Genomic DNA, 72,089 nt, shown 5'->3' with positions numbered 1-72,089 from the left:
GATGCTATTGCATACTTAATAGACTACAATATAATGTAAATGTAACTTTTATATGAACTGGGAAACCAAAAAATTCGTGTCACTCACTGTGTTGCTGTGGTCTGGAACCGAACCCGCAATATCTCTGAGGTATTCCCATACTTACATAGTCTTGATTACCATTTATTAGTTAATCCTCTGTGTTCCTTTTAAACAGCTTTATTGAAGCATAACTGACATTCAATAAACTACACATATTTAAAAGGTACAATTTCATTAGCTTTGAAATATGCATATGAACGAAACAGTTGTGGTGTCTCTTTCTATCCAAGTCATCTACAGCCAACCCAGGAGAGGCGCCAGGCTTTGGTACAGATTCTTGCGCCATAAAGGATACCAGGTGACTAAGTGCGCTGGAGAAAGACTTCAAAGCAACTACTGTCAGTGAACTCAGAATCACCAACGTTAGACATAAAGGACCGCCGCACTTTTTTGTTCTTTTCTCCGAGAGGCCGTGACTAACTGGTCAGAATTGCAGGCTACTCTTGGCGCCAAGGCCAAGAATAAAGCAGCATCGCACTGCAAAAACAAACTGCGTTTAAAGGCTAGGCCTCCAGGGGGAGAAAGCTCCTGGAGGAATGCCTGGAAAGCGGCAAAGCCTCCGGAGTCACTAGCTCAAAGTACAATAGTCGCTTTGCTGAGCAAGGTCGCCTTGACCGCTGGCAGCAATCGCGGCCGCCCACAGCTGCAACGGGCCCTCCGAAGGTACCAAACGCAGGAGACACAAAAAGCCAATGTTTCGCCCAGATCGATCTGTTCCTGTTCCCGAAACGCTGACCCACATGTCCAAAGGCGCGACAGGCGGGCCAAGATCCCTCTCCTTCCGCCACCTCTCTCGGCCTGGCCCGTCCGGGTGCGCCCCGCCGAGGAACCAAAGCACGGAAACCCATGTTCCCAGCTCCTGTAACAATACCAAGAGGGGGTGGAGAGGGCAGGGAGCCAACCACTTCTGGTTAAGTTTCGTTTTTATTAAAATCTTCACGTGACTGCCCGACTCTTGACTCAGCGATTTCTCCGAACAGCCTCCTTTAATGTATTGGTTTGTCATCACCGCCTTCACCTTTTTTTGTATAGTCCTATCTACCAGTTTTGAACTTTTATGGGGAATTCTCCCATTGGATACAAAGAACAAATAAATCACGGGTTAAATTCATTTAACCAATTCATTTCAAGCCCGCAAAATGATAAGATACGGGTTTTAAATGATCACTTGACAGTTTCCTCCCTCATTCTCCACGGAAGCAACTGCCACGCATTTTCTCGAAAAGATCTTAAAAGGTTTTTTTTTCTTCCCACTCCTCTCCCTTAGTTATTGGATTATTATAGACCTATTTTTAAACAAATGGGAAAATTATATAAAAACTTCATAAACAGATGTCCTGGAATCCACCCCCCCTCACCAGACACACCCCAGCAGTGACAATTCTGAAAAGTTTTGTGTGAATTGAATTTTTAAAACTCAAACCTTGATTTTTATTTTTAAAAGTTTATTTTAATCTTTATGATAAAAATACTACAGCTATTATAGAAAATGTGGACAATCAGACAATTCAAAAGACAGAAGGAGACTTACCTGGTGGTCCGGTGGTAAAGAATCCACCTTCCAATGCAGGGGGATGCGGGCTCGACCCCTGGTCAGAGAACTAAGATCCCACATGCCGTGGGGCAACTAAGCCCGCGCGCCACAACTACTGAGCTCATGTGCCTCGAGGAGAGAGCCCGCGTGCTGCAAACTACAGAGCCCACGCGCCCTGGAGCCCGTGCACCACAACTAGAGAGAGAACCCGCATTCCACAACTAGAGAGAAGCCTATGTGCTGCAACTAGAAAGAAGCCTGCAGGCCACAACTAGAGAGAAGCCCGCATGCCCCAATGAAAATCCTATGCGCCACAACAAAAGATCCTGCATGCCGCAACTAAGACCTGACGCAGCCAAAAAAATAAATAAACCAATATATTTTTTAAAAAGACAAAAAGGAAGTTATTTACAATCTCAACACTCAGAAACAATCCATGTTAATAATTTGGAGTCTTTCCTTCCAGGCTTTTTATTATGTATTTAAAAAAATCATTGTAGGGCTTCCCTGGTGGTGCAGTGGTTGAGAGTCTGCCTGCCAATGCAGGGGACATGGGTTCGTGCCCCTGTCCGGGAAGATCTCACGTGCCGCGGAGCGGCTGGGCCCGTGAGCCATGGCCGCTGAGCCTGCGTGTCCGGAGCCTGTGCTCCGCAACGGGAGAGGCCACAACAGTGAGAGGCCCACGTAATGCAAAAAAAAAAAAAAAAAAAAAAAACATTGTAATTATACAATTTTGTTTATTTCCAGTTTTTTCTCCCTCATTACAATGTTTGCATTTTCCCATTGTATAACTTTTAATGACCCTTTGATAGTCCATTGTATGAATGTAACATGCTTCACTTAATCCTCCATTTTGAGACATTCAGTTTCAGTATTTTCAATTGAGTAAACTATTTGAAATAGCCCTGTGGTAAATTCTTTCTGTGAAGTGAGGCATCCTTTGAAATGCAAATAACCACTCCCAGATCAAATCTACCTTTATAAGTGTAAGGGCGGAAAACTTTTCTTACCCTTCTAGATTCTTTGGCTGATCTAATAATTAAATTGACATAAGGCAGATTAACAGGAGAAAAACAATTTTAATTATATTTAATTACATATGTATAGAAGACCCACAAAGAAAATGACGAGTCCCTGGCAGTCAGGTACTTAAGGCTTCTGTACCTTCCTGAGCTAAGGAGAAGGGGGTAGGGGTCTGGGGCTTCAAAGGGGAGGAAAACAATTCACAGGAAGATGGGAAGAGGAAATGTTTAGTAAACAAATGTTTGCCATGCCTTGCAAGGGAGTCTTTGTGATATAAAAGTTCTCTCTGGGAATAGCTGTCTTCCTCGTATTGGCCCCCTACCTCAATTCTTCTAGGCAGTTAAGGGGGAGGTAAAAAGCTTTTCCTGAGTCTGCTGGGGTTTAATTGCCTTCATCTCAAAACAATACACATGGCAAAGTGTTACATCTTGGGCTGATCTGTTCTGCTGCCCCTCAGCAGTTTTTGAGTTCTCATTTATTGGGTTTGCTTAAGGTAATACACACCTGAACTTTTTTTTTTTTTTTAGTTTGGGAGTTGTTTGAGGTTTTCCTACAAATATATGTTTGAAAAAAACCCCAAAACTATCGTTCTAAGCATTCTTTGTGTTTTATCCACAGCGCTTCAACACCATGTATATCCATAAGTATCTAGATCAGGGACAGGAGTGATGTGACTCCCTTCCCACTCTTTTCCACTGAGTAGAGGAGAGAAACTTGGAGAGAATAGGCAAGCACCGGCACAGTGATTAGGCGTGGGGAGGAGGGGGAGATAGGGACTGAGCGCCTGGGGACTAGAGGGAAGTAAGAGTGTACTTGTCCCCAGGTGTTTATAGCCTGGCGGGTCAAACTGAATCAAACCTGGGACTTCCCTGGTGTTGCAGTGGCCAATGCAGGGGACACGGGTTCGAGCCCTGGTCCGGGAGGATCCCACATGCCTCGGAGCAACAAAGCTCGCGCGTGCCACAACTACTTAAGCCCGTGCACCAAGAGCCCATGCTCTGCAACAAAGAGTAGCCCCCGCTCTCCGCAACTAGAGAAAGCCCGCGCACGGCAATGAAGACCCAACGCAGCCAAAAATAAATAAATTTATTTTTTAAAAAAATCAAACCTGTGTGTAATATTGGGCAGGCCGATTCTAGGTCACACAACGTCTTATTCTTTCATAGCTGTACCCTCTGATCTGGCCTAGTGTCAGCACAGGGAGGAGAATAAATCCATTCCTTCAACAATGGTTACTGAGTATCTTTTACGTACCCGGCACTGTACCTGATGCTTAGGATCTATCAGTGAACAGCAAAGGCACAAATCCTGCACTTTGTGTCATTAGCATTTTAGTGGGGGAAGACAGACCCTAAACAATAAACATAATAATTAATAAATTATATTTTATGTTAGGAGGAGATAGGGGCTGTGAAAAAAAATGGGCAGGAAAAGGGAGTTTGAAAGTGTTTGTGTGTGGGTATGTGTGTGTGGGTGTAGGGGGGTGTTTCAGTATTAAATAGAGTAGTCAAGACAGGCTCCATTAAGAAAGTGACAGGTAAGCAAAGACTTGGAAGAAGTGAGAGAGCCATCTGGATATCTGAGGGAAGACTATTCGGGGCAGGGTGGGGGAGGGATAAATTAGGAGTTTGGGATTAGCAGATACACACTACTCTATATAAAATAAATAAACAACAGGGACCTACTGTATAGCACAGGAACAATATTCAATATCTTGTAATAACCTATAATGGAAAAGAATCTGAAAAAGAAAAAAAAAATATATATATGAATCACTTTGCTGTTCACCTGAAACACTGTCAATCAACTGTACTTCGATAAAAAATAAATTTAAAAAAAAAAAGAATGTTCCAGGCAGAGAAAACAGCCAGTGTTAAGGCCCGGGGGTGTGACTGTACATGAAGAACAGAAAGGCCGCTAATGCGGATGGAGAGGGGCAGAGCATCTTGCTTAAGTGAGTAAATGGCTAGATACTAGATTACAAAGCAAGATGTTAGCAAGGATGCAAATTGAAGGTATGAGTGCTTGAGCAGCCCCTGAGTTGGAAAGAAGTCATCAGATGAAGATGGTTCTAGGTAGATTTCCTGGAACTTGAGTGGCAGAGGGGAGGGAAGGGTGGGGAGGGCACGGAAAACAGAGACAGGGCCTCACACTGCCCCACAATTGTTGTCCAGATGTGCAGGTTTCTAGAGGGCTAGATGAGAAACCAAACTCTTTATTGAGACCATTGAAAACTGGCATGTGCTCTTATTCTGGGACTTTTAAGTGGCAAAGGAAGCAAGCAAACCAACCAAAAAAACAAAAACATTTTCCATCAAAATCTTATAAATGCCAACTTTGGGGGCAAAATGCTCAGGGCTCTTAGTCCCTAAAACTTGCTAGTCTTTCATACAGGGGTTGTTGTATTAGTTTTCTATTGCTGCTTTAACAGATCACCACAAACTTGGTGACTTAAAACAACACAAACTTATTATCTTACAGTTATGGAGGTCAGAAGTCCGAAAATCGAGGTGTCAGCAGGGCTGCATTCCTTCCGGAGGCTCTGGGGGGAGATGAGTTTCCTTGCTTTTTCCAGTTTCTATAGGCTGCTTGCATTCTTTATCACGTGGTCCCTTTCCTTTTATAACATCGCCGCCCTTTGTATTTTCATTCACTGTAAATTCCCTCCTTTAACAACTACTGAGGCATGAGGAATTTCAGAAAGCTGTGGGATCTAAGTTGATAGAGTGCTTAGAAGTCATCTTATCTAACTTTTCTTTTAGTGCTGAAATGCATTTTGCATTTTCTGGATAAATGCTCCTTCAGCTTCTTTGTAATACACTTTAAGTGACTCAGAACAAGTCAGTGCGAGTTCTTACTTTTTAAGATCTTATGGTTAGAAACTCTTCCTTCCTACTGAACTGAATCCTGGCTGCTGACTTCAAACTAATCTTCCTATGTCCTCTCCAGTTCAACCTGTAGGACTTTGAAGACAGCTACCCCGTTAGGACTTCTGTTCTCCAGCATGAGCAAGTCCCCGTGGGGAGATCTCGCAGTTCCTCTCCATTCTGGTCTCCCTTTCCTGGAGACTTTCTGGTTTAATGTCCCAAAACTGTGGTAACCCACCCAGAACTGGATCTATGACTCTGGGGCAGAGTCCATGGGGATATCACCTCTTTTGACTCGAGTTTTCTACCTAAGTGGTCCAAGCTTGCACTTTACACCTTTTTTTTTTTTTTAAGAGTCACACTGTTGACTCACATTGAGTTTGTCAGTAATAAGCACCTGCAGATCTTTTTCGCCAAGTATGGTCTCTTCCATCCTGTACCTGTGAAACACTAAAAACAAACAAACAAAAAAGTCAAAGCAGACTTTATGTTGATCTGTTTAGTTTTATCTCACTGGTTTGGACCCACTGTACCAGTCTGTTCCACATTGTTAGAAATCTTGATGCATTTGAATCTGAATCATCAGAATAGCTCCTAGATTTGGATCATTTGCAAAGTTTATGACCACTTAATTTTAAGGAAAATATTCCTATCATTTAAAACACAATTTTCTTTTTTCTTTTCCATACTTATACTCACTTCTAACGCATTGGAAATTAGCATTGTCCTTCGGTGTGATTCATTAAACACTGAACAAATCTTGGTTTTTTTTTTTCTTTAGAGCAGAGAACCATAATTGCTTTTCCCATATCTGACTTACAACAGCGACAGATTAATTTTCTGCCAAAACTATATTTTTAAGCAAGTAAATGGACCACAGACTTTTCTAGATATGTTTTCATTTAGGATAGAGTTTCTCAAAATGTATCCCACAGACCAAATACACCTGAATCACCTGGCTATTTTCTAAAAATGCAGATCCCTGGGCCCCAACCAGACTCTTAGATTCTCTGGTAGTGAGGCTCAGAAATTATCATTTGACATAAAGCATAGGTTATTCTTATGGACACTAGAGTTTAAGAACCCTGCTTTAGGACTTCCACACAGTGATCTATAGCAGTGGGTCTGAACCCTGACTGTACAGGAGAATCACGCAGAGACCTTTTAAAACCTCTGACAAACAGACCACACCTGGCATTAAGTCAGAATCTCTGGAGGTGGGATCCTGACATTTCTATGTTTTAAAAAGTTCCTCAGGTGATTCTACTGTGCAGTCATTATTGAGAAACACAGATTTTTTTGAAGTATAGTTGACTGAGAAACACGAATTTATATGTTCCACAATATAGATTTTTTTCACATCTTTAGGTAAAATCTATATTTTATATATAAAATTGTATACCTAAAGTTCTGTTTTCTTTTTTTTAAATTTTATTGAAGTATAGTTGATTTACAATGTGTGTTAATTTTCACTGTACAGCAAAATGATTCAGTTATACATATATATATATATACCTTCTTTTTCATATTCTTTTCCATTATGGTTTATCACAGGGTATTGAATATAGTTTTGTGCTATACAGTAGGACCTTGTTGTTTATCCATCCTATATATACTAGTTTGCATCAGCTAATCCCAAACTCCCCATCCATCCCTCCTCCACACCCCTCTCCCTTGGCAACCACAAGTCTGTTCTCTATGTCTATGAGTCTGTTTCGTTCCACAGTATAGATTTCGGGGTTAAATAATATTTAACAACCTGTCAAATCTCAAAAAAAAAACCCTTTGAGCTCATAAAATGTCACCTGCTTACTTTGGACTTTGAATTATTTGTGCTGGAGTAAAAAAAGAACTTATTGCAAAAAAAAAAAAGAACTTATTGAGAGGAGAGACATAAGGTGCCTCTTATTCAGCACTAAACATTCCAATAGTTTACAGACACCATTATTATTCAGACAAGGAAGGTTGATGACTGCAGCACCATGTTAAGCACTGCTGGCAGCGCTGGGGAAAAATATGCTAGTAGAAGGCACGCTCCTCAAGGAACTTAGTCTAGTTGGAAAGTCAAAATGGACCTCGGAGAAGCTAGAGTGAAAAGCTATACAAAACATCATAATGAAGTACCAAACTGTAGGACACATGTTAAATGCTAGTTTATAAGCTCACCAGAAAAGGAGGGTTTGAACTGCATCTTGAAAGCATTTCAGGATTTGAATTGTTGGTGGAACAAATGGACAGCTTCATGGATGAAGGATATTAGTTCTGATGACTTCAAGTGCAAGCAACAAAGTTCCCCAACTAACAGTGACTTAAGGTTATACAGACTTTTATTATCCCACTTAACAAGAAGTTGTGATGTGGGCAGTTCCAGGGTTTGTGTAGCAACTCAACCATATCATTGACATTTTTGTCTTTTTGCTCTGACATCCTCAGTGCAACAATGATGTCTCCCCTCATGGTTCCAAGATAGCTGCCACAGCACCAAACATCACATCCTAATTCTAGTACCTCAAGCAAGAGGTTGATGGAGTGTTTTTCCAATTCATCTCATTTTGTGAGAGGAAAAATCTCTCCCAGAAGCTCCCTCAGAGTCCTCCTCATGTCTCATTAGCCAGAACTAGGTCACTTGGTCATTCCTATATCCATCACTACCAAAGGCTTGCATGAGTGGTTTAGAGCAATTGTGACTCATCTCTTGGAGCTGTGCACATTTTCACCTGTAACATAATCAAGGTTCTGTCACTAAGGAAGTAGGGGGAATGACTCTTTGGTAAGCAACAAGTCGTGTCTGCCACAGATGTAATGTCAATGAAAACTTATGTAGCAATAAGGAGACCAACAAAGCTAGAGAAGAGAATGTATAATGTGAAGATAGGATTGGCTTGGTAGAGAGGAACTAGATTGTGGAGGCCTTAAAAGCCAAGCAGAAAAATCTAGAGTTAATATAGTCAGAAAGAGAGAGCTAGTGAAAGGGTTTTGAGTAGTAAGAGGATGTGGTAAGAGCAATATCTGAGAGAGATCAATGCGACATTGGTGTGTAAGAAGGATTAGAGTCAAGGAGAGCAGCTAGACAATGACGGCCTGGTCTAGGGTGGGAATAGAGTGCTAAGGATAGATTCAAGAGAAATAGTAAAAGAAACATCAACAGCATTTGGTGAGTGGCTAGTTTGGGTATGGAGGAGCTGGATTAAAGATGAAGTTAAGACATTAAAAACAAAGTCTAGAAATCTTTATGAGGACAAAGGAAATGGGAAGGGTCACCTGGCTTGGGGAACAAGAGAAATGATGAGTTTGGTTTAGGAGAAATTAAGTTTGAGGTGACAATGAGCTGTTTGAGTGGGTATGTCCAATGGGCAGATGGATTTTCAGAGATTAGAAACAGCACCTGGTGCTAGAGACTTTGTACAACCAGGGTAATGGTTAGGAACATGGACACTGGAGCTAGACTGCCAGGGTTTGCACTTAATAGACATGTGACCATGGGCAGTGCTATGATCAAATGTTTGTGGCCCCCCTAAATTCATATGTTGAAGCCCTAATGCCCAACGTAATGATGTTTGGAGGTGGGGCCTATGGGAGGTAATTAGGTCATGAGGGTGGATTAGTGCCCTTATGGGAAGAAACATGAGAGAGATGATGTCTCCACCATGAGGGGACACAGAAAGAAGGTAGCTGTCTGTCAACCAGCTCTGGCTCTCACCAGACACTGAATCTGCCAGCACCTTGATCTTGGACTTCCCAGCCTCCAGAATTATGAGAAATAAATATTTGTTGCTTACGCCACCCAGTCTATGGTAATTTGTTATAGCAGCCCGAGCTGACAAAGACAGGCAGGTTATTTAACCTTTCTGTGCTTCCGTTTCCTCATCTGTAAAACAGAGACAATAATACCTACTTTATAGAGTTGTTGTGAGAATTCCATGTGAAAGGCTTACAACAATCCCTGGCATATAGGACACGTGTAGCCATTACTATCTTTTTGGTGCCACCAGCTTAGAGGTGACCCTAGAGGCCTGCCATGGATGTGCTCTTCAAGTCTTCTCATTTTAGCTGCTCTTTTTAGAACAAAAGATACCAGAATCCTTCATTATCAGACAGGCCTATCTTGGAAACCCAGAAAGAAGCTAGGATTTTAGACTGTTACAGCTGAAAGTGACCATGGCGATTTTCTAGTCCAAAGTTTCTTGCAGTTTTTTTTAGCCACAGAGCCCTTTGTTCAAGCAAAATTTCCCACAAAAACCCATGATCTAAAACAGAGAAAACTGGAGACTTCCCTGATGGTGTGGTGGTTAAGAATCCACCTGCCAATGCAGGGGACATAGGTTCAAGCCCTGGTCTGGGAAGATCCCACATGCCGGAGCAACTAAGCCCATGCGCCACAACTACTGAGCCCACGTGCCACAGCTATTGAAGCCTGCACGCCTAGAGCCCGTGCTCTGCCACAAGAGAAGCCACTGCAATGAGAAGCCCGCGCACTGCAACGAAGAGTAACCCCTGCTCGCCGCAACTAGAGAAAGTCTGCGTGCAGCAACGAAGACCCAACACAGCCAAAAATAAATAAATAAAATAAGTAAGTAAAGATCTAGCAGTAATTAAAAAAAATACATAAAACAGAGAAAACTGGAGCCATTCTTGTTGGTGTGGAGTGAAAGTCAGGACCTCCTGCCCATCTGCTCTGAGAAACCTCCTCTGAGCCCATGGACTCCCTGGAACACACTTTGAGAAACACTGCTGTTGTCCAAACCCTTAGACAGTAGAGGAAATTGTGATTAAGTGGCTAAAGAGATTAAGTGACCTGAACAGGCCACGGAGTGAGTAGTGGCCAAACTGGGCTCAGAAACCAGCTTTCCTGGGTTTTATGCTGAGGAGCGTGAGCGAGTGTTAGGTGCGAGCCCTGTGCTGGATGCGGCAGGAAGGTTGGTATCTGAATCCTGGTTTCACAGGTCTGCAGGTGGCTGTGTCTACCCTGGAAGCCACCCTGGCTCTCAGAAATCACTGTGTCTGGAGAGAAAGAGGTGGGGGGGATATGGATGGAAGGAAAGGGATGGAATCAAGTGAAGTGTACTTATTGTTCGTGCCTCCTATTACATCCCTAATGAAGGAGTTGACCAGATGGACTGTCTTCCTCAAAGCCCATTGTAAAGCCAACAAGGACTTCCATGAACAGTCAGCCGGAAAAGGGAATAAATAACATCTGGAAGAGTGAAGTTGCTAGGAAACTTACACATTTCAATTCATAAGAGCGCTAAGGTCTCCATTTAATAAATTCCGGAACTGAACAGGGCCCTCAGTGTTTTCCTGGCCTTTCTCAATGACATGAAATTTTAATGAAGGGGGCCTTTTAGAGCACAGGGTCTGAGCTAACTGAGAATAGGGCACTAGGCAACAAATACAGAGGTAAGAGTTCTATTCCCAGCTCTGCTGCCTACTTGGCCAAGTAACTTGACCTCCCTGGGCAAAATGAAGGGGTTGAAGCAGACAAGAGCTCTTCTGATTTTAAATGTCTATCATTCCCTATCAGGAGCCTGCAGTAAGTGGCTGCCATCTTACTCCAAAGAGCTGGCAGCAGCCTTCTCAGTTACACTTGAAGCCTCAGGTTATTGTCACTATCAACAATGTCATAAAGTGGGGAGGTAAGAACCTCTGACTCTGAACCCTCTCCTCCAAACCCCAACTGCAAAGGAAGGGAATGATATGACATTATTGCCTAAGCAACACACAGTCTCACAGTTTTGTGGGTCCTAATGTCCCTCTCCTTCATAATCTATTCAGTTGAAAGAGAATGTGGAGATTCCAGTGAAGAGCTAAGGGAGGGGTGTGTGTGTGTGTGTGTGAGAGAGAGAGACAGAGACAGAGAGACAGAAAGAAAGAAAGAAAGAAAGAGAGAGTGCGACAGAGAGACATATAGACGAAGAGAAAGTGGTAGAAGCGGAAGTTAGCAGTTTGTCCTCGGTCAGCGGGCTGGTCTAGTGGAAAGAAGGCATGTATCTTGCCACTTTCCCTGATGTAACACAGATGGAAAAAACTTGGGAAATATTCTGCTGGGGAGACCATTCCGCCAGCTCAGCACTTAGGCCATATGATCTCCAAAAGCGAGAACCTATTCTGAGACTTGCCATTCATTCGTGAATTTGATAAGCATTTACTGAGCTCTTACTATGAGCATAGATCGGTGAAAAAAATGGCCATGTCCCACTTGCTGTACAGCATAAATTATTGCGACATTGTAAATCAACTATATTTCAATAAAAAATAAATTAAACAAAAAATGGCCATGTCCTCTGCCCTAAAGAAGCTCACAGGCTCCGGTGGGGTCTGGGCCAGTGAACAGACAATTACAGTGTGCTGAACGCCATGATGAGGGAAGTCCAGAGCTTTAGGGGAGCACGTTGGTGAAACCCCCTTAACTCAGCCTTGACTGGTTAAAGTAGATTTCTTGGAAGAGAGTCATGTCACCTGAAGGAGAAGCAGAAGCCAGCCTGGTGTTGGAGGAGGTGGGAGGAGAAGGAATGTTCTAGGCAGAAGTAGGACCACAGGTTATTTTAATCTTCCTCTTGGTGTTTAGCAATGTTTTACAAGCGTTCTTCATTGGACATGTATGCATTTATATAGAAAAAAGTTTTAAATATGAAGGATAGCAATGGCCCTTCCTTAATCAGTGAGCACCAGTGAGAAGTCATTAGGTCTATGACACACTGGCAGAGAGAAGGGAACCCTACAATTACTACGACTAATAACAGTAACAGGAATGTTTGTCAAGTGCTTACTACTTGTCAGAGTTTTTCATGTACCTCATTCAGTCCTTGCCATAATCCTACGTCATAGGTACTACTATTATTATCTCCATTTTATGGATGAGGAAACTGAGGCCCAGAGGTCACACAATTAGTAAGTAGTAGAGGCAGGAGTCAAATCGATGCAGTACAATGCCACAGCCCTGCTCTCAACTACTGCACTATACCACCCCTCTTTAAATGATTAAAGTGAAACACACACACACACACACACACACACACACACACACACACACACGAGACCAACTAGTGTTTAAAGTTGTCCCTCTTCTAAGAAGTAACTTCCTTCCATCAGCTATGTCCCTTCTCCTCCAAGTCGGAGGGGGGTGTGTGGCGAGGAATATCAGATGCACACAGAGCATGGAATGACCTTCCTAATGTTGCATGATAATCAGATGGCTGAATGGGTTCCAAAGATCCACTTCAGCATCACAATGGCTGGACCTCACTCTGCTCCGGCCACACCAGCAGTGCTTACCTTGTGGCAAGTTTCCACTTTTCAAAACAGTGACATAAGTCTAAGTAATTTATTAAAATTCCCTTATTATTAATGGTGTTATGTGATGCAATTCCTATGTTAACCACAGGGTGATGCTGCAGACAGATCTAGGGATTTGTTTGGGGAAGAGGGGTTTAAGAATATTTGCGTTTTATAAATTATGGTACAGGAACTTCCCTGGGGGCGCAGTGGTTAAGAATACGCCTGCCAATGCAGGGTACATGGGTTCGAGCCCTGGTCCATGAAGATCCCACATGTCGCGGAGCAACTAAGCCCATTCAACACAACTACTGAGCCTGCACTCTAGAGCCCACAAGCCACAACTACTGAGCCTGTGTGCCACAACTACTGAGCCTGCGTGCCACTACTACTGAAGCCTGTGCACGTAGAGCCCGTGCACCACAACAAAGAGAAGCCACCGCAATGAGACGCCCGCGCACCGCAATGAAGTGTAGCCCCCACTCGCTGCAACTAGAGAAAGCCCGCATGCAGCAACAAAAACCCAACACAGACAAAATTAAATAAATAAATATAAATTATGGTACAGCTACGCAATGAAAGCTAGTTAGAAGAATGAGGCAAAGCTATACGACTTTTAAAGACCATCTTCAAGATATGCCACTAAGTGAGAAAAGCAAGTCAGTAAACAATATGTAGAGCATGCTCGTATTTATCTAATTTAAAAAATGTAAATATATATGCAGGTACATGCATAATTTTTTCCCAAGAGTTGAGAAAAAGAGATTGTTACCAGTTATTACTTTGAGGAGTGGGACTGGAGTCCAGGAGCTAGTGGGAAGCAGCCGCATAGCACAGGGAGATCAGCCCGGTGCTTTGTGACCACCTAGAGGGGTGGGATAGGGAGGGTGGGAGGGAGACGCAAGAGGGAGAGGATATGGGGATATATGTATATGTATAGCTGATTCACTTTGTTATAAAGCAGCAACTAACACACCATTGTAAAGCAATTATACTCCAATAAAGATGTTAAAAATTTTTTTAGAAAGTGTGTTTCCCTTAAATTTCATACTTTAAAAAATTATTTGATTTCTTAAAATGATTTGCACTCATTAATTTAAAAACCATTATTACAAAAAAAATCTGATTGCTGTAAAAATTGAAATACTGTAGAAGTTAATGAAAGTCTCTTCTCCCCCACCTCTTAACCCCATTCCCCAGAGGACAGGTGACCTCGGTTTGGGGTCTCTTTACTCAGAGTTTCCAGAATGGCAACATCAGGATCACCTGGGAAGTTGCCAGAAATGCAGATTCTCGTGCCCTACCCCAGACTGGCTCAAACTCCACAGTAGGGCCCAGTAATCTGTGTTTTCAGAAGCCTTTTTGGTGATTGTGATGCATGCTGCAAGTTGAGAATCATTAGCAGGTTAGACCAGATCTTTGGGGGACAGGTCGAGAAGAATCCTGCTGGGGGAAACAAATAACTCCAATGGCCTGTTTCCACTCACCCAGCGCACTCTAGCTCGAGGCTGGCAGCCCTTTGAGCCCACTGTGACCTTTCCGTTGGGCTGAGTGATGACCGTACAGTCACAGTTTGGAGGCTTACCCAGAAAAGGGGGCCATGCCAGAGGGGAAAGGAAAAAGGAGTGTAGGAGAAACTAAAAAAAAATGAGTAGGGAAAGGAAAAATGGCAGAGAAAGAATGCAAATAAAATAATTGCATGATGTGGGGAGAAAAAAATGTAGCCTGCCATTTCAGTAAACAAAGAATGTCGCCCGCCACCAAGCCAGCAGCCTCGGCAGCCACCCCCAACAGTGCGCCCCAGGGGCATTCAGGATGGAGGAAAACAGGATAGTGGCCCTAGATAGGGAAGATGCATATCTAAGGAATAATTGCAATGAGCCCAGATTCTTGCATCTTCCCATACAGAGAAAAGCACTAAAATCATTAACTTGAGATGTCTGTTTTTTTTTGTGATTAGCAGTAATTTTTCATGTTCGACCACATTTTTTTTTTTTCCAGCAAAAAACTCTATATCGCGGCTCCTCCCTTGCCTCTTTGGAACACTTCCTCAGAGCTCTCTGAGAGGCTGTCTCGGGTGCGGGCTATAGTGCTCAGTAAACTTCCCCAATAAAACAGAACTCCCAACTTTTAGACAGTGGGTTTTTCTTCGTTCAACAGATGGCACCAGTACCTCAGGGTCGCTCGTTTATTTAATAAGCATTTGTCATTTTTTCCATTCTAAATCTGTATCTTTTTGTTCATTTCCTCCCTTGGACCCACACATCTCATTGTTTTGTCATTTACCAACTCTGAGAGGGTCATTATTTCTGCCACCATTCAGTGTGTTCACATTTAGGGCAGTGTTTGCCGGTGACTCCCTGTTGCCTGGCTAAAAAGTCATGAGCTCTCAGAGCTGCTCCAAAGAGTCAGAATCTACCTATGGTGGTGGGGGACTGAGGAGTTTTGCCCTAGGTGGGGGTACGAGGTCGGGTAGGAGAGGAAGTGCACGTAAAAGCGCTCTGTTTACAGCAGTATCAATAATCAAGTCCACAGATGTGAAGCTCAGATCCCAGGGGATCTCACAAAGTTCCTCAAACCATGGACCCTAGTCCCACATACGGATCTGCCTCTCCTGCAGAAGAGCTCTGGTCAAGTTCTTTCAACTGGGTGGGGGTGATGGGAGACAGTGCACAAAAAAGGGAGTAGTTCTCACAGTGTTGGAGGAGGGGACATTAAACAACTGCAAGTATGGACACTCAGACCAAACAAAGGTTTGAGAATTTTTGGCTTGTTTCTTCTGACAAAATAAGCCAACCTTTACTCACCACCCCCAAAACATTGTTCTGTCTCCTGAAGGAGGCTGTCCCAGTCAAGGAATGAGCATTTGTTTTTGCCAGGGGAAAAGGTGGTGATGGTGGTGGATTTCGCTTGTAAGGCCGCTGATATCTCTCTGTGTTCCATGCTTTCATTTGATGACATCTGCAAGAAGTTCAGGACAACAATTTGTTAAATGGAATGTTTGACTCATTGGGACACTTTGTTTTCTTTTTACTCTCATAGAATCCTAGAATTGTAAAGCTGGGGCTACCTTAGAGAGATCATGTCTGGCCCATTAATATTGCCTTGGGGAGTTTTGAGAAAAACATAATGCCCAGGCCCAACTCCATATCAACTGAATCAGAATCTCAAGGGGCGGGACCAAGGGGCATCTCTAGTTTTTAAGCCCTACAAGTGATCCCAATGTGCAGCCAGGATTGAGAAACAGCTCTAGTCACACTATGTTATTTTTGGATAAAGATATAGAAGCTCAAAGAGATGAATTGACTCACCCAAGGTCATGCTGCCAGTAAGTGGTATCTCATACCCAACTCTTCTGACTGCCCATCCAATGTTCTTTCCATCATCCTCTTTTGTCTCTTCTTCTGGAACTTAGAATTTCACTGAACATTAAAGTTAGGCAGTTTACAGCTGAGGGAGAAGGGAGAGAGTTGCTTCATTAAGAATGGGGGGGCAACTTCTGAGTGCTCAACTCAGTTGTGGGTTCTTCAGGACATAGCTGTTGCCTAGGCTTATTGATGGTGGGGCAGTCAAATGACCTTGTTTTGCTAAAGGCAGTGCCTAATACTGTAGTGTATGTCAGTCCCTCTTAGAGGAAGTCACTTGCTCATGACTCAGTTTCACCCATGACAGAACACATTCATTGCTAAGTGTTCTCACTTTCAGGAATTAATCACATTAAAGCAAAAGACAGTGGGGGCTAGATATTAATATTTGAGCAGGGGCGGGTGTTAGGGTGAGGAGTCACAGGTCCCACTTAAGAACCAGTAAAAGTTATAAACTTCCCCAGAAAAATACACATACAGAAACCTTGCATGTAATTTTTGGGGATTCACAGACACCCCCCGACCCCAAGTTCATCCATTGGAACCAGATTAAGATCTCCTGGACTAGGTGATTTTGAAGCTCTATTTTAGTGTTGCTCAAAATGTAGTCTGGGGACCATAGGAATCAGAATTACTTGGGGTTCCTGTTAAAAAAATAAAAACAGATTCCTAGGACTGCCAAAGATCTACTGTTTCAGAATCTCTGGGGAATGAGGTTGAGGAGTTAATATGTTATTAAAAATCCCCATATAATTCTTTTGGAAACTAATATTTGAGAATCAGTGCTTTATCCCAACTTGAGATTTTTATAGTTTTTGAATGCTTTCGTTTGTTGAATATTTCAGGTTTCATCCGTCCAACTGTCAACTATACCAAGTAGTATGTTTAGTATGAATTCTAATTAAAGAATATTTACATGTGTATAGGCAGAGGAAAAACAACCTGAAGGATGGACAGATAGATAGATAACAGTGTCTTTCTGTGTAGTAGGAACATGGATGATCTTTGTTTTTTTCCCTTTGTCCTTCTATTTTATTTCTTTCTTTCTCATTTTCTTTCTTTCTATATTTAAATAAGACTCTTCCTCTTTCTGAGTTCAGTTTCCCCATCTGAAAAACAGGGTGTTGTAACTAGGTGAACTTCAAGGCCAAGCCCTGCTCTGGCGTTCAGTGACTCTGTATCACCCTCTAGCTCCCTTGTCCTTTTAATGACATGAACTGCATGGGCATCAGTGTTTGGAGAATAATCATGTATTATTTTTGTAGGTATTCCGTTGCGATGCCTAGCAACCATTTTTACTCCAGCAAAAGTATTCTCTCCTTCCTCAAGGAGTCGGAACTGAAATAATCTCTGCCATCTAGCCCCCCTGCCCCCCCCAAAAAAGTTCGTTTCTCTTTAGCCTTAGAAACGGCCGTCCGCACCCATCTCCTAGGAGCGCAAGAGTGAGTGTGAACCAAAAAGCCAGGGCGTGGTCACCCCGCCCACCGGGCCATGCATCACCACCCCTCTGGCCGCCTTCAAGCGCGGTGACTGGCTGAAGGCAAGAAAGAGTCCCGCCCCTGGTCTTATGACCGGTGCTGAAGCGCCGAGTCCTGGGTTTTGCAGCGTTGTGGTCGGTGGTCAGCGGCGCTCTTGACCCGGTTCCGCGAGGCTTTTCTCTGCTGTCGCTGCACTTCTCGCCGCAGCAGCCTGCCCTGCGGGATCATGGTGTGCTTCCGCCTCGCCCCGGTTCCGGGATCCGGGCTCCTTCTGCTCTGCCTCGTCCTGGGTGAGTTGTCGGGCCCTCCTGCTTAGTCCCTGAGCCTGGGCCCGGGGCGCCCAGTTCAGAGGCCACAACCTGAAAGACTGGTCCGGGGAGAGGGGGTTGAGAAGCTGAACGACTGACACTGGGCCTCGGCGCTTGGCCCGAGGTGACGAGCGATGACCTAGAGAAGGCCCGACCGAGGGATGGCAGGGGAGAAGGGCCCATAACGGGGCAAGTAAGGGGGGGGGGGTGGACGCCGAGGGAGTAGGTAGGGAAGAGAGAGGAGTGGAGCACCTCGGGTTAGAAAGAGTAACTTGGGGGAGATACTAAGGAGTGATGAGCATAGGAGGGCGGTACGTGCAGATTCTGGGTGTCATAGACATTTAGAATCTTGGTCCTAGTATCAGGCAAGAGTTTTGAAGATGGTGGAAAACTGTGGGGCGGGAGAGAAAACTGAGGGAAGAGACTGCCTGCGTGGAGAAAAGCTTGGGGTAAGTGGGGGGAACAGATACGAGTAGATTCTGAGAGGCAGTGAGAGGCTTGGGTGGTGGGGGGTAGGAATTTGACGCTGTGGAGGAAGGGTGATTAAAGAGGTGAAGAATGATGATGGATTGGAGTTTGGTACTTGGGGTTTTGATGGGGAAGGGATCTAAGGTGGCTGGGGCAGTTTCCAGGGGAGAAAACTTGGACCCAACCTCTGGAGACTAAAAGGGATGAGTAGGAACTTTGGTGGGGAGTGGATGTCTGACGTGGAGGTGCTGAAGACATCGTGGGGTTTTTTTCTTCTTCCTTTTTTTTTTTTTTTTTTTTTTACCAGTTTTGTTACTTCCTCCCAGCTAGACCCTGACAAAAATGTCCCCAGATGTTGAGGTTTTAGAGGGATGCTATATCTGAGTCTTGTATACTGCCTCTTTGCCTTCAGAAGCTACATTTCTTCTTCCCTCTCACACAACTGGCCTATTACCTCGTTTTCGGAGGAGGAGGAGGGTAGGTAATTTCCTAAGGATTGGGTTGTTACCAGGTCTTAAGAATGACTGGCTGAATGTTGGCTGATGGTGCTATGATGCACCCCACCCCCAAGCATTGGGTCCCTGAGGCCTTTTAATGCCTGAAAGGTGAACTTTGACCAGAATATCTCTTCCTGAACTGATAAATCCTGTGCTTGTTGCTACCACTGACTCTTGCTGTTTGTGACCTAATAAAAGATCAGAAGGAATAGATCCAGATGGGAGTAGAGAGGAAGTAGATATATTAGGGGCTTGAGAAGGCAGTGAGAGGTGCACATTTTGTAATTCACATTTCAGTAGAATAAAATCAACACCCTGGAATGGTGGATTCTCAACCAGGGGACATTTGGCAATATCTGGAGACATTTTTGGTTGTCACAATTGGGGATTGCTTTTGGCATCTAGTGGGAAGAGGCCAGGGGTGCTTCTAAACATCCCACAATGCACAGGACAGCACTCCCCCACCCCCGTCAAAGTATTATCCACCTCAAAACGTCAGTAGTGCCAAAAGATGAGAAATCTCGCTCCAGATCCATGGCGTTGGAAGGGGTCTTGATGATCTAATCTAGTGATTCTCAAGGATCTTTCCGGGGGAGGGGGTTCTGTCAGATCAAAACTATTTCTAGAATAATATTAAGACATTTGTCTTTTTCACTTTCATCCTCTCATCAGTACAGTGGAGTTTTCCATGAGGCTATAGAATGAATGTGTGATGACATCACCACTCTCATGGGTCTGATGTGTTTTATTCACTTCTTAGTTTTAATTTCTAGTACAGCAAATACCAATAGATGTAACTCACATAAACCAAAGCTCTTTGAGTTCTTCAGTAGATAGAGTAAAGGGGTCCTGATGCCAAAAGAGGGTCCAGCTGTGCACACAGTGCAGGAAACTCTTCTGTAGCCCTTCTTGAAAGTGGGCCACAGAGGCTTTGCTCAAACACAGTTCGAAGCCTTAACTCCCCTGTGAAGTACTCAGTGAGGGCCAAGCGACCCTAAGAGAGGATTGTTTACAACGAAAAGCACCTTATCACTGACTAGAACACATCTGACCAAGGCATCTGGTAATCAGTAGTTCACTGCCAATTGGATCTGCACAAACAACACTGTTATTGTTTAGAGAAAGTGAAAAAAAATAATCATTGTCTTGTTGGCTTTCATGTCATTAAATTTTTTTTTAATGAAAGCTTTTTTTTGTTTTGTTTTTACAAAAGCAGTGCTTGCTCATTGCAGAAAATAAACAGGCAAAAAGAAGCACATAAAAGAACCCATCAGCTCATCTGATAGTTTGCCATTTATTGATTGGGACTAACTAGATTCATTCTCTTGGAAGATTTCCAAGATTGATTCCCTCCACTTTCAAGTTCAGAACAGGGTTTGGAGAAGTAAAAGTTAATAATGTAGGTAGGTCAGATTTTTCAGAGGTACCGGGATGAAATGGAAACTCCCTTTTCTCTACAGCTGCTTGTGCTCCCAGCTATTGGTTCAATGTGGAGCTCAAAACTCCTTCCATGTGTTCTTTTTTTCCTTAAGAATTTAGCAATTCTTCAGTTGCGTGGTGGGTTTTGCATGTTACTTTTATATATCAAAATGGATACCAAGAATAGTTTTTTGAAAAGTCAAGAAATATTTGTAAAGTACCTGCTATGAATTTCATGCTGTTCCTGACTACTGCAGAGGGTACCAACGAAGGAGGATCTGTTCTGAATTTATGGTCTCATTCGCTTCCAGCTGGGCCGTTTTCACTTTGTAACTTTATAACACTATCCCAGCTGCAGCAGGTAGCTTTTAAAAATAGTTGCTCTAGAGTAAATATAGAAAAGAATTCTCAGAGCTTATGTATTTGTCTTTTTCACAGAGATTGTTATGCTGGTATTTATTTGAATGAACTATAACTGACTAGAGACCTTTATGAAGAAAAGCTGTATAGAAGCATTACAAAGAGAGTAGTGGATGAAAAACTTTTCGTAGCATCACTGCTTATGTTCCCTTTGTGACATAGATTTCAGATTTCTGTGGTTATTGATTGCTGTAACTAGTCTGACGTCTGGTTTTTATAGGGTTGAGGCTTTTCTGGGTGGGAAAAAAACCTGATATAAGTGTCCTGAGTGTGTACTTCACTGGTAGGAGTCCCTCCTTTCCACAGTTGTTTAAGGAATGACTTTTGTGTACCAGCCACTAGGTGAAAGGGATAGATAGAGCAGTGGAGAAGACAGATCAGGTTCCTGCTCTCACGGAGCTTACATTTTAGTGGGGGAAGACAGCCCAACAGGTAAATAATAGAATTTCAGTGATAAGCACTGTGAAGAAAATGAGGCAGGTAATGAGGAAGAAGAGCAGACGATAGGGAGTGGGTGGTGGGGTTGACCCTCCTTGACATTTTGTGGTCAGAAGGCCTTCACTGTTGGCTGACATTTGAGCAGAGACCTGAGTGTTGGAAGGAGGCCAGCCAGGTGACTTATTTGGAGGAATAGGAGTAAATCTTGTCTTTCCCAAACTCTTAGGTTATTAGGCTAGCCTATTTTCCACTTTTTTTCCCCCAGTAATAGTCAAGTCTCCCCTGTGGTCTTAGTCTCTGAGAGTGGAGACTGTCTTCTGTACTGTTACTTCCCATTGCCTCCCTAGCACAGGGCCAGGTGGCACATGGTTACCTCTCAGTAAATTTTTGTTGAGGGTCTTCATTGATGGGCACTGGGGATATGACAGTGAACTAGACCAACTCAGTCTCCTTTTTCTTCTGTGAACCTTAAATTAGGTCTTGGAAGATATTTTGTGTGTGTTTTCCGTTGGACAACTTCAAGATCAGTGCTAAGCAGTACAGATAGCAACTTATTAAACTATAATCCCATACAATAATGCTAGTATCTTACCTGTACCCCTTCACATACACCTACATAGTAGTGGAGGTTTACCTGGGGAGCTAGGAAGTCCTAGGTGAAAAGGAGAATAAGGCTTCCACAAAGAACCAATCTCTATCTTTTGGAGGTGATCAAAAAGCAAGAAAGTAAGCACTGAGATTTTTCTGTAGCCTTACCACTGACAACTTTGATTTCAAGTTTCTGCTGAAATTATTCTAGCTTTAATAAAGATACTTGAAAGGACAGGCTTATTATTCATCCATTAGTCGTTGGTTATCACATCTGATAGGATTTATAGATATTCACATCTGACTTCAGTGCTCCATGGCGCAGGAAGACTGCTCTTCCTCCTGTAGTGACAAAAGCATTCCAATCATAATTTCAGATTAAAATGATCAGAGATCCCATCAGATCCAAAAGTGTACTTTATAAGTACTTGTTGGTATCCTGCTGTGCATTGCAAAAGAATTCTGGAGGTCTGCCAAACAGCACTCAGCAATAAGCCCTTTCCATTAGTTGAATGGTGTTGAGTCTTATTTCCTTACCCACTCTCTGACCTTAAAAAAATTATTTCATAGCTTAAAATCTATTATTACTTTTAGTTTTTAAGAGATTTACCAGAAATCCAGAGTATCAGAAACCGAAACGGTAATCGTACTTATATTAGGAATTGAGGAACAGTCAATTTGACTTAACAGACCTATGAGTTGAAAAGAAAGAGTAAATAGATATTGTTGCCTATGTCCTGATTTTTTTTTTTTTGGCTTGTTTTGTTTTTAAGACCCTTGGCTCAACCTCATTCTGAATTGATGAGTTTGAGGACAAGAGTCCATAACTAAGTATGATGAAAGTAGACATACCTAAAATTAGGGAAGGATCCCTTTAGGTGCTGTGTTTACTAGAAGGGAAACTTTTCTTTTTTTGCGGTACGCGGGCCTCTCCCTGCTGTGGCATCTCCCATCGTGGAGCACAGGCTCCGGACGCGCAGGCCCAGCGTCCATGGCTCATGGGCCCAGCTGCTCCGCGGCATGTGGGATCCTCCCGGACCGGGGCACGAACCCGTGTCCCCTGCATCGGCAGGCGGACTCTCAACCACTGCGCCACCAGGGAAGCCCCTAGAAGGGAAACTTTTAAGCTGGAATCTCTAACTTGCTTGGCAAAGTTCTCTTAGCTCTGAAGGGCTTTCATGCTTTCAAAGAATGTATTGGAGAAGTGAAGTACACACTACAATTCTTAGCAAGGTTAACTTGCCCAGAGTCTCACAGCTAGTAAATTGGACTGCCTGATTTGAATTCTAGCTCTTCAATGCCAGTGATGGGACTCCTAATCGTCCCATTATATTGCCTCTTAGATCATTGTTTTTTATTGGTTTTGTTTTACCACTAGTGTTATGTTCCCACCCCACCCCCATATTATTTACAAATGTATGTTTTTCAACTACACTTTGGGTCAAATAGACTTATAAAAACCTAGCCACTTTTTGCAGTGTGCCATGCTTGGAGAACAGAGTTTGTTCTGAGTTCTAAAAGAACCTATAAATGATCTCTTTGGAAACAAGATTAAGAGGATATTTGAATTTGAGAAAGTTGATTTTGCCTTTTTCTTCTCTTTGGAGAATAAACTGTCAGCTCTATAATTACACACTCTAGGATATATTCAGCTGTGGTTTTTTAATGTCAAAGCCTTTTAGACAAAAATGGTTTGGCTATTTGAAACTCAAACACTTCAATAAGGATGGAAATGGCTTGCTGAAGATTTTTTTACCAAAGTGTAAATGTTTCAACTATAAACTTAACTTCTGGGAAAAGGATTATTCCTAGCTTGAAATCCATGTCAAAATTTATTGCAAAAAATGGACATGGGGGTTGAGGGAGTACCCAGAAGCCTGATAGGTTGGGTTCATGATTTGGAAGAGCTAAAGGCTCTTCCTGTAATTAGATTAAGCTGTGTTCTGGGTCGTTATTGCATGGTATTTTCACCTTGATCTAATCAATCAGTATTTATTGAGAATCTAATACGTATTCTGCACTGCTAGGAATGATAGGAGATAGAGGGAAGTAATAAACATGGTCTCTCCCACCATGACACTTGTGATGGATGACATTCATATAAAAGACACACGCCTGGGGGCTGTGGCATAGATAAGATCATCTGTTTAAGGGAGCATATTGAAATTCAAATGAGTGGCAGAGACCTTATGAAAAGGGAATCTTGAATCTATCCATGTATATCATTCATTCATGGACTTTGTTACTTTTTTATTAGTTAACAAATTACTTGCTGTATACTATAACTTACCATGGCACATCAGTTTGTTGCGAAGTAACAGTTGAAAACTGTTGTTTTGGAGCTTATGACTGTAGGGGAGACAGGATTTACAGGCATAAAATAAATGAATAATTCATGATAGTGTAAAATACACTCAGGTGTGGGGCTATGCACTATGACTGCTCCTTGAGGGCTTTTGTAGTCAAGGAAATCTTTATGGGGAAAATGGCTGCTGAAAAGTGGACAGCATATCAGTTTGGGTTCTTAATTGTAAGAAACAAATAAAATCTCACTGTTTTTTTTTTAAGCAGAAAAGGAATTTATTAAAAAGATATTGGGACATGTGCAAACCCTCTGACCCTGCAATTTCATTCCTAGACACATACCCAATAGACACACATACACCTGTGTTCACCTGTGTTCACCAATGTGTCCATTTGTAATAGAACCAAACTGGAAACTATCCAAATGCCCATCAGCAGTAGCATAGACAAGTAGTGAAAGAAGACTATACACAGAGAGAAATGACAAACTGCAGTTACACACAACAGCATGGGTGAATCTCACAGACATAATATTGAGTGAAAGAAGCCAGATACAAAAGAGAGCATAGTGAATGATTTCATTTACACCAAGTTGAAAAACAGGCAAAAGTAAACTATACTGTTAGAAGACAGGATGGCAGCTGCCCTTGGGAGGGAAATCGTAACTGGAAGGGGGAACCGGGGGACTTTGAGGAGTACTTGGAATGTTCCTGACACAATGTTTCCTGACACAGGCGGGTTCAGTTTGTGAAAATTCTTTGAGCTGTATACTTTGTGCACTTTAAATCCCTTCCGAATGTATGCTGTGTACTTTTCTGTATGTAACACATCAGTAAATTTTTACTTTATAAAAAAATGTTCATTAGGTAACTCAGAATTACTGGAGCTCTTGACTATATACCCCAAAGCCTAGTTCAGTACCCTAACACATGCCACTGAACTGCACTGCCATCACCAAGCATTAACCTGCAGCTTGCACTGCTGGCCACTGCCATTAGCTGTTCTGGCCTTGTTGCCTGGGACCCTGATCCTGCTGTAGCTACTTCCATCTGAGTGTGATAGTTCCCTTCTTGGCTGCATTTCACCGCCCTCTTATTCAGAATCTGGGGTGGATGCCTTTGCTGGGTGGAGCCTAGTATAAGTAAGTGCCATCCTTACCACAAGGGAGGCTGGGAAAGCAAGTATCTAACATTTTCAGCTGTTGTAGTGGGTGGGGATATTTGCCAGAAATTGTAACAAAAAGGCAGGGTGGCGGGTGTTTCAGATTTTGGGACCGCGAGAAAGAGTGAAATCCCTCCTGAGGTGAACAAGTAGATTTCAAATGTTAGGAGCAGTAGAAGCCTGGGAGGTTGACTAGAGCATGGCGAATGGGACCAGTGGAACAAGTTCAGGCAAATTAAAGGGTGTGTTCTGGGAACATGGCTTGAGAGAAGTTGAACGAATAGGTTGGGACAAGATTAAAGATTACTTTGAAAGTCAGGCAGAGGAATTTAAATTTAATGTGGGAATTTTGGAGCCAGTAAAAGGTTTTGATCAAGAAAGTATCCTGAGAGAAGAGGTATTTAATTTAAAAAAAAGTTTTTATTTTATTTATTTTTGGCTATGTTGGGTCTTCGTTGCTATGCGCAGGCTTTCTCTAGTTGCGGTTCGTTGCGATGCTCAGGCTTCTCATTGCAGTGGCCTCTCTTGTTGTGGAGCACAGGCTCCAGGCACGCAGATCTCAGTAGTTGTGGCTCGTGGGCTCTAGAGCACAGGCTCAGTAGTTGTGGCGCATGGGCTTAGTTGCTTCGTGGCATGTGGGATCTTCCCGGACTAGGGCTCGAACCCCTGTCCCCTGCATTGGCAGGCGGATTCTTAACCACTGCGCCACCAGGGAAGCCCCAGGAAGAGGTATTTAAGGACCATTAATCTGACAGCAGTTCTAGGGGTAGCTAGGAGGTATCTATAGTAAGTTAGGGGTGTGGTGGTGGAGTTGGAATAGAAATAAAAGGCAAGGGGCCTTCCCTGGTGGCGCAGTGGTTGAGAGTCCGCCTGCCGATGCAGGGGACACGGGTTCGTGCCCCGGTCTGGGAAGATCCCACATGCCGCGGAGCGGCTGGGCCCATGAGCCATGGCCGCTGAGCCTGCGCGTCCGGGGCCTGTGCTCCGCGACAGGAGAGACCACAGCAGTGAGAGGCCCGCGTACCGCAAAAAAAAAAAAAAAAAAAAGAAATAAAAGGCAAGGGATTGGATTTCAGAGGGGATTTGAAGGGAAAAAAATCAATAGGACTTAACAAAGAGAATGAAGTAGAAGCTAATTCCCAAAACCTTTTGAGCCTGAGTGTCCTGCCTTTCCTTTCAAGCCAGTGAGGCTGAGAAGGCGGGCTCCAATTGGAGGAAGTCGAAGAGTAGATTTTCATTGTGGAATTGTTGAGTTTGAGGTGATAGGCATTGAGTAAAAGTGGCTCCTGCGCAGCTGGAGATGTAGACTGGGATGCCAAGGAAGCCCTGTGAAGGCATAGCTCTCACAGCGACAAGGACTATGAAGGCATGAGAACAGAATGTTTTGGACCCTCAGAGCATTTCTCAGTTCTCATTTATGGGTTGGCAGATAGGCTGTTTTGATATTAATGTAGTGGCAAATGTGAACCACAACCTGTGCCTTCTGCTCCATAGCGTGGAGTTCTCCACCCCAGCACACGTTGATACTAATCATTGTTTTACACTGTTTTGTTTGTTACTCTAATATCTTTGGAAAGAAAATGATTAATACGTGCCAGGCTTTTCTTGGTTGTTTCTGATAGTTTTGAATGCTTTGAATATTCACAAGGAGAATATGTTAAAACGAGGGACTTTAAACAAGACCAAGAGAGATTGTGTATGGAAAGCAGGCCTCCAGGTGATTAGAAGAATTCTAAGCTGCAGTTCTCAACACCACTGCAGGGTAGCCTTGGATCAGTGATGCCAGCTCCATTCCAGATTGTTCTGAGAAAAGAAAGCCTGTAAAACCTACTTGGGCCTCACAAGGTCTTATTGGGGCCTTAGCCAATACATTTAGGCATTGTCAGCAACCACAAGCTTTAGCATATCAGATTCAGGCTTGGTGAGGCAGCCCGGTCTCCAGAGCATGCAGAGCATGACGGGAGCTTTGTGTACAGCTTGAAAGCTGTTGCTGAGGCATGCCTTCTTGGTATTCCTCTTAGGACTTTATTCTCTGTAGTCTATAGCATGTCCCCACTTGTAGGTGACGCTGGTGTGCTCAGGTATCATTCAAGGCTATGCAGCTATCTTAACAGGAAACAGCTCACCCCTTGGGTATATGTGTGAGACAGTGAAGAAAATCCTTAGATGATGGCCCATCATTTCTGCTGCTGGTAAGTGTGCTGGCGTATCGTATTTTGAGTCCTTGGGCTCTTCAGTGCAATAGGTAATGTCCCCATGTTTAACCTAGTGTAGAAGATCAGAGTCAAGTTAGCTGAAAAGTCCCAAGGCTCTTTTGTCCCTGAAAGGTTTCTCTGCTAAAAGAGAGGTAGCAGGTTGAGAATGTAGGAAGGGACTTTAAGTCCGTGTCAAAAGATTTTTTTTTAATTAATCAATTAATTTATTTACTTATTAGTTTTGGCTGTGTTGAGTCTTCATTGCTGCGCGCGGGCTTTCTCTAGTTGCGGCGAGAGGGGGCTACTCTTCCTTGTGGTGCATGGGCTTCTTATTGCGGTGGCTTCTCCTGTTGCGGAGCACGGGCTCAGTAGTTGTGGTTTGCCGGCTCTAGAGCGCAGGCTCAGTAGTTGTGGCGCACAGGCATAGTTGCTCCGTGGCATGTGGGATCTTCCTGGACCAGGGCTCAAACCCATGTCCCCTGCATTGGCAGGTGGATTTCTGAACCACTGCGCCACCAGGGAAGTCCCATGTCAAAAGATTAATTAGGCTTTCTAATCAATTGGATTTTATTATGAAACAAAAATGATGAACGCTGCATTTATAAAAATTAACCTTTTGCTTATGGATCTAACAGCCTTTGCAGTACTGTTCCTTTGGTCATATGGTACACACGCTTAGCCCTGGCCCACATCATCATTTTTTCACGTTGGAATAAAATAGTTTGCCAAGACTTCTAAGTGTCATAGGTCACATAGCTTGTGACAGGATTTAAAGCAGCAAGACCACAGAAATCAGATCTATCATTATTTATGTAGAGAAAGTTCCACCAGCTGATTTGAGAAAAGCAGGAGTTTAACACCCCTCCCACGCTTCCCCTTCACCTCATTTACCTTAAAAAACAAAAGTCCTAACAAGTAAACTATAATTGCCCAAAACAAAACTAGCAAAGCACAGAGTGTGGAAACGATTATTAGGAGGTAAAAGGCAAACGTCACCAGTCTGTGCCATTACCTGAGCATCCTATGTTGAGTAAACTTTTTGGGGAAGGGGTATTGCTAACTTTATCAACAGGATTTCGATAAAAAGATAATCACCAAGTTACCATATATATTAAAAATACTTTGTTTCATTTTAGAGCTGGTTGAACTTCAGTGCTGGATAGAGCTTGTTTTTATTTTATGTATGTTTTTGTAGTCCAATTTAAAAATCTTACTCTTTTTAATCTAGGAGCTGTCTCGTCTTATGCATTGGAACTTAATTTGAGAGATTCAGAAAACGCCACTTGCCTTTATGCAAAATGGCAGATGAATTTCACAATACGCTATGAGACCACAGACAAACATAATGTAAGTATTTTTATTTGTCTTTGAGTTTTATAGTAGGAATTTACTTCTACTCTTTTTTTAGCCTTTGTATTCATTTATACAAATAAGATTTCATATGTTAACTGACTTAACGTGTAAATTCTGTGGAGCTATTTTAGCATGTACACTTGAAGGTATTCTATTTAGTGTTGGAATGAATATTTTTTATTTTATTTATTTATTTAGGAATGAATATTTTAATTCATCAGTTCTTCAGAGGTTTTTTGGAGTTGGTTAAGGGCAAATAATCTGAAGACTGTATGGTGTTTCTGTATGGTCTAACTACTTCTATCGTGTTTGTAACATGTACTAACATCAAAGCTTGTCCTTTTTTTAATAGCTTGCTATTAAAGTCTCCTTTGGGGGGGTGGGGTATCCTCTCAATCCTTTTTGCCTTCTTATTTCTTTTGGTTAAGGTCCTGCCTACTTACAATCTGATTTTTTTAAAAAATCAACTTAATAACAGAGGTTCAGGTCGGTTTTCCTTTTCCTTTTAGACTTGCATGGATTTGTCCAGAGGGACTGGTGTGTAGCTGAATGAGACTGGTCAGCACAGACGGGCCAGGCTGGCCACGGGGGGTGTGAAGTCAACTGCAGTGGCAACCCACTTGGAAATGCTTGTGCTCATTGCTGCCTGTTTGGGCCTAACTCCCAGATTTTTTTTTCTTTTAGAAAACTGTAACCATTTCAGACCTTGGTCCTGCAACGTACAGTGGAAGCTCTTGTGGGGATGACCAGAATGGTCCCAAAATCGCAGTGCAGTTTGGATCTGGTTTTTCCTGGATTGCGAATTTTACAGAGGAGAAGTCTTTTTATTCAATCGACAGTATCTCATTTTCCTACAACACGAATGATAACACAACATTTCCTGATGCGAAAGAAAAAGGTAACCTTAAGAATTGGATTGTGTTGTGTTCTCTTGCTCTTGATTAATAATAAAAAGAAATGTAAATAATTTAAAAGCCATCCTTATGCAAGTCTGTCCTCCTGTTTGTAATGGAAACATCATGTCTTTGTATTCCCTTGCATGGCATAGTGTTGGACACAGTAAGGATATTTGCTGTCATTGCTTGGTGCTTTACTATGTACCATGTATCAATAGTATCCTAAGTGTGTTGCCAGCAGCATCTCACTTAATCTTTAACAGCAACCCTGGGAAGTAGATGTTATCTCAATTTTACAGGTAAAGGGAATGAGGCTTGATGAGATTAGATGTCTTTCCCAAAGGTCACACAAGCTAGTAAGTGCATGAGCTGGTGTTTGAACCAAAGTGTGTTGAGCTTACAGAGTCCATGCACTTAACTACTATTATTTATTTCATTCAATAGTGGGCATTCAACAAATGTTGAATGAATGAGAAAATCCTTTACTATTAACTATTTTATTTTATTTTATTTTTTATTTTTTTCTTTTTAACATCTTTATTGGGGTATAATTGCTTTACAATGGTGTGTTAGTTTCTGCTTTATAACAAAGTGAATCGGTTATACATGTACATATGTTCCCATATCTCTTCCCTCTGGCGTCTCCCTCCCTCCCACCCTCCCTATCCCACCCCTCCAGGCAGTCACAAAGCATCCGAGCTGATCTTCCTGTGCTATGCGGCTGCTTCCCACTAGCTATCTACCTTACGTTTGGTAGTGTATATATGTCTATGCCTCTCTCTCGCTTTGTCACAGCTCACCCTTCCCCCTCCCCATATCCTCAAGTCCGTTCTCCAGTAGGTCTGTGTCTTTATTCCTGTCTTACGCCTAGGTTCTTCATGACATTTTTTTTCTTAAATTCCATATATATGTGTTAGCATACGGTATTTGTCTTTCTCTTTCTGACTTACTTCACTCTGTTTGACAGACTCTAGGTCTATCCACCTCATTAAAAATAGCTCAATTTCGTTTCTTTTTATGGCTGAGTAATATTCCATTGTATATATGTGCCACATCTTCTTTATCCATTCATCTGATGATGGGCACTTAGGTTGTTTCCATCTCTGGGCTATTGTAAATAGAGCTGCAACTATTTTAAATGTGTACAAGTTTAGTAACCTGAGACCAGCAGAAATAGTTCATCTTCAAATCTTTTTTACCATTTAGGTAGGATTTTGGCTGAAAAGTAAAAAAGGTAAGGGAAAAAAGTTTTTAAAAAATGTAAGATGACTGAAATCAACATTTGCTGCTATTTTGAGAGAATTTTAGGTCAAAATGAACTTGGGAAGGCATTGGGAATTAGGCCGTTGTTGTGACTACTAGAACTGAAATGTGTGTTAAAATATTTTGAAGGCATGGATAATGGAGATTTCAGTCTTTCTTTTTTTTTTTTTTTTTTTTTTTTTTGCATTACGCGGGCCTCTCACTGTTGTGGCCTCTCCCGTTGCGGACGCACAGGCTCAGCGGCCATGGCTCATGGGCCCAGCCGCTCCGCAGCATGTGGGATCTTCCCAGACCAGGGCACGAACCCGTGTCCCCTGCATCGGCAGGCGGACTCTCAACCACTATGCCACCAGGGAAGCCCCCAGAGATTTCAGTCTTGTTAGGGATATAATTCTCTCCTTTCTCCCCTCTCCACTGAGATTGGGATATTAACACGGTGTTTGTAGTAGCTTAGCATTTCTCACAGATAGTATTTCATCCTGACCCCAGAAGCACAGGTAGATGGGCTTTAGTTTCCTGGACTTGGGGATGAGTGATTCATTTGGATTTATGGGATATCAAAAGATCATACTTTAAAGATCCAGAAGTGAATGAGCTCGTGTAAAACTTGGGAGGTATCACTAACTGAGACTTGGAAATTAAATCCTAGTTTTCTTTTTACTGATATCTTCGCTTGAGAGGATAACTAAAGAAAGTTTATTATTGGGTATCTTGGTATTTAGCTTTCTGCCATATATTGTCTTTCAGAACTAGTATTAGGATTTGCCCCTGACTTTCACCGAGCTTAAAAACTAGTTGGAGAGACAAAGTGAAGTTGTTTACCCAAGTTACATGGATAAATTGGAAAGCATTGAGATCCTTGTGAATTTGTTATTGTTTGTGTTTTGGGCATGGAGGGTTCATAAATCTTTCTGACAATGTGAGGAAAGCTCTAGACCCTCTCAAAGTACAGAGTAAACTGCATATGGTACACAGTCCCTGAGCCCATCAGTGGATGCCTGTGGACAAGAGGTCCTGATGAGGAGCAGAGGTCAGCGTGCATTGAAGGAGTGAGAAAGCTTGGTGTAGAGAAGGAGGGCCTGAGCTGAAACTCGGCCTAATGGTAGATTTTGAATAAGTGGAGAATTTTGAGCAGAATATTTCCAGCAGGGGGAAGCATAGTCTGCACAGCAGTAATTGGAGAGCTGCCTGATTAAAGTAGAGGCTGTGTGTGTAGTAGAAGGAAAATCAAATTGGCTAGGTGCAGTGAGTCTAAATTATAGGGGGCCTTGGAAGCCAAGGAAAGGCATTTATAGCTTGATGGGGTAGGCACTGGGGAACCATTTTAGGTTTTTAAGCAGGAGAATGATGTAACAAAAGCAGAGACAGTAGTTTATAAAGAATGTTCTGCAGGATTAATTGGAAGTGAGGAGACTACAGGCAGAGATTCCAGTTTAAGAGGCTGTTATAGGAATCAAGTGATGATGTAATGAGTAGCCAGACCAAGTGGGGTGGCAGTAAAAGCAGATGGGGTTTAATTTGACAGATTTGATGGAAAAACTGTGGACTCTGAAAGGTTAATGCCAGTCTCTCCCCCCTTTATTTATTTATTTATTTTAATTTTATTTTTTTTGGCCACGCCGTGCAGCTTGTGGGATCTTAGTTCCCTGACCAGGGATTGAACCTGTGCCCTCAGCAGTGAAAGCATGGAGTCGTAACCACTAGACCATCAGGGAATTCCCTCATCCCTTTTATTTTAAACAGGGAAAGATGCAATTTTTATTGCTAGCTTCTGTGTAATATTTGCGACTATTTGAGATTTTTAAATGGTTTCCTTAAATAGACTGTTGATGATGTTTTTTTCTTTTTTTAAATAAATTTATTTATTATTTATTTTTGGGTGCATTGGGTCTTTGTTGCTGCGTGCAGCTTTCTCTAGTTGTGGTGAGCGGGGGCTACTCTTCATTGCAGTGCACAGGCTTCTCATTGCGGTGGTGGAGCTCGGGCTCTAGGCGTGCGGGCTTCAGTAGTTGTGGCTCGCAGGCTCAAGAGCGCAGGCTCAGTAGTTGTGGCGCACGGGCCTAGTTGCCCTGCAGCATGTGGGATCCTCCCAGACCAGGGATCGAACCCATGTCCCCTGCATTGGCAGGCAGTTTCTCAACTGCTGCGCCACCAAGGAAGCCCTAAAAATGACATAGATTTATAGTGTAACTCCAGTATGTCTACAGCTTGTTTTTGCACTCGTTTTGTTTTTGAGGCCTATCTACATACAGCTAGTTCATACATCTATTCACTGATGTTAACAGTGGGAAACAGTTTTGGAGAAAAATGTTCTGGTTCATTGGTTTAAAATTTTTTTTCCTTTGGCCGTTAGGGGGTGCCAAGGCGCATAAGTCCTGCCTTGCTATGTGACGGAGAGGCACAGAAGGCAGCCTATATTAAGGGCCTTGAATACCTTCCTTCCTTGCTTCTCCAAAAGAAGCTAAGCCATTTGGGTGGATAAGTGTGATCATAGTCTTTTGAAGTTTCACCATATAGGCATTATAATAACTCTGCACAGAAAGGTGGTAACTTATTGCTTTCATATTCTGAAATTTTCCTGAAATGGAATAGTCTTTAAATCCTATCCAGGAAAAGGTTTCGAAAACTCATTTTAGTTACTATAACTTACTTTGGGATAGTAGCACAAAAATAATCGTTGATTATTCCATCTCTCTTCTTTGTTTTATCACTAAGTCCTGTTGATTCTACCTTAGCTCTGTGTCTTCAATTTGGCCTCTTTACTCTCTTCTTACTGCCCCTCACTATCTTGGTTTAGGCAACTCCTCCTCGCCTTTCCCCTTAACCAGCTCATTGGCCTTCTAACTAGTTTCCCTCTTAAATGACTTTCCTTAAAAGTTTTCTGCTCTGCCTAACCTCTGCAGTTTTGCTATGTTCCTTAAAATAAATGATACATTTGTTATTCCCAGCTTTAAAAACTGAAGCTGACCTGCTATTGCGAACAAAATAAAGCCCAACCTGTCCTTAGATCATAGAAGATGCTTCAAAGTGTGACCACCTGCAACTTACCTTTCCTTCCTAATCCCCATCACGTCTTTCCTCTTACTCCTTGTGTTTCAGCCACAGTGAATTTGTCAGTTCCTGAACAGGCCTTGTCTTTTGTCACTTCAGGAATGGGGTGGGGCAGGCAGACAGAAGAGATGAAATTCTAATGTATATTTATATGATCACTTTCCTCCTACCTTCTTGGAAATAGCTACTGTTAATCTTCTTTTACAGGAGTTTTTACTGTTTCTGACCATGTGGCATTCAGAGTTCCATTGAATGACATCTTTAGATGCAATAGTTTATTAACCTTAGGAAAGAATGATGTTGTCCAGCACTATTGGGATGTTCATGTACAAGCTTTTGTCCAAAATGGCACAGTGAGCACAAAAGGTGAGCACTTAAAATATATATATTTCTATACTTGGGTCCTAACTTAAGATTAGAGTATACCAGGTAGCTTTAGTTGAAGTCGTTATCTTAAAGTATTTATATGTTAAGACTTACACCTTACTCTGCACTGTAAAGTTTTTATAAATAACAGCAATTCTTATTCTTGTGGAACTTGCACTTTTAAGTTTCTGATGTACATGTTGTGGAATGGTCTTTTAAAATGTGCTACCTGCAGTGTTTTCACTGGATAAAACCTAATCTTTGTTTGAACAAATCCTCAGATAGCATTTGATCCTCAGCTCTTCAGCTTTTGAAGATCCAAGACGAAGGCTGAGAAATGGGATTTCTGTGTTCTAATCTTGACTTTTATAAATTGATTTTGTAACTTTTATGTGACTTTATGGGCAATACAATAATTTCTCGTGCACCAGTTCTGGAAAACTACCAACACTTCCTAAGAAGAGGTTGAAATAAAAGGTTCATTTGTATTTAAATTCTTCAATGATTTTTAAACTTTTTTCAGTTAAAAACAGTATCTTTCCTTATACTGGTTATATGTGGAAAAGAAGAGGGCAGGCCTAGGTAGAGGCAAACTGTTTTCAAACTTAAACCTCTGATTTTCACCTCAGAGGCAGATGAAGTTTTGGGGGAACAAAGGGACTTAAGGGTATGAAAAGATGAGTGTGTGGCCACGCATGAGTAGATAATGCATTTGTATGTGTCTGGAGCCTGTCTGCCATGTCATAACTCTTAAGACTGTCTGCATATGAAGCAGCAGTTTGAGGACCTCTGCCTCATTTAGTTTAAAATAATACTATTAAGATATTCTCTACGCTAAATATAACCCTTTTGGACTTTTATTGTGAGAAATATTTTGCTCTTCCCTGGCCTTATGAATTAAAAAATTTATTTTGTCCTTTGTTTCAGAGTTTTTGTGTGATAAAGATAAAACTTTAACCACAGTGCTGCCCATCGTTCCCACCACTGTGCCATCTCCTACTACAACACCCTCTCCAAAGGAAAAGCCAGAGGTTGGATCCTATTCAGTTGTAAATAGCAATGGGACATGTCTTCTGGCTACCATGGGGCTGCAGCTGAACATTACTCATGATAAGGTATAGTTGCCTGTTTTTATTGATACATTCTTTCTGTATCTCCTTTCAAATGTAGTGGGTCCAGACTTCACCCCAAGAGTAGTGTTATTAGAATGATGCAGTTTTAAATAGAGATTTGTGTTGACTTGTAGAGTTTTGATTAATTTGAGTTATTATAACCGTGAAGAGTTAATGTCACTGTCAAGGTGTTGTATTGGCCAGCAGGAAACCTAGTAGTTTAAAGGACTCTTCGGAGTGTAGATTTTTTTTGCCATCAGTAGATCAGAATACGAGCAGTTGATCTTTATTTCAGTTAGTTTAAAATATAACTCCTTCACACTTTTACCTGAACCACACTAGGTGTGGAACAGTGCAGCTGTTTCTCCAGCTATTTGGTGACTTGAATGGTATAGGTAGATAGGCAGATAGAGGTAGGGGTGTACGATGGCACTTCTGGTTGCAGTGCTCTACTGGGGCTACAGAGGGCGTGCCAGCAAACCAATCCCATTTTCAGAGTCCTGGGATTTTAAACAAGCTAGACAGATGGCTCTTGTGCTCCATTAAAAAATGTGTTTTCATTTGGCTCATTATTTGAGGAAGCTTTCCTGTTGTCTTCCTTTTTTTTTTTTAAAGTCTTCTGAGTCATAGCTTGAGGACCTGGGCCAGCTTTGAAAGTAAGGTATCAAACACTTAAGTATCCATATCTAGGAGACAAAAGGATTTTTTTGTTCTCCACGAACTTGGTCTTATTAGAGTATAAGGTTTTGCTGTAGATTTTTATGGTTCATCTGTACCTCTCTCCCTCTTCTTCCCCTGAAGGTTGCTTCGGTTATTAACATCAATCCCAACACAACCAACTTCACTGGCAGCTGCCATCCTCAAACTGCTCTACTTAGGCTGAGCAGCAGCAGCATCAAGTATCTGGACTTTGTCTTTGCTGTGGTGAGTAACAGGTTTATCAAAACTTAGGGGAGCACATCTGAAAGTCTAAAAAGGGGTGTGTGTGTGTGTGTGTGTGTGTGTGTGTGTGTGTGTGTGTGTGTGTGTGTGTGTGTGTGTGTGTATTTGTTGAGAGGGATAATTACCTCTATTTTCCATTTCAACACTACTCAATTATAAAGTGTATACAGTCCATTGATCCCTGTTAATCCCTCAGGGTCACTTCGATGTTCTGTGGGCTGGACTCGAATTCTGCTATTCTGTTTTTATGTAGACCTTAGGGTAGGAGTAAGAATTAACCCATATTAAAAAAAAAAGTCTAATCTATCCATATAGATATATGTTACAATAAAGTTTATTTATAAAAGACAAAGTAAGTTCCATAATATTTTCTCTACTATTGGTTAGAAAATTCTCATGTTTGTCTGTTATAATATTTTAGGCTTTTTCAAGGCTATATATTTATAATAGTATCAGTAATAATGATAGCTAACACTTATTGAGTACTCAACTATGTACAAGGCTCTGTGCAAGTACTTTACGTGCATTACGTCAGGATAGTTTATAATGGCAGCATTCAGGTTTTTGTTGTTCATGATCGCATCAAGGGCTGAACCCTAAGCAGAAGTTTCCATGCATGTTCTGCTTCTAGGTAGCGTAAATTGATCATTGGGGACCTTTATTTCCACCTTCTCAGAAGCAGTTGTTACCCCATAATTTTTCAAAGTGTGTGTGTGTGTGTGTGTGTGTGTGTGTGTATGTACACATGTTACAGCAGATTGGAATGGGGAAGAGAGGCTATCAATGAGGGAAAATGTTGGACCACCAAAGTTATTGTATAAGGGCCTAAAAAACAGTTCTGCTTTCAAATCGGATTACTCTTATCTAGGGATGGGGAAATAGTCTCAACGTCTGATATATGAAAAGTTAGGCATGTCTTTGTTTTGTGTCTGAACTTGGTATTTTGAGTCTGAAGCCTCTTTTCTCTATGGAATACATGCTGAGTAATTGAGGATTATATTTTAGAAAGGTTTATAAAAACCTTCTCCTTTACAGCATTCAAATAATTACTCCGTTGTAGTACATATATGACCAGTGAATTACTATTAAGAATGTCTAGTTAAGCTTGTCATCTTCAGTGTGATAAGAGCAGGCTTCCCAAGTTACCTCACAGAGATTATATTATAGTCAATAAGAATGAAGAAAGTAATATTTTAGATTCACCCCCTTTTGAGTGATTGAGCTTGATCTTTCTAGCTGAGGTAAGATCCTAACAGGAACATGGTTTCTTCTGACTCTCATGGGGAAACATGTAATATTTAATGATTACAATATTTAATTGCCCAGCAGACTATTCTAAAATGTAATTCAAAATAGTGACATTTTAACCATGATATAGGTACTTTGAAAAATCAAGAAACGTCTGCCGTGTCACCAGAGTTCAGTGGGGCCCATCTCACCTTCAATCCTATCATGACACTTACTTCTAAGGATAATTTATTGAATTTGGTGTATATGCAGGATGTTATGGTGGGATACAAAGAGGAAGGCCTGTATTCTTCAGATGCCCATGGATTAGTGGTAAAGATAGCAATGTACTAATAATTACCATTTTTATGGAAGGCCTTGAATGTCATGCTGGCTTTTGGAATTGATTCTTTGGGCAAGTAGAGTGCTGTGGGATGAGTGCTAGACCAGAGGAAGATACAAAGTGCTATAAGAGTGTAGAAGAATGAGCCATTAATTCTAGCTAGGGTAGAGTCAGGAGGGTTTAACAGAGAAGATGGCATTTAAGCTGGACCTTCAAGGATGGGTCAGATTTGTACACATGGGGGAGAAGGTGGGGAGTAAGTGAAAAAGTACAAGCTACCCCTGGATAAAGGAACACAATCAAGACCAGGTGGAGAATGAGACATGTAGCATGTTTAGTGAATGATAAGTTTGGAAGAGTACTTGGGACTAATTGTAGAGAGCCTTGAATGCCAAGCCAAGGAGAGATGCGATAAGGTTGTTCAGGTCCTCTTTATGCTTCCTCCTGAAATTCTCTTAGTCTGCCCCCTGGTTTTCATTCCCTACTGATTCAGGCCTGCATTACTTCTTACCTGGATGTTTCACACAGCCTCCTAACTAGTCCCATCTCTTCCTCCCCTCCCCCAATGTACTTTGGCATCAGCTTGATCTTCCTGAAGCTCAGCTCTTCCTCAGAAACCTGCAGTGGTTCTGTTTTGCCGACAAGAAAACATCTAAATTCCATGCCAGGGTAGTTCACGCCTCCCCTCCCTGCCATGCAATGTAACCTGCATATCCAGCTTTATGATTCCTTCTTTCCCTTTATATGAATCTCATGCTTCCCTGTGCACATGTTCCCTGTGCACATCCCAGGCTCTGCAGCCAGACTTCCTGGTGCCAAATCCCAGCTCACCGACTACCGTGTAGCCTTGTGGAAGTTACTCAACACCCTCCATAATTCAATTACAAAATGGGGTGTTGTAATTCTTCCATTCCGTGAAGCCTCATATGTAAAGTTTTAAGAACAGCGCTTGTCACTTTGTAAGTTCTCAAATGCTCGTGTGCTTGTGATTATGCTCATTTTCTGACTACCTTTACTCATGTGGTTGCTTTCTCGAATACTCATTTCTGCTTATTTCCTAATTGAATCCTACCCAATTCAAATGGCCCACCCCTAAGCTTGTGTTATCTTTGCTCCTCCCTTAGTTGGAAGTAACGTCTCGTCTTTTAATTTTCATAACGTATCACTTTTTTGTAATATGGTTATTTATTTATATCTATCTTCTCTTACCTGGCAGATTGCAAAGGCGGTGGGGGCAGGAACCATATCTGGTCCATTTTGATGGCTCCCTGGAACACTTAGATATGTTACCTTGTACATACTAAAAGCACTGAAATAATTAGAATGACTGGCTAATCAGATGAGTGCTTCAGAAAGAAAATAGCAGCGAAGGAAAGGTTAGAGCTGGAGAGGCTGAAAGGCAAGGAGCCCCGTTAAGAGGCTGTTGTGATCCAGGCTAGAGGTGGTGAGGGCTCAGAAAGTGATAGAAAGAATGGAATGGAGGGAGTGAATTGCTGAGTGTCTAAGAACCATATGAGCACACCTCTGGTCCAAAAGTTGGAAACAAAATGAAGAGGGAAAGGGTTTCTGTCACATTTTGAGTCCCTTTACTTAGTTGCAGTTTATTCTACTGGTCCAGGTCTAATCCATGGTTTTATCTTCTGGGTAATAGTATTAGATTGCTTTCTTTCTGTAGACATTAACTGTACCTGTAGACAGTTGTGATGCATTGATTAACTGGAAGCTCTTTTTCACACAGAAAAATGAAAACCGATTCTATCTAAAGGAGGTGAATGTCAGCATGTATTTGGTTAACGGCTCTGGTAAGCAAAACATTGGCCTCTGGGAAAAAGAGTATGGGTTACACTGAAAGAATAGAAACTGTAATTATCTTGTTACCAAATAGTGCCTTATTTAATGGACCAGAAGATTCTATGTCAAAATTGTACTTTGACCATAACTTAAAATCAGTAACTTAGAACTAGAGTGTTCTATCTTTTGCAGTATCCCATATTTTCAAAGCATGGTAGATAATAGTTAACGATGTGAGTGAGTTTTAGACTGTAGAAACATCTATAGAAAGATACGGAACCTAGTGATCTTAAGAATGGCTTTTTGTGGGCAGACCCTGTACCCTAAGCCCCCATATTTCACAGAAAAATCCTGGGGACTGTCCCATTTTTTTGTTGTTGTTGTTGTTGATGGGATAAGAAGTTACTAACATGTTTTTTTTTTCCCCTTAAAGTTTTTAGCATTGCAAATAACAATCTCAGCTACTGGGATGCCCCCCTGGGAAGTTCTTATATGTGCAACAAAGAGCAGACTGTTTCAGTGTCTGGAGCATTTCAGATAAATACCTTTGATCTAAGGGTTCAGCCTTTCAATGTGATGGAAGGAAAGTATTCTACAGGTAAGAATCAAGCAAGTTTTATTAATAATTTATGGTCTTAGGTTGACTGCTGGGTGGCTTTTCCTTTGAGTCATGGGAATATAAGCACTGAAATACAGGAATATGAATTCACCTCTAGACTCTGTTGTAGAGTTCTCATAGCCTTGAGCAAGTTGTGTAACTATATTTAGCTCATCATTTTGCTCAAATTAGATTTGTTTTGTGATCTCAAAACCATTTGCAACAAAGTTTTTAAAGCTAAAACTGAGGAGATTTAAGTGAGCTTTACTTAAGGTGTAGACATTTCTCCATGGGTTGTAGTTTGTGGGAAGGGTGGCACTTGGGAGCAGCAGTTTTTGAGCATCTTGCTCTGCCTTCTTGGGGCCATCTTCTCGCTGGAAACATTTTCATACCAGAATTAAAGCAGTTTGGTCTCATTTTGTTAAGACAAAAGATTGCAGTAGGGAAGCCTCAGATATCATGACCTATGTTTTGGCCAGCCAGAAAGATCTGGAGAGTTTTAAAAGCATGTGCCAGTGTGAATGAGGCTTTTTGAAGGTCTACTCAGGGCTAATGGTGATATTTATCAGATTTTTAGTGAAAGCTTTGTGAAGGGCTTATTGCAGTGTGTTTATATGAATATGAAAGATGCATTTGGCATTACAAGATTAAAATTTGCTTGAAGAGGAAAAAGTACATAAAATTCCTTAATTGACTTGTCCTTTAAAACCAATTACTTAAAATTGACGGTTTGTGGATCACAGTTCTGCCCAGCAGAGCCATCCCAGTCATCCACATCCTTTTTAACAATTAATTCTATGGTTTAGAAGGAAATGTGGAAGCTGTGTTTAAAGTGAATGTGCTGTGAGCTGCTCAGCAGTTTTGCACTAGTGCTGAACACCTAGCCTGACTTGGTTAGGCCAGAATAAATTGGGCTCTTCACCCTACCATTCTTGTGATTAGAAGGGTTAATCACAATTTAAAAGTACTTTCAAGAATTCATTTCCCCCTTTGTCAGTTTTGCTTACAAACTTCAATTATTTTGATCCTTTAATAGTTTTACTTTTGAGTCTTTATTGATCTCCCCTACATTATTACCTTAATTTTAGGTCCAAATTTGTGTTTAGAACTTAAAATCATTTGCAGTGTAAAATCCGCTCAAGCCTGTTTGTCTAGTCAGCTGTAATAGACATGAGCTGTGGTTTTTCTCTAATTTGAAACTTTGGTTTTTATGTACATAGAATTAGAAATGTCACCCAAAGGAGTATACAACATTTAGTACTGATAATGAATGCGTAATCTATTTGTGGAGCTAGGTTCTTGACTGTGGGTACCTATAAATACAACACACTGGTAATAATTCACTGTTTAGGAGAGGAAATAGACTTTCAGTAAGGTAAGAGTGTTGATTGGATTTTACTGGATCAGACTACTGTCTAGAAATGGGGAAAATAGCCCCTGTGGGCTGCCAGCCCTGACCAGATTGATAAATGTGGTAAACACACTCAAATTAGTAAGAGGTCCCAGTTTCTTGACTTTTGCAGCCACTAAAAGCATATACTTGAAGTCGGGAATCTGCAAACTTTTTCTGTAAAGGCTCAGACAGTAATTGTTAGGGTTTGGAGGCCATGTGGTCTCTGTCACAATTATTCAGCTCTGCTGTTGTAGCATGAAAACAGCCACAGGCAATAAACAAATGAGTGAGGCTGTGTTCCAGTAAAGCTTTACTTGTGGATACTGAAACTTGAATTTCATATAATTCTCATGAATCACAAAATCATCATCTTTTGTTTTTTTTCCAATCATTTAGAAATGTTCAAAAGGCATTTTTAGCCCTTGGGCCAGATTTGGCTCACGGGCTATAGTTTGCCCGATCTTTGCTCTAAAGGATTCCAGAGCCAGCATGTCTGTTTTAATCCCACAGTTAAACCTTCCTGATCTGCTCCGAGTTTCCCAAAAGACATTCACTCTACCACCAAGAGTCTAATCCTGCTATGTAGCTATGTGGCTAGATTAGCTCTCTTCATTTCTGATAAAGTAATACTCCTATTTTGGAAAGCACTTGGAATATATACAAAGAAATACAGACACATGTATGTGTTTTACTCAGATATAAACGAGTGTATATTCATATATATCTATATATATACACATACATGAATGAAAGGACAAATAAGGTTTAGGATTTTAATTCTAGGACACTGCATAATTTTATGTAGCTTTATCACTAAAATATACCTGTCTTAATTACTTTAAGTTGATCTTATAAGAGCATTTCTGAATTTTGAATATCAACATCTTTTACTTTTGGACATCATTTTTTTTATTATACTCATTATTTGTTACACACTTTTTCTCACCTACAGCCCAAGAGTGTTCGCTGGATGATGACACCATTCTAATACCAATTATAGTTGGTGCTGGTCTTTCAGGCTTGATTATCGTTATAGTGATTGCTTACCTAATTGGCAGAAGAAAAAGTTATGCTGGATATCAGACTCTGTAACACTAATCCACATGTGACTCTGTTACAAAACAATAAAGCAAGTACAAGATCCAAGATCCAACATGCAATACTATTCGATTTAAGGTATATATAGTTGCAGTTCTGATCTTAACAACAGGTGGTACAGAGGATTTTGAACTTAAATAGATAAAAATACCCCTAAAACTATAAACTATAAATTAGTCACATGATTTTGGTTTTCCCAACTAAGGAATTTAAAAGTTATTTCTACAACAAAAAACATGTGCAAAATCACGTGGATTATAGATTCTATTTTATTGTCTTGAATTAGTATTGCATTGTTCTCACTTTAAACATTCTGACTAGAAATATACAGCTTAGGAAAGGGTTAACCGCACCTCCACATGTAGTCGATTTGAGACAACACATTCTACGGTGGATTTGTACTTGCTCCTTTGCATTTTTTGGTGATTTTGTTTGCAGGTTAACTTAGCTGCTTTGGCATTGCTGTGTATTTGACTATGAGAGATATGCCAATAGATTTGAACAGGGTCTAGTATTATTATGTTCTTAGCAATGCATGCTTTTCTAATGCCTTTTGAATCCATTTGTATTTAATGTGGCTGTAGTGACAAAAGATACAAAAGCTTTAAAATTTTGGAATAGATGTTAATCTTATTGTTTAATCTTTTTAAGAAAAAAACTGGATATTTCCGTCTTTTAAATTGTAAGACACAAGACTATTCCAACTGGGCATTTCAATCCATTTTCTAGATGTTTTAGAGATAATTGCTAGGCAGTGCCAATTTGGGGTGTTAGTCCCTTGTACCCGTAAATTGGCTTCTACATGCAGTGCTAAAATTAATGTAGATTTCTCTTTAGCTTTCTAGTATCCTTGTTGGTGATGGTTTGTTTTATTCTCTTCTTTTCTTTTCCTTAAAGAAGAAATGCCAGTATGTCCTAGAACCTAGATAAAGAACTTGCACCTAACCCAAAAGTCTTGGCCTTCTCTTTGTTCATGAAAAAGCTGTTCTTTGTTTCCAGCTTGTGTTGATTGCTACAACATTTACTAATTTGGCTTTCACATTTAAATAGTTCTGTGCTAATCAAAACTTACATTATTATTTTTCATTATGGTAGCATCATCATTAATTCATGTATTTTGTGTTCAGCTCTGTGCTCTGGGGAGTTGCACCAATTGTCCATTTAACCTGCACCACCTAATGTTTATATGAGAAAGCAAAACATTTCTGCTTGATAGTTAGCACATCAAGTATTTCTTGCTGCTTTTGTCTTTCTTCCTTTTTTTTTTGGTATTGAGATGGCTGAGCAAATATTAAAAAATTGTTAACATGCAGCAATATATGGCAGGTTCCGTGTTTGGGGGGATGGGAGATTATGTGTGCCTCCCATTCACTAGAAAATGAGATATCTGGGTTCCAAAATGTTGTTTGCGTTGAATAAATTTGGTAGTCTAGTGACACACACGCAGAGGCAATTGCATGTTAGCATGTGTATGTCTATAACTACCTTTCGAGTTATATTGGCATGATAAATATTTTCTCCCACCTAAATTTGCTCTCTGTTTAGAGTAGCCTGAAAATCTTACTGGCTCAGAATAAGATTCCTGACTAAGCCCCTCTCTAAAAGCTACATTGAGCTGCATTGCCAGCTTAAGGCACTTTTTAAAGGCTAAATATAAATCTGATTTTTTAAAAAAAATTTTTATTTAAATAGTGTTTTAGTGTAAGATTGTTAACGTTGTCAGAATGGATAATGCTTGCAAGAATGTGAGCCTTAGATATTTCTCATGAGTCAAAACAAAGCAGCTTTTTAAAAAAATAAAAATTGGAAGCACAAGTGGGTGGCACACTGGCTTAATGCTGTTAATGTTTCTAAAAGTTTCTACCTTTAGATTATATATCTGATTTATATTAAAATACCTCTAATTAGTACTGTTTTATAGAAAATCTGACCTAATTGAATATTTTTGTATTTTACATGGGCCAGTTTATATGCTATCATTCACACTATCATTTCCTATAGCCATGTGTTCTTTGTACCTTTTGTAGTTTTGCTTTAACGGATTTACACCTTGATGATCTAACACTCTATTTGGTTTCTGGGTGTTTTTCATGGGTTAGCATTTGTATAAAGAAACTGGTCCATGTAAATACTTTCCATGTTTTTTCCTCAGATGTTTAAACCACTAGTTGATGTATGGTATTTCTCTTCAGATATTTGCCTGTCCATTTGCTCAACATATTGCTTCTAAAACAAACAATAAAGATTCTTTTATTTCTTAAGGAAATTTGCTCACATTTCTTTCCCATTGGCTAAAGTCTAGATTTTGTATACTACATAATGGCAATTTCTTCCAAAAGGAAAAACTTAAGAAATGCTTAGAAGTAGAATTAATTATTTCCAGAATGTTCTGTGTATTGCTGTCTGGAAGAGTGGTCCCATACATAGGTCCCTACTGATGTTGGAGTGGCTACAGAGTAAGAATCAGGTCTGGGATGAGACGTGTGTGGCGCGCACTTGTGTGTGTGTGTGTGTGTGTGTGTGTGTGTGTGTGTGTGTGTGTGTGTGTGTAAACTCCCCAGCTGAATCTAATGTTTAGGCAATTAGGAAACCAGTGATCTAGAATATTTATTTCATAGTAAAAGTGACAGAATATCTCTGTACACTTTTCTCAGGTCCTAAATTGAGGCTGATATTTAGTATCTGTACTAGGTCAGCCACACAAACTGACCTATTGATCCGAGCCAAAATAGGATTGTGTGTAATTTTTTTTTTTTTTTGGTGGTACGCGGGCCTCTCACTGTTGTGGCCTCTCCCATTGCGGAGCACAGGCTCCGGATGCGCAGGCTCAGCGGCCATGGCTCATGGGCGCAGCCGCTCCGCGGCATGTGGGATCTTCCCGGACCGGGGCACGAACCCGTGTCCCCTGCATCGGCAGGCGGACCCTCAACCACTGCGCCACCAGGGAAGCCCTAATCTTTCTCTCAGATCACCTTAAAATTCTTGAACCTTCCAATTTCCAGATAGCTTCCCAGTCCACCTTAGTATATCACACACACAAATTTAGCAGCCTGGCTAGTCGCTTTCCTCTGGATTACCCAGTTAAGCCACGTGACTGCCAGTTACTCATCAGAGCTCCCAGCTCTACTAGCTACCATGTGACTTGGTCAAGCTACTCAACTGGGGTCTCTCTCGTTTTTTCATCTGGGGACTGAGGGCTGTTAAGTCCTGTTACTCTTATTTTTTTGAGTGATAGTTTTTCATTTCAATGAAGAAAAATATACATTTGAGTATTTTTAGAAGGAACCTGATTAGAAGCTACATCTTAGGCATCAAGAACATATTTACATACAGTGTAAAACACACCATCTGAAGTTTCTTGCGTTTTTTTAGGAGGAATTATTATGAGACTTAGATATTTTTAGGATTATAGCCTTTTATCTCTGTTTATTTAGATAGATAATGTTACATTGTCTTGGGCTCAGCTCTCTCCTACCTATCTCCTGATCTTTTACCCTGGTATATAACTTTCTGCATCAATAATTACCATATCTTATTTTTGAAACTAGTATAGAGTAGCTTCAAGTTTCTTTTCAGATTCATGTAATATATTTCAAACAGTTTGACTATAGATCTAAAAGGTATATAATAGATAAGATGTCACATAAGGATGTGCTTCTAAATGCTGATTCTTCCAAAGAGAATTTTTGACACATTGGTTTTGAAGAGGTGTTTGTTTTATACTTTATTATAAATGTACATCTTGGCTTTTCAGCCCTCACACTGAAAACTGGATTTGAAAAATTTCTGAACAGAAAATTGAAGATTAACAGCATTTAAAAAATCTACATGAACCTTTCCATTGAAATTTCAATGGTCAATGAAACTTTATCTTTAAAAATCTTCATTGCTTCCGTGACTATTAAACTCTTCTACAAATACACTTTTCCTTTCCCCAGAAAGGTCTCAAGTGTACATTAGGCAAATAGATCAGGTCAAAATGACTTATAGAATGAGGTTTTCTTTTCTTGGATGTGATTTTATTAAAATTACTGTTTTACCAAAATTTCTTTCATTACCTAAAGAATTTTTAAAGGCCGAATTCATAAAAATCAATTATTATAAATTAATACTTCACATACTGAGAGCATTTTAAGTAAATGACAGCATCTAGAAAGATCTTTGTATTAGCAGAATTGCCTTTTTGATCTACTCTGGGAATATTTGTCTTGCATGAAAGCCTTAAGAAAGCCTTATTGGCAGTATTTATGAAAGTCGTTTCAGTACTAGGTCAAATACCCAATTTGGGAAAGAGGACTATGAATTCGTTGCCAGAATAAGAAATTAATCTAATGAATTTTTTAAAAACCAAGTTATATTAAATCCAAGACATAATACTTTATGGTCATGTCACCTAATAGTTTATATGCTGGGTGGTAATTTGGGAAATTGAAGGGGAGGAGCTAACTGGGTGCTCTTAACACCATATATTCACAAGTCACATCTGGCAACCTCAGCTATCTGGATTTTTAACAAAACCAAGAAGCAAGTAAAAAAGATCATTGAGCTGGCAGCCAAAATTGATGTCATAAAGTCCATAAACTCTAGGATTGCATCCTGTTCCCAGTTATTGCCCCAGAGACTAGCAAAAGGCTGGCACATTTCTTACATGCAAACACAATCAGATGTGCCTTGCAGCTATTCATTTTTATTTTCGGCACAGTTCTAATAAGTTTAATTATCTGATTTATCAATCCCTGGTAAATTGCAAGCTAGGAGGAGAACTAGGGCAATAAGAGGCAAGGAAATGGAAAATAGAAGCGGTGGTTCAACACGCTAGCCACCTCCTCTCTCTGCAAACATATCTCCATCTGCACTATCCCTTTCTTCTCCAGTCTCAGTAGGTTTTCTTCTGGTCAGTGCTTCTGGAATCCCATTTCCCCTGCCTCCCAGGAGACTTTGTACCATCGTCTTCAACCTGTAAAATGCTCATGGCTCTTTCCCACATCCTGTAACCACAAGTCTCTTCCACCCTGAAGGTATCCTTTCTTGACCCTGTGTCCCCCTTCTACCTACCTACCTTTCTTCTAAACGTCTCATAACGAGTACTGTGTGTTCCCCATCCCAAGTTCTTGATCTCCTAACCAGTCAATCATTTCCCATTCACTCCTAAACCTGCAACAATTTGACTCCTAGCCCCCACCCTCCGTATTGCTACATCCAGTGGACATTTCTCAGGCGTCTCTAATATTTTACACTGTTCTCCCATGATAATTGAAACTGTTTCCTTCCTTGGCTTCTGTGGCACCATTTTCTACCTGCCTTTCCTACTTTTTCCTGCTCCTTGATTCTTCACATATTGGTGTTCCCAAGGGTTTTATCTCTGATCCTCTTATTACTCTTATCTGCCCTTGCTGAGAAATATCTTTGTCCCTGGTTTGAACTAGCACGTCAACCACTTGGTTAGGACATAGGTATCTTAAACTCAGCAGATCTAAAATGGAATGTCTTCCTCTTCCACATATCCCTCTCCACCCTCCCCCGACATGCAAATTTTAAAAATTAAATTTAAAAAAACCCACACAAAAATAACTACAAATAAAACTGAAATGCATATATTCCCCCTGTATTCCCTATCACTATGAATGGCACCAGTGTCTACATAATCAAGGGATTGGAAGCCATTCTACAATATTGTCTCCTCCTACATCTGTTTGGTCAGTTCTGTCTTCTAATTGGATCTCTAGTCCATCCCTTCTGCATCTGCACTTCATTAACCAAGTTCAGGACCATATTATTCGTCATCTGACTTCTAGCAGTAGAGTTGCTTCCTAACTTAATACCTCCAGTCTTCCATCTGCCATAACTTCTGAAAAAAATATCCTGCTTAAAATTCTGCAGAAATTTTTTTTGGGGGGGCCATCAGTATAAGGCCAAACTACCTAGAGCATACGGTGCCTTTGTGAGCTGATCCTAGTACCGTTTTCCACCTCTTTTCCAAGAGTACCTCTTTTATTTATTTATTTTTTTCTTTTTGCGGTACGTGGGCCTCTCACTGTTGTGGCCTCTCCCATTGCGGAGCACAGGCTCTGGACGCGCAGGCTCGGCGGCCATGGCTCACGGGTCCAGCCGCTCCACGGCATGTGGGATCTTCCCGGACCGGGGCACGAACCCGTGTCCCCTACATCGGCAGGCGGACTCTCAACCACTGCGCCACCAGGGAAGCCCCAAGAGTACCTCTTAATCCATTGTTCTAGCTATGCCAACCTGCTTGCATTTCACCCGAAGTGCTGTTTTCTTACCCTCCGTAGTTTTGTCTGTGCTTTCTATACCTGGAACACCCTTCACCCATTACCTGCATGGTTAATTCCTACTCATTCTTAAAAATTCAGCTCTGGTGTCACCTCTTTCAAACTGTGTCTTGTGTAACAAGGCTGAGTTGAGTGTGCCTCTGAAATATTTCGATGACACTGTGTGTTCCCTGCCCCTATTACAGCACATTTTGAAATTATAACCGCTGATTTTCTTATCTGACTCCTACACCAGACTGAAATCTTGAGGCAAACAGTTATGCAATCAGGGCCAGTTTATACTTTTTCTTACTACTAAATGGCCCCATATTCCTATGCATTGAGTTCTTACATCTGCTTTATGTAGTTGTTCATTTGGTTCATTTCATTAATACTTCCCAATCTGCAGTGTTCCAGGCACTGTGCTTCTTCAACATCATAACAATTTGCCTCTGAAAGCTCACAGCCTGATCATCAAGGAAAGGCTAATTATATTTATCCATTATCTTCCATTTGAAAAATCTGTGAAGTATGTGATCATTTTATATATCTTTCATCCAAAATGACTGCATTTTTGGGGGTACTTAAAAGTATATGATTTGGTTATTTGGAAAATCACTTTTGTGGAACATCTCATTTGCTGGTAATGAATTCCAATGACTTGTTGCCTTGGTGTAAAAAACAAATATGTGTGTTGGGAAGTACTGTCATTTTAACTTAAAATGTACAGATCTGAAATTTTGTCACTGTTTCTGTTCTCAATTGTGCTTTCTCCACATCTAGCTCAAGACTGCAGTGCAGATGACGACAACTTCCTTGTGCCCATAGCGGTGGGAGCAGCCTTGGCAGGAGTGCTTATTCTAGTGTTGCTGGCTTACTTTATTGGTCTCAAGCGCCATCATGCTGGATATGAGCAATTTTAGAACCTGCAGTCTGATTGATTATATAAAAATACATGCACATAACAAGATTTTCTTCCCTTTCAGTTTTGAAATACTTTGTTCTTTAAGATTGATATATTGAAACTTTAATTCTTAAATCAGTCCCAGCATTTTGAGATAATTCTTTATTAATAAAAACTGTTAATAGAACAGCATAATTTTTTTTTAAATGTTGTATTTACTGGTCCTGAAGACAAACTTGTTGAAAAGAACATCGGTGTGCAGTGTTTTAAGGTCTATCTTAAGAAGCCTTGGCCAAATTTTGATTCTAACCCAAGATGCCTTAAACTTATTAACATGGCCATTATGAAGATAAAATATGTAGTTGTCTCCTAATGGAATTAATAAATATTGTTTCACTACCGGTGTTCTGTTTCAGTATATAAGAATTATCCTGATTTAAGCTCATCGCAGTGCCTTTGCATATAGTTCATTAAATAAATGTTGATGTGGCATAAATGCCCATCAGATGCTTAAACTTGGTTTTCAGTTGAATGTCCTCAGGACCATCAGCATTTTTTAGGTTATGTGACTTTCTTTGAAGATGAAGTCAGTATCTTTGGCTTGTGATTTTTCCCTAGGTAAAAAACAGACCCAAGAGGCTGCAGCAGAGCTTCAACTGGCTTCAGAATTAGAGTTTTCAAAAAACTGTTTCTTTTTCAGCAATAATAGACAGAAAGGATTCAAGCATATTTAACCAGTTGCCTTTTTAAAAATGTTTTTCTCTTCCTTGGATGCCTGATTAGCATTGCAAGATAGAAATATTCTATGAACTAATTAGGAGAGATTGTGTTGTGTTTCTCTACCTCATCTTGTTGGTCTCTAGAGCATTAAAATCTATTTAGTGTTGTCATCAGACTGGTACTTATGAGCTGTAAGCAGCAGCAATCTCAGAAGGGAGGCAGCGAAGCAAAGCAACAACTCGGCTCCTGCCTTTTCCAAGACGGCCCCTGTGGGGCAGAGCATAGATGGGGTGTAGACAGAAGCTGTTGGCATGAAAATGAGCTAGATATTCAGCCCCTGTTGAGGCACGCTCCATGTTAGAAGTGCAGCACAGATATTGAATGTATAGACAAATAAGAAGGAAGCTTAATCAGTAGACTCGAGAATTTCACATGGAAGTGATTATTTTATTAATTCATTCTGTGTATATATTGGCTTGTTCAGAATTTTTGTAATTCACTGATTACAGCATTTTGGTACCCAGCTATCAGTCTCTGAAGGCTTTCAGTAAAATACAGTAAATCTTTTTAATAAAAGCTTATGTCATTACTAAAATCTGTTCTATATACTCAGAACCTCAGCAGCATTTTTTTATGAATGACAAAAGTGCAAGAGGAGGAAGAGATAAAATTAGAGGAAAAATGCAAGTTATTATTCAATCATAAATCACACCAAGTATCACATTTTGTTAATTGCATTAGACTTATACTGGAAAGGACCTTAAAGATTCCTTACTATAACCCCATAATTTTTTCAGAAAGAGGAGTGACTTTACTGAGGTTACATATCTAGCGGGCAACAAAACCATTATTAGCATTTTGATTAAAAATTGTCCCAATGAAGTCTAGTCACTCAATAGTAAGAATAGTTTAAACTTGAAACTGGGAGATCAGAACTGGGCACTTTGAGTTTCTGTACTAACTAATTTCAATAAATGACACATGATACCAACTTTGTTTGCTTAAGTATTTTTAAAAGTACTGAATATTGGCTTTTTCAATGGCTCCTATTTTGACCTCTGCTACTTCAAAGCCTAAACCTCCTTGGATGGGATCACAAACATGGGAGGAAAAGAGAAGGGAATGAACACTTGTTGACCTCCTGATGTGTATCATATACTTTAGAAATATCATTTAATCCTCAGATACCTTATAATATAGGTATTCTTCTCCCCCTTTTACAGATGAGGAAAGTGAGGCCCAGTTTAAATTACTTGACCAAGGTCCTTTAGCTAGTAATTGAAGGAATCAAGATTCAAACTCAGTTCTGTCTCAGTCCAGAGCTCAGAAGCTACATTGCATGTGCACACCGCCTTCCTGGTGGTCCAGTGGAGTGGACTGCAATGTCCATTGGACTCTGCTATTGTTCTTCCAGGCCACTGCTCAGCTAAAAATAATTACATATAACCTGATAGCTACCTAATGCTTGTATGAAAAAAATTATACTGCATTTTTCTTGATCATGAGTCCTTTTTAACTTAGATGTTATTACTCATACAGAATTCTTATTTGTATTTTCACGATAGCTGTGGCAGGGGAGAAAGGGAGTGGGGAAATAGGCAGGTAGTGGTTTTAAGTGAAGATTCCCGCAGTGCTGCCCTTTCCCCGCAGTGCCGCTCTTTCCCTGCAGTGCCATTAGACAATTCAACATAAAATCTTCCCATATTAGGCAAGCACAATTCTTTGTTTTGGACCCTTTCCCGTTCTTCCCTTAACTTCTGCTTTTCGTACTGAGGAATTAGGTGTGATTTGAGATGAAGTGACAGTGAGAGATACAGGAGGATCAGTTGCTTGGAAATACTTGGGTGGACATAGTGAAAATAAGAAAATAAGGGTAATGCTGTAAAAGACTAACCTATGTACTCTTTCAAAATGCTTGTTTCTTGTTTCTGCTTAATTGCATTCCTTACTAATTTCCTTTCCTTGCTTTCTGTCTGTTCTTTTCTAACAGCTGAAGAATGTTCTGCTGACTCTGACCTCAACTTTCTTATTCCTGTTGCAGTGGGTGTGGCCTTGGGCTTCCTTATAATTGTTGTCTTTATCTCTTATATGATTGGAAGAAGGAAAAGTCGTACTGGTTATCAGTCTGTGTAATCAATTAAATCTAGTGCTTTTTGGGTTTTTTTTTGCCATTAGAAGTTATGTTTTCCATTGGCTAAAAAGCCAGGAAATGCTGTGCAATTGATTGTTTGAGATACGCAGATTAACCTCAGTGAGTTGCTAGCTAACTTGGGCATGAGTAGCACTATTAGGGCCGATTTCTTCTTTTTTTCCCATTTTTTTTCTTCCTTTGTAAAAGTGTAATTGAAAGAAAAATTGTGGCTTAGAATATGTTTTTTTTAGTGAATAATGATTCTAAGCCTCTGGATCCAATTATGAAAGCATTTCTACTGAAGTATAATTTTATATGTTGCAGTTACTTGTATTTTGCCTCTTTGACATTATTTGCATAATCAAAGCTGTTAGAGAACTTAACTTGCTTCAGGAAATAAACTCAAGAACATAGTGAATTCGTTTTCATTGGTGGCAAACATAAAATTTGGTTTGTAATAAGACTTAGATTCCCCACCGCCTAAACAAGATTATTTAAATTCTGATTTAATTTTCCTGCTAGTTAAAAAGAAAGAAAGAAAGGAATGTCTTCATAATATTGTATTTAATAGCAAAAGTCTGGCTGTTTTCTTTATTACTGTTAGTGGCTACTATATTTTAACAAGGATGTCGCAACTAAGACTCGGTGCAGCCAAAATAAATAAATAAATATTTTTTAAAAACCCCAAACAAACACGGATGTCTTTTTTTTTTTCCTACTGGAGTTTGGAATATATTGATTACCTCAGACTTTCCGTTTATGCTGAAGGATGAAGATCTATGGCGTTTTTTTTTAAGGTGTTGATACAGAAAGGGTTATTTTTTTTTTAGAGTTATGATTTATAATTTTTTTCCCTTACAGCCTTAACTTGTTCACAAAGTTAATTCATCTTCCACTATAAAAACAAAACAAAGCTTCTCTATTTTGTGTGCCTCCTGTACTCTCTCATCCCCTGTATGAATAAGTTCTAATTGATAATTTTAATGTATTGGTTTCTTTTTTCTCACAGCAGCATGTGCTAACTTTAGAGGCTAGTGGGCCCTGAAGTATCATCAGTCAGATGGCTGCCTGGCCAGAGCTGGACCAGGATTGTTCTGTAAATTTGTTGATCTTGATACAGACTTATATCCCTGTAGGGACCTCTAATGGCTCTGGCTACTGGAGTAAGGTACTATAGGCCACTCCTCCCAGTGTCTGCTTGATTGGCTAGGCTATTGAATTGTCCTTTGATTTGGAAGCACACTGTTGTATTTCTCTAGTGTCCAAATGGCTGCTTTGCACTCCTGTTATTAGCATAAGGCAGATGTTTATTTTATCAAACTATTTTATCTCTATATAACTAAAAAAGAAAAGTTTCCCAAAGATCTGCCTTCACTTTAAAAATGTTCCTTGGATTGGGACTTCCCTGGTGGCGCAGTGGTTAAGAATCCGCCTGCCAATGCAGGGAGCATGGGTTCGAGCCCTGGTCCGGGAAGATCCCACATGCCGCGGAGCAACTAAGCCCGTAGGCCACAACTACTGAGCCTGTGCTCTAGAGCCCGCGAGCCACAACTACTGAAGCCCACGTGCTTAGAGCCTGTACTCCACAACAAGAGAAGCTACCGCACCTTAAGAAGAGTAGCTCCTGCTCACCGCAACTAGAGAAGGCCTGTGCGCAGCAACAAAGACCCAACACAGCCAAAAATAAATAAATTTTAAAATGTTCCTTGGATTAAAAAATTAAGCCTAAACCTTAAATAAAGTTAGTTATTACATCCAAGGATTAGGTCCCCATCTACCTCTTAGCACAATGCAGATGCTCACCACTGTATTGCTGCCATTAACTGATGCCAGAACTCTTTGCCGATAAGTGAAGTTGGAAATTTTTGGTTTTTTTTAAAAGAAGAAAATTCATCAACATCTTTCTTTACTATCTTTATATGCAGTGCATCTCAAAAGCATATATTCCAAACTGGAGTAGAAATAGATTGCTCAACTACATTTCCCTTAGAACTCTCTGGTTCTGACTTGTAGACTCAAGCTCTCCTCTCTTTGCTAAGTATATAAAGAATGTTTCCTTTTAAAATGTTCTCCTTTGAAAACAATTGCTTATTTGTTATTTGGTCAAAATGATGGCATCATAAAGAACAGTGGCTTTGTTTCAAAAAATATTTTTGAGATGATTGTCTAAAAGCCAGATTATTTAAATCAGCTTGTGACCTTGCTAGGTATATGGATTGGAAAATTCAGATACATTCAAAATTATGGGTTCATTTAAAAGTTTTCTACTTTTGGGGTAGGAGACTAACATCACTAATTCTTCATTGGGTATCATGGTTTTATCTTAGATAATTAGCAAACATGTTTTAATTCTTTGAGAATTAAGATTAATTGAAATATAAAATATTAACAGAGGGTTCAAACAATAACTGCTTCAACTCCAATAAAATACAGGAAGCCCCAAATCTATGAACTGAGTGTTCAATAAGCTTTGCTCACTGAGTTTATTTTTATTGTCAGTACAACAGGGGGGTCAAATAGTAGGACTTTGAACTCATAAAGAATTGTTTTTACCTAAGCTTCTTTGGAAGAACTGATGCCTGCTGCTACCTAAAGTTTTGTATATATCAATATAGTAAACTAATTAATACCTACAAAATAAATACTGTGGTACTCCTGTTTGATCTGTTGTGTGTGAATTTTAGATTGATGGATTAAAATATAATAAAGATCATACAATCTATATCACTATGGATAACTTCATTTTTATTCCATGTTCTCAGTCTTAAGAGCTTGGATTGAGTTATAAAATCTAAGTTCCTCAAATTATTGTCTTTTGAATTGTCAGTAGGACTCATATGATCTCATAGGTCTGCAAATTAACCAAGTGCCGTCATTAAGAAGGCATTAGAACCTTTAATGCAGACATTTCAAATATGGGGACCTATGTAGTCATGAAAATTACAAGAAAGTATTGAAAATAAAATATGGAAATCAAATTTAAGAGCTTCATAATAAATGTACTTTGAGCATATTATGTCTGCATTGATATAATGTACTCACTGTTGAAGTTCATTCCATTCTGAGCAAGATACACCTCAGGGATATGACGGGGCTGAGAAGGAGCTATCCATTTTCTGAAAATTCCTTATAACCCAGCCTAATGCTTAAATGTTATATGATTGGATTAAATGACATACATTCCTTTTTACATAAGAGACATTTTTGGTGGGAGAAGGAATTGAACTTTGGATCTCTCCACAGTTCCTGAGTAACAGAGTTTCATTTTCTGATAAATGTTTAGTGGCTTCTAATTCAGTCAAAAAATGGCCTTACCTTGCGTTTGTGGGACTGACGAGGGGGTTCTCAATAGAACCTGTCTTGTCTCAGCTTTGCTGAATATATTGCGCAACTCTGCACCTCATAGAGCCTCTGAAAGAAGCACTTTAAGATTATTGATAGCAAGTAGAGTGGTTCTATGTATGTTGCCATGTATCTAAAAAGTCAACTTGGAGGTCCATCTTTTTAAATTCAGTGTGTACACTGTAATGCTAGAACTGCCTAATTCTAAGGAAACGTTGCGCTTTCTCTTTGCTTTTATTGTCTGTATGTATTTTGATGGCAGTTGTAAATTTGAGTCCCTCTCTTTCAAGAGATAATGAACAGGAGAAATCTTGGTATACAATACATTTTTAGTAGGAAAATGCAGCTATAGTTTTATTTGTTTATTTTATAATTTTTTATTTATTATTATCTTTGGCTGCGTTGGGTCTTCGTTGCTGCGCGCGGACTTTCTCTAGTTGCGGCGAGCGGGGCCTACTCGTTGTTGCGGTGCGCGGGCTTCTCATTGCAGTGGCTTCTCTTGTTGCGGAGCACGGGCTCTAGGTGTGTGGGCTTCAGTAGTTGTGGCTCACGGGCTCTAGAGCGCAGTCTCAGTAGTTGTGGCGCACGGGCTTAGTTGCTCCGCAGCTTGAGGGATCTTCCCGGACCAGGGCTCGAACCCTTGTCCCCTGCATTGGCAGGCGGATTCTTAACCACTGTGCCACCAGGGAAGCCCTATAGTTTTATTGAGCAGTTACAATGCTGTGCACTTTACACACATTTCATTTAATCCTCATAGCAACTCTCTGAGGTTGGGCAGTATCATTCCCAGTTTACAGAGGAGGTAACTGAGGCTTGAGTTGGTTACTTAACAAAAGTCCCACAAAGAGTAAGTAACAAAACTGACATTTGAGCCCAGCTCCATCTGCCTTCAAAGACCATACTCTTAACCACTATGCATCCTGGCTGCTAAGAAGCAAAAGATTTTTAAAAAACCGTGTACCTTACATTAAATGGTTACAGAAATCTGACTTCTGTACTCTTCTGTCCTACATGTAGTTACCCTGTAAATGTTCTTCCGTATTCTTAAAATAACTTTAGTTTTGTCCAGCCCACTTGAAGCAAGGACGGATGCTGTGGCAGCATGCCTTTTGAAAGATCAAACCAAGGCCAGTTTGTGCTGTACCTCATTAGTAATGTTAAGCCCTGAATGTCACTTTTTTTTTCAGAGTAGCTTCATCTAGTTATTCTGATCACGTATCATTATCATTCTGCCCTCAAACTGTTCTGCACCATGAATCATTTGGCTGTGCATTAGTGTGTTTAAGAGACTAAATGGAACTGTCTCTCTCCTCACTTTACCTAAATTAATGCCATCTCTACCCCCCAGCCGTCCCCCAGCCTTAAGTGCAGTGTAGCCATGACACTCGGCAATCCTTGCTAGGTGGTTGTGAGCCCCAATACGCAGTTCCTACTCTTAGATCTAGAGCCTTTTTGAGAGGATTTCAAGAAATCCTTATCCACATACTTAAAGTTTCCAACTAGAATCTGCAGTGCTTCCCCCTGCCACCTCATTTACCCTCCTGTACTCGCTTCTCTCCAGCCATAATGGCCCTCTTGCTACCCCTCAAAGACCCTAAGGGTGCCCTCACTTCAAGGCCCTTGCGCTTGCTCTGCCTTCTACCTGGAAAGATATTCCCCCAGCTATCCTCATGGCTCACCCTCTAATCCCATGCAGGTCTCTTCAAATGTCACCTAGTCAGGGCAGCATTCCCTGTGCACTCTGTCTAATAGAGCACACCCTGCCCCCACCACTTCCCATCCCCCTTACTCTGTTTCACTTCTGTTACTTACCACCTCTTACCATCTGACATACTATATACTTGTTAATCTGTATTTCATGTTTGTCTCCCACTAGAAGGTAAACTTCATGAGAGCAAGAATCTTTGTTGTGTTTACTAGTCCGTCCCAGTCCCTAGAACAGTGCCTGGCACATAGTTCACACTGAAGAAATATTTGCTGATGGATGAGTGGTCATCTTGTGTAATAGCTAAACACTTATTAAGCACTTTCTACCTTATTTCATCAAATCTAAGATGCCATCAGTTGTAAGATAAATACTGCCAATTAAACTGTGAGAGACCTACTGGTTTCAAAAATGTGAAAAAAGTACATCTTTTTTTTTTTTCTTTTTTGGCCACACCACGCAGCCTCTCAGTTCCCCAGCCAGGGATTGAACCCGGGCCACGGCAGTGAAAGCCCGGAATCCTAACCACTAGGCCACCAGGGAACTCCCAAAAATGCACGTCTTAGAGTTGATATGTACCAGGCACTGTGGAGAGTGCTGTATGTGGATTATAACACCATTAATCCATTGAATGCATCTGGGATTCAGACCCAAGTGGTCAGAGCCAATGCCTTTCAGCATGCTACCATTACAACCTCCTTTTAGTATGACATACTGCTTCTTGTGTCATTTTCAATTCCAAAAACAGAAGTCTGTATCTGTGGTGGCTATGATTTTCAGTTTTAAAGCAGACAGAATTTTTAATAGTCACGTTTCCTTCTTTTAAATGCTACATAGCTTAGGATGGCAGGTATATCAGAAAAGAATTTGAATCCTGGCTCTTAACACGCAGCACAAGTTACTTAACTTCTCTAAGCCTAGGTTTCTACATCTGTAAGATGAAGTTGGTACTACTATCTATCTTGTAGGGTTTTAAAGGGAATTAAATAAGATAATGCCACCAAATATACATAGTAAGCAATAAGCGTGAGCTTTTTTTTATTATATAGATTGGAATCTTCTTCCTAAAGATGATAGGTGTCAAATGTTTAGATAAGATCATGGAAGGAGGAAGTGAAGAGAAAGAATAGGGCTGAGATTAAAGACTTAAGGAACAGAAACCTACTCAAACTAAGTTAAAAAAAAAAGAGGAATGGGACTTCCCTGGTGGCACAGTGGTTAAGAATCCGCCTGCCAATGCAGGGGACATGGGTTTGATCCCTGGTCCGGGAAGATCCCACATGTCACAGAGCAACTAAGCCCGTGCGCCATAACTACTGAGCCTGCGCTCTAGAGCCCGAGAGCCACAACTACTGAGCCCACGTGCCGCAACTGCTGAAGCCGCGTGCCAGGAGCAGGTGCTCACAAGAGAAGCCACCGCAATGAGAAGCCTGTGCACCACAACGAAGAGTAGCCCCCGCTCGCCACAATTAGAGAAAGCCCACGTGCAGCAACGAAGACCCAGTGCAGCCAAAAATAAATAAATAAATTTATTTTTAAAAAAGGAATGAATTATGAAGTGATTGGATAAGCCTCACAGAATCCAACTGAAGGAAGTACATCTGGGACTCAAAGGAGTAGAGTTAAATTATAAAGCTTCAACTGAGAATACACAGGTGAAAACTACCAAGAAAGTTTAGAAAAAAATAAATGAGTGATAACTTGTACTGCATTTATTAAGATGTGCTATAAAGCTAGGATCAAATGTTAGATGGATATAATAATAGACCAACAATTTAATGGACAACACACACACACACTGTGTGTATTTGGTATTTGATAAAGATGTTCTTTTCAGATCAATGGGGAAAGAATGGAACATTGAAAAATGATGCTGAGATACTAGGTTGATTATTTAGGGGAAAAAATACATTGAGACCTACCTCATAAGTACCAAAATAAATTCAAGGATGATTAAGGAGTTAAATTTTTAAAAACTGTAAAAGATACAGAATCAAATATAGATGGTTGTATCTTATCTCAGAATAAAGGCCTTCCTAATAAAAGAAAAAGAAAAAATGACAGGGAAAAGATTTCAATATATAAGAAGTTAATACTTCTGACTATCAAAATGCCACCACACACAAATTTAAAGATAAACAACAAACAAGAGAAAATACTTGCATCTTAAGTATGACAAAGGGTTAGGTTAATATCGTTACTATCAAATAAATACAAAAGAAGATGAATATTCCATGAGTACACTGGAATAAGGACATGAATAGCTAAGTCATGACAGAAGAAATACAAATGGATAAGCAATTTGAAAAAATACTCCATCTTTCTAATAAGCAAAGAAATATAAATCAAAACAAGATATCTTTCAAATTGGTTAAAGATATTTTAAATGATTATATTTACTCTTGGGCACAGTACAGAAAACTCTGCACACTAACCCAGTGTTGAGTGTGAAATGAAAATTTGGAAACAATCTAAATGGCCAATGAGATAGAACAGCTTAAATAAATTGAAACATTGACATGACAGCACGTTACACGGCCATTTAAAGTCACATTCTCAAATAATTCAAATATGAGACAATGTTCGTGTCTTACTGTTAAGTGAGAAACAAATGTAGGAAAGAAGTATGTACCATTTTTCTGTTTTGGTAAATAAATCTATATCTATGTATCTATATCTATAACTGCTCCTCTGCCATCCAAGAAGTGCTTCTCCCAATCCCTATACTTTCCCCCATGCGGGGTGCGGAGCCCACCACAGAAAGGATCCAGATTTGAGCCACTACTTTCACAGTTGAGGAGGCTACAAAAAAGTATGTACCATATTGTGTCTTGGTATATATGTATGTGGGTATATATATGCATATGTGTGTGTGTATATAAAGTAAATACATTAAAATATAAACAGCAGTTGCCTCCAGGTTTTGGGATTGTGCATGGTTTTAATTGCTTTTCCTACTTCTTGTTTTGGTGAATCTAGTTTACTTTGACAGTCAGAAAGGCCCTCAGGAAAATGATTTCCCAAGAGAGTGGGTTTTAATCTCCTTGGTTCTCTCTTGCATCCTGCTTATAAATAAGAGTTGGCTCTGTGAGAAGACAAAGCCTCCACTCCTACCATATATCAGGGCTCTGCCCTCATTTGAAACTTGTTTTTATCAAAGGAAACTTTTTATTTGACACTGCTCATTAGTCTGGTTAGCTGCCCTTTGCCATGCATCAGGCACAGCTCTCTCACCCACAGAGGGATGCAGAGGCACACCTATTATCGATCGGTCTCTTGTTGCCTCCTGTGACACCTGAGGTGCTTCTCCCAATCCCTAAACTTTACACTTGCTGCCTGCAGAGGCCCCCGCAGGAAGGGTCAGCTTGGAGCCCACTACTTCTGCAGCTGAGTGAGACGAATGGGAGTGGAAGTGTTGATGGCAAGGGGCTCGGTGGAGGTGGGGCAGGGAACGTGGCAGCCACCGCATGCTGCCTCAGCCTTCTGCATCTCTGTCTCTGCAGCTTTCACCAGGCTGACACCCCTAGAAGCCATGTCCACACTCCTTCCAGCACCTTCTTTTCTAGCACCAACACTCCACAGCGACCAAGCCTGACTTTTGCCATCTCCACTCACTTCCCTCTCCACCAGACGGCCTATGATTCAGAGTCCTTCCATTATCGTCAATTATATCCACCAAGGTATTGACAGACCCTGTTAACTGCTATTAATTGGTAAGGGTACAAGGTTGAGGCTCTGTGATATAGTAGAAAGGGCATGGAGTTTGGTGTCAGGCAGACTGGGGTTAGAACCCAGGCTTCACCGACTCCCAACTGAATGACTCTGGGTAACTTATTGAGTTGCCACATTTGTAAAAATGGGAGTAAAATATCCTCCTTGAAGAACTATTGATAGCTATCTATTATACTTATACTTTCCAGAGCTGTGATGGTCACCAATGGGATAATGGCCATACAGTGTCACATAGTACGTACTCAGTGGTATGAGAAGGCACACAGTGGGCATCCTTTATACCCATTACCCCATCATCACAGAGAAGAACCCTAACGGTGGGGGAAGGGAGCCAATACTTTTGGGGAATCCGAGAAATTCACTAGTTTGTTTTCGGTCACACAGCTAGTGAATGGTAGAGCAGATGTATGAAGCCAGTCTCTCTGGCTCCAAAGCCCAGGCTCTTAAACAACTTGCTGCCTTTACCTGCATGTGCCCAGCCTAGAACAAAGGGATGACTGACAGCCAACCTCAGTGATTCTGGCCAAAGATTCATTCAGGTTGCTATGAAAAAAGTCAGCCCTGAAATATTAGGTGATCACACTGAGCTATGGAAGAGTTGTGCCTGGGCTGTCTGCTTTCATACAGGTCTACAGACGTTCCAATGGACATCAGAGTGTGTTGTGAAGCCCTAAATGAACCAACCATAACGAGATCCAGGGTGATTTGTTCACACTACACTAGGGGTTACAAAGGTTCTCAAACTGTAGTAAGCACCAGAAACACCTGTTAGGCCTCACCTCCCACAACTTCCCGAGTCAGGAGGTCTGAGGTGGAGCTTGAGAATTTGCATTTGTAATAAGTTTCCAGGTGATCCTGATGCTGCTGGCTCAGAAACCATGCATTGAGAACTGCCAGGTTAAAATGTACTATAATATTCCCAAGTCTCATCCGTGTCCCATCCTCCCAAAATTCCAGGGAGCTATCAGCATACACAAGTGTATCACAAAGCCATTCTCCAACCCAGAAAGCCTAGCTTTGGGTTGAAGTCCCTGATGGTACCCTTCCTCCCCAGCGCCCTCCCGAGTTACCCAGGCCTCCTGGTAATCAGGACTCCGAGGGAAGAGAGAATGCTGGTGGGTCAGGTTCATGTCTGTTCTCTGCCCCTTCCCTGTCTCTACACCAAGCAGGTAGCCAGACTCTACCCGCCTTTGCCTCAGGGAACATTTGTCTTGTTAGCTGACTGTCTAAGCCTGGCTGTTCTCCAGAATCCTGAGCACCCTGATGGGATTATGCATAGGAGGGAGGGGGCAGTGCCTTGCAGGGCAGAAATGCAGGGGGGAAATTTCTGCTCAAGGGACCTCTGGGATACAGGGCCTCAGGGAAATGGCTTCTCGGTGCCTGTAGGGAGGCTGGACACCAGGCATTAGGGCTCCCAGCCTAGGCAGAAGCGCCCTCCTCACCTCACCTCTCGTGCCCCACGGGCCCAGGAGTAGCAGAGATGCCCACCTTCAAGGAACCGTGGGGACTTGGACAGTGAGGGAAGCAGGGACAATCACAATGGATTGACGACCCCGTAGAATACCCTCTGCCCTCCCATTCTTGAGTAACTCACAGGAAGAGGAGGGGCCCTTCAATAGTGAATGAGATTGGATTTTCTGTCACCTCAGTGGGATGGAGGGAAAATGCAGATTCAAACTGCCGCTTCTGAGCAAACCTGCCCCGAGGTACACACTACACAGAAGACACAGCAAGTAAGTGCACACTCTTTATTACTAGTTAGAATCAGGAAACCTCTGACAAAGGTTGAGCTTGGTGAATGGGGATCTCCTGGGGGAACTCAAGGACACTTTTTTTTTTTTTTTTCCGCGGTACGCGGGCCTCTCACTGTTGTGGCCTCTCCCGTTGCGGAGCACAGGCTCCGGACGCGCAGGCTCAGCGGCTATGGCTCATGGGCCCAGCAGCTCCGCGGCACGTGGGGTTTTCCCGGACCGGGGCACGAACCCGTGTCCCCTGCATCGGCCGGTGGACTCTCAACCACTGCGCCACCAGGGAAGCCCCAAGGACACTTTTTGTTCAGCCTGGAGGCTGACCTAACTTCCCAGCCCCTGGGCTCGACCCTGGCTCCCCGTGGCTTGCAGCAGCTGCCTCAGGGGAGCGGAGAGCCTGCAGAGAATACACCAAGTGGAAGAGAAAGGCCCAGGGGCATTGTCAAGACTTAGGGTGCTTGGCCCAGTCCAGTTCTATTTTTAATCCAGTAGGTACTCCCAAGGGAAGCACCATCCATAGCGTAATGCCTGTCCTTGGAATCCATTTCATTCTTCATCTACTCTTGATTGGAAAGGAGCTCGGGATGGGGGCAGCCTGAAGCTGAGGGTTCGAGTGTGTAGCCAACACTCTCCCAAAGCATTGTCTTTCTTAAAGACAATGCAGTCGTCTTTCAGACAACTGAGAAAATAGCTGTCCCTCTCAAGGGGGGAAATCAGCAGGAGTATGAGAAAAGTCCTGCCTGTACTTTTGTGAGGCTACATTCCCAATATATGCCCCTGCTCATTCATTTCCACTGGGATTAATGTGATGAGCAGTTCAGTCATTCAAATCCTTCCATGAAAGTCTCTTTGACATTGCCCCCAGAATCGTAGAAATGGGTCTTGACTTTATTTCAATTGAGTTTACCCTAAAGCCATACTATGTGTAAGGCAAAGAAGTCACTCCTGATATAATTTGTACGCCAAATTAGGCTCTCTCCTGTCATCTAACCAAACTTATCCAATTGAGTTAAAATGTGTGTACCAGATAATAACATACAATAGTAGTTCCTAGCACATAATAGACAATCAATCACTATTTGTTCGATGAATTAATGAATGCAATTTGACAAACTTTCTGTAACCCCTACAGTTTAATACTACCCTCCCACCCCCCTCTTTGAAACTCTGCTATGTCTATCTCTTGTCCCCAACAGAAGCATTAAGTTTAACAAAATTTGTCTGCCCTCCCTTGTTGCAAGATGTGTGCCAGAATGTTTCCTTTTCTCTGGTACTCTTTACCTCCAGCCAGTTGAGATCTCACTGAGGTGAAGGTTGCTGAGAGCCAGAAGGGTGTTTCCTAAGGATTCACACACTGGGAGCTGGACCTCCTTCAGCTTCACACGAAGTTCCTGGAGCTTAGAGACACAAAGAACAGGCCCAAACCAATGAATGTTATAAAAACAAATCAAGAAACAAATATGAACACTGCCGCAGAATACAGCATAACAATAGCGTTCTCAAGGAAAAGCAGTGTTCCTAGAATAAGGTGTATCTTATGTTCTAAGAGCATGGTTATTCTCAGCCAAAGACCTGGTATTATGGGAGAGAGGAAGTTAGAAGAATACAGAAAGGAGAAAAAGAGAAGGTTTAATCACATCAGCCTCTCGAGGGTGTCAACCAATCGGTAGCAGCCATCCAAAGTCTACCAACCTGTGAACTTAAATGCAATTGGAGAAATTTTCCTTTAAAGGATTAATTAACATATTCAATAGAATCTCATCTTCCTTTAAAACAATACACATTGTATACACACATATACATATACGTGTATAATATGAAAGTGGGAGAAAGATATCCATATGTAGAAACAGATATGTTATATCTGTTATTGCTTGATGGTAGGATAATGAAAATTTTTGTTTGATGGATTTTCAAATTTTTTATGATGTAAATAAAAGAGTTAGTTTTTGAGCAGAAGAGAGCCTCCAGAAATTGATTTCTCTTTAGACTATGTGTCCATTCTTTTTATACATCCCATCCCTGAATTTAATGAGGAGCTTGTTTTGGCCAAGACTTTCCACTTCACTTAGTATCTAGATTTTCTGGCATTTATTGCAAGGCAAGTATCAGGAAAAATTAATCCCACTCTATACCTTAGGCAGTCCCAATCCCTCCTCCTGAGGTCTGGGGCAGGTTTCTCCTCTTGCTGGGGTTTAAAGGCTTTCTTACCTCTGGTGGCCTGGGCGTCTGTTCCTGAGGTTGTTGCTTCATTGGGTCTTCTTGGCTCCAGCTGTGCCCCGAGGGATTTACGAAGTGGGGGCCTCACAGGACCTTCCTCTTGGCCTTGGATCCTCAGGTCCCACTGCAGGGCTACCTCCTCCTGGGACACGACTGCAGGCTGCATGCCAGGTTGGTAGATCCCCCCAGCAGGCATCTGGGGTGGGAATGCTGCTGCTGCGGCTGCTGCTTCTGCTTTTGAGACTACCCTAGGTGCGGGAGGCGGTGGGTATGGGAATGGCATGTGTAACGGCATGGGAGGAGGGGGTTGAACAACGTGGGGCCAGGAACTCGGGGGTAGCGGCACGTAAAGCACACCACCTGCCGAGGCATTCTGGGCCTCCTCCATCTGCCTGCGCTGCGACGTCGAGACCAGCAACGTGTTTCGCTCCTCGGGGGTCAGGGGCCACATGTCAGCCCAGAGCTGCTGGGCTTCAGACCGGGATACGAACTCCTGAGACTGCATCTCGGCCTGGAGCAGCTGCTTACGCAGGGCCTCGTGCTCTTTCAGCATCTGCTGCAGCTAGCTGCGGGCGCAACGCAACCGCCTGACAATCGCCTCGCGCGCCTCGCGCGCCTCGCGCGCCTCGCGCGCCTCGCGCTTGCGCAGGCGCTGCAGCTGCGAGGTCAGAGCCCAGGTGGCCGTCTCCCGCTGCCCCACCTGCTCCTGCAGCCGCTGGACCTGGCGGGCCTGCTGATCCTGGTGCCTCGTGGCCACACGCACGCTCAAGGCCAGCACACTCCAGGCGCAGGCCCTCTTGATGGCCAGTGGTACCTACAGGTTGGCCAGGATGGACTGCAGCTCGTCCTCGATCTCGTTCCAGGGCCGTGAGCGGAAGGTCAAGTAGAAGTCTGGGCCGCCTCCATTACTGAGCACCTCTTCGTTGATGAACATAACTACCTCGTTGTGGCGGAAACCGCTGCTGGGGTCTCTGAAGTCCACGGCCATGGCCGCCGCGGCCTCGTCGGCAGAGCCACTGCCTCTGTGGTGAGCGGTGGCCCTCAACCGATCCGCCTCTCTGCTCCTCACTCAGTCCTCCTTCAGCCCTAGCTCAGTCCTGGCCTCCTCCTCAGCCTCCTTCCCCTCTCACCCGTGCGTTCTCCTAACAAAGAGTGAAGCCACCCACTCGCCATACCAAACCCCCTCAGGGCGACGAGCTAGCACTTCTGAGATGTGGGCTCCGACTCACGCCGCAAAGCATGTTGGGAACCACCGTACTCTACCAGCGGCCCCTGTTGGGCGGGCAAGTTGGGTGACTGCTCCAGGGTCCACCTGGGACGCGCTCTCCTTGGCACAGAACCTCCTACAGGGCAGGCTGGCTGGTGACTGTGCTCCCAGGAACCGCAGTGCGCCTCACAATGATTCTCGTTTCCAGGAGCTTCTGAAGGACGGCACCTGGATATGGCGCAACAAATTTCAAACCCGGAAGTCAGGTGAGTGGGCGTGGGGGGTTCTTTTGGTTCAGCTCCCTTTCGCTTAACTGTCAGCTGCTATCTCAAGCTTTCTATATGGTCTCAAGCTGTCTGCTCTCTTACCTCATCCTAAAGCAGACAACCTTGGAGTTCGTCTCATCAAGAAAATCAAGTGGCTGAGCCATGAAGCCCCTCGGTTTTCCTTGCTAAACCCTACCTTCATGCTCTAGATCCCAGTCCCTCCTCAGGGACTTCATTACATCTTATTTCCCCTGTATTTCCTGCCTCTCCGCCGCCCCTCCCCCCTCCTGTGCTACTGGATATTTCTCTCCCAGAGGGTAAACCTGTTCAACTTCCCTCTGTACTTGGAATAATTTCCTCCCTCTAACCCAAGTCCTGGCCTTTCTCTTTTCTCATTAGAGAATAGTCTACACTATGTCCACTTCACTGTGCTCCCTTAACCCTTCAACCTGCTGCACTTTGGTTTTCATCCCCCAAAACTTTAGTGAAAATTCTCTGATAAGGTCACCAGCAGTCCCTACCTCAGTACAAAAGCGAGTGGATACTTTGAAAGTTAGTTTTCACGTGATTTTTCAGTAGGGTTTGATTCTCTTTCCCATTCCGTCCTTGACACTCAATACTGTCTTGGTTTCTGTGACATCAAATTCTTCTGATGTTCCTCCTATTCCTCTGGCTTATCTTTCTGTTTCATTGAACTATTTATTCTTCTTCTTCCCACAGCTCCAAAGTTAGTATTTTCCCAGTTTTGTCTTCAGACCCCTCCTCTTTTCATTCTATATGTTCTCCTTGGATGAGCTTATTCACTCCTATAATTTTATTTTACTTTTTTCCTCTGGGCTTCAATTCCATCAGCTGTAAAATGGGAATATAGGACCTACCTTATAGGGTTGTGAAGATTAAATATGGTAATCTATAAAGTGTTTATAATATGTTAATTCTTATTGCAATGATTAGATAGTTGCAGCTAAGAGAAGTCATAATAGTGGTGGTGTGGAGTCATAGTTCTAACAGTCTGTGCCCAATCACAGCCCCAGATCCTGTCTGGTTATATTATACACACACACACACACACACACACACACACACACACACACACACATATATGTAGAGAGAGAGTTAATTTACAAAACTATATTAGTTTCAGGTGTACAACATAGTGATTCAAAATTTCTATAGATTATACTCCATTTATAGTTATAAAATACTGGCTCTGTTCCCTGTACTGTACAATATATCCTTGTAGCTTATTTTATACATAGTAGTTTGTACCTCTTGATCCCCTACTCGTATCTTTCCTTTCCTCCTTCCCTCTCCCCACTGGTAAACACTAGTTTGTGGTCTATATCTGTGAGTCTGTTTCTTTATTGTTATATTCACTAGTTTGTCTTATTTTTTAGATTCCACATATAAGTGATAATATGCAGTATTTGCCTTTCTCTGTCTGACTTATTTCACTAAGCGTGATACCCTCCAGGTCCACCTATGTTGTTGCAGATGACAAAATTTCATTCTTTTTTATAAGTGAGTCATATTCCTGTGTGTGTGTGTGTGTGTGTGTGTGTGTGTGTGTGTATGTGTATCTCAGATCTTCTTTATTTTTTAAGATTTTGTTTGTTTGTTTGATGTGGACCATTTTTAAAGTCTTTACTGAATTAGTTACAGTATTGCTTCTGTTTTATGTTTTGGTTTTTGGGCCCCGAGGCATGTGGGATCTTAGCTCCCTGACCAGGGGTTGAACCTGCACCCCCTGCATTGGAAGGCAAAGTCTTAACCACTGGACCGCCAGGGAAGTCCATCTCAGATCTTCTTTATCCATTTGTCTGTTGATGGACACTTACGTTGCTACAGTATCTTGGCTATTGTAAATAATTTTAAATAATGCTGCTGTGAACATTGAGGTGCATGTATCTTTTCAAATTAGTGTTTTCATTTTCTTCAGATATATACCAAGGAGTGGAGTTGCTGGATCATATGGCAGTTCCATTTTTAGTTGAGAAACCTCTATACTGTTTTCCACAGTAGCTGCACCAATTTACATTCCCACCAACAGTGTACAAGGGTTCCTTTTGCTCCACATCCTCACCAACACTTGTTATTTGTGGCCTTTTTGATGATGGCCATTCTGACAGGTGTGAGGTGATATCTCATTGTTGTTTTGATTTGCATTTCTCTGATGATGAGTGCTGTTGAACATCTTTTCATGTGCCTGTTTGCCATCTGTATGTCTCATCTGGAAAAATGTCTGTTCAGGTTTTCTGCCCATTTTTAAATCAAGTTGTTTGTTTTTTTGATATTGAGTTGTATGAGCTATTTATATATTTTGGGTATTAACCCCTTATCAGTCATATCATTTGCAAATATTTTCTCCCATTCAGTAGGTTGTCTTTTCATTTTGTTAATGGTTTCCTTTGCTGTGAAAAAGCTTTTAAGTTTAATTAGGTCCCATTTATTTATTTTGCTTTTTGTTCTTTTGCATTAGGAGACAGATCCAAAATAATGCTATGATTTATGTCAAAGAGTGTTCCACCTATGTTTTCTTCTAGGAGTTTTATGGTTTTAGGTCTTGCATTTAGGTCTTTAATCCATTTTGAGTTTATTTTTATATATGTGTGAGAAAATGTTCTAATCTCATTGTTTTAGATGTAGCTGTCTAGTTTTCCCAGCACCACTTACTGAAGAGACTGTCTTTTCTCTATTGTATATTCTTGCCTCCTTTGTTGTAGATTAATTGGCCATAAGTTTGTGGGTTTATTTCTGAGCTCTCTATTCTGTTCCATTGATCTAGGTATCTGTTTTTGTGCCAGTACCATGCTGTTTTGATTACTGTAGCTTTGTAGTATAGTCTGAAGTCAGGGAGCATGATACCTCCAGTTCTGTTCTTCTTTCTCAAGGTTGTTTTGGCTATTTGAGGTCTTTTGTGTTTCCATACAAATTTTGAAGTTCTTTTTCTGTGAAAAATGCCCTTGGTATTTTGATAGGGATTACATTGAATCTGTAGATTGTCTTGGGTAGTATGGTTATTTTAACAATATTAATTCTCCCAATCTAAGAACATAGTATCTTTCCATCTGTTTGTGTCATCTTCAATTTTTTTCATCAGTGTCTTATAGTTTTCCATGTACAGGTCTTTTACCTCCTTAGGTAGGTTTATTCCTAGGTATTTTATTCTTTTTGATGCAATTATAAACGGGATTGTTTCCTTAATTTCTCTTTCTGATAGTTTGTTGTTAGTGTATAGAGATGAAACAGACTTCTGTATATTAGTTTTGTATCCTGCAACTTTACTGAATTCATTGATTAGCTCTAGTAATTTTTTGGTGGCATCTTTAGGATTTTATACGTGTAGTATCATGTCATCTGCAAACAGTGATGTTGTCTCATTGTCTCAGAGGTCTCGTAAACTCTCCTCATTTCCTTTGATTCTTTTTTTTTTCTTTTTTCTGTTCATCTTCAGTGATTTCCACTACTCTGTCTTCCAGCTCGCTGATCTGTTCCTCTGTATCATTTAGTCTATTGTTGATTCCTTCTAGTGTATTTTTCATTTCAGTTATTGTATTCTTCATCTCTGTTTGGTTGTTCTTTATATTTTCTAACTCTTCATTAAAAACTTCTCACTTCTCACTCTGTGCATCCATTCTTCTGAGTTCTTTGATCATCTATATGATCATTACCTTGAACTCTTTCTCAGGTAGATTGGCTGTCTCCACTTCACTTAGTTCTTCTTCTGGGATTTTATCTTGTTCCTTCATTTGGGACATGTTCCTCTGTTGCTTTATTTTGCCTAACTTGCATTTTTATTTCTATGTGCCTGTTACATTGGTTATGTTTCCTTACCTTGGAGAAGTGGCCTTTTATAGGAGATGTCTTATGCATCCCAGCAGCACACTTCCCTCTGGTCACTAGAGCTATATGTTCTAGGGGCGCCCCCTATGTGGGGCTGCTTGGGTCCTTCTGTTGTGGCTACTGTGGGTGGTCCAGTAGGCTTGGCTGGCCCCTGATCCAGTTGGTTGCCAGACCCTGCCTTTTGTAGAGGCTGCTGGCCATTGCTTGGTGGGGCTAGGTCACAAGGTGGCTGGCTGCAGAACCCTGGGGCCCCCTGGAGCTAGTGCTGGCTCACTGGTGGGTGGAGTTGGGGTCCAGGAGATCCTGGGGCTGGTGCCCACCCACCAGTGCATGAAGCAAGGTCCTGGAGCTAGCGCCAGCCCATTGGTGGGTAAAGCCAGGTCCTGGCATCTGGCTGCAGGGCCTCAGGTCCCAGAGCTGGTTCCTGACAGAGCTGGCAGCAGGTCCCAGGGTGCCCTGAAGCTTGTATTGACCTGCTTGTGGGTGGTACCAGGGCCCAGCTGGTCCCAGGGCTGGTGTTGTCCTGCTGGTGGTTGGTCTGGGTCTGCAGGCTGCAGGGCTGTGGTTTTCCTGGGGCTAGTGTCCACCTGCTGGAGGGTGAGGCTTGTCTTGAGGCTAGAGGAAGTTTGCTGGTGGGCAGGGCCAGGGCCCAGCTAGTACTAGGGCTGGAGCTGGCCTGCTGGTGAGTGACTTGGGTATACAGGTTGTGGGGCTTTGGTTTTAGTGGGGCTGGTGTCCTCTTGCTGGTGGGTGAGGCTGTTCCCTGGGCTACAGCATGCTTGCTGGTGGGCAGGGCCTGGGATTCTGAGGCTGGTGTCTGCCCACTGTTGGGTGGAGCTTGGTCCCAGGGTCTCTGGCCACAGGAACCTGGTGGTCCCAGATCTGCTGCATGCACTGGTGTGTGGGGCCTGCTTCTGGGCCCTCTAGTGGGCAGGGCCTTGTCTAGGGGTGGTTGTGGGCTTAGGGCGTCTTAAGGCAACCTGTCTGCTAGTTGGTAGGGCTGTGTCCCCTCCCAGTTAGTTGCTTGGCCTGAGGTGTCCCAGTACTGGGCCTACAGGCTGGTGGGCATGGACGGGACTGGGTCCTGAGGCTAATAAGCTAGAGAGAGGATTCCAAAATGGTGCTTGCCAGCACCAGTGTCAACATGGTAG

General features: G+C 41.6%; 1 protein-coding gene across 3 annotated transcripts; it reads left to right on the top strand.

Moving 5' to 3' along the window:
* The first annotated feature begins 17,718 nt into the window (after window positions 1-17,718).
* On the top strand, window positions 17,719-55,560 carry LAMP2 (lysosomal associated membrane protein 2). Of its 3 annotated transcripts, none has more exons than XM_079910120.1 (9): window positions 17,719-17,910; window positions 28,647-28,765; window positions 29,456-29,669; window positions 34,189-34,347; window positions 35,275-35,462; window positions 36,261-36,383; window positions 39,710-39,773; window positions 40,196-40,360; window positions 42,706-44,285. In XM_079910120.1, exons 1-9 carry the CDS (start codon window positions 17,847-17,849, stop codon window positions 42,843-42,845), a joined length of 1,236 nt encoding a protein of 411 aa, XP_079766246.1. In that variant the 5' UTR covers window positions 17,719-17,846; the 3' UTR covers window positions 42,846-44,285. The 3 variants fall into 3 exon arrangements, with proteins under 3 accessions (XP_079766246.1, XP_079766247.1, XP_079766245.1); XM_079910121.1 differs by lacking the exon at window positions 42,706-44,285 and adding an exon at window positions 52,735-55,560 and having other exon boundaries at window positions 17,754-17,910; XM_079910119.1 differs by lacking the exon at window positions 42,706-44,285 and adding an exon at window positions 49,904-52,794 and having other exon boundaries at window positions 17,754-17,910.
* The last annotated feature ends 16,529 nt before the right edge of the window (window positions 55,561-72,089 follow it).

The sequence above is a fragment of the Stenella coeruleoalba genome, assembly GCF_951394435.1.
Source record: "Stenella coeruleoalba genome assembly, chromosome: X".
NCBI classification, from domain to species: Eukaryota; Metazoa; Chordata; class Mammalia; order Artiodactyla; family Delphinidae; genus Stenella; species Stenella coeruleoalba.
The sequence above is the reverse complement of the archived record's forward strand: the minus strand, read 5'-3'. Positions and strand labels throughout refer to the sequence as shown.

What these genes read in the sequence shown, in the direction of transcription:
- LAMP2 (XM_079910121.1), top strand. Translation starts at nt 17,847, where the DNA reads ATGGTGTGCTTCCGCCTCGCCCCGGTTCCGGGATCCGGGCTCCTTCTG. An exon ending in TGGCACAGTGAGCACAAAAG is followed by an intron (nt 34,348 to 35,274) that starts GTGAGCACTTAA and finishes CCTTTGTTTCAG; the next exon opens with AGTTTTTGTGTGATAAAGAT. An exon ending in TGAACATTACTCATGATAAG is followed by an intron (nt 35,463 to 36,260) that starts GTATAGTTGCCT and finishes CTTCCCCTGAAG; the next exon opens with GTTGCTTCGGTTATTAACAT.